The sequence below is a fragment of the Monodon monoceros genome, unplaced genomic scaffold (genome assembly GCF_005190385.1).
Source record: "Monodon monoceros isolate NGI ecotype Baffin Bay Population unplaced genomic scaffold, NGI_Narwhal_1 Super_Scaffold_8, whole genome shotgun sequence".
NCBI classification, from domain to species: domain Eukaryota; kingdom Metazoa; phylum Chordata; class Mammalia; order Artiodactyla; family Monodontidae; genus Monodon; species Monodon monoceros.
Genome location: NW_021703785.1, coordinates 55,250,991 through 55,323,079, shown reverse-complemented (window position 1 = coordinate 55,323,079; position 72,089 = coordinate 55,250,991). Strand labels below are relative to the sequence as shown.

Genomic DNA, 72,089 nt, shown 5'->3' with positions numbered 1-72,089 from the left:
AAATTAGCAAAGTATAAATAATGTGCTTGTCTAATATTTATAAAGTATTGTTAGGTTATACAAAAAAGTACATACTGTATAATTCTACTAACAAAATTTAATAAATGATAAAACTCATTTTTGCTGTTAGAAGCCAGGATACGGTTACACTTGGAGTGGATAGAGAGTGAATGAAAGGGAAAGTAAAGTGGATTTCTTATATGCTGGAATTTTCTCTTGCTCAACCTAAGTTCTGGCCGCATGGGTATGTTCATTTTAGGAAAAATTAATGAAGCTGCACACTTACAATATGTGAACTTTGCTGTGTAATCTATTATATAGCAATATAATGAGGGTAAAATAAAATTAAAGTGTCCATAGCAAAATTAATAGCAGTTATTGCACAGTTTAAAATTTAAAAGCCAAGACATAATAAAATTTAAAATATATAGTCAAAGAAAATATGATGTAATAAAGAAAGAAAGAAAAATGGAGACATGGGTTAAGATTCCAACTCCAGCAGTGGCCTGTGAGATTAAACCTGGGCACATCTCTTGACTTCTGAGGGGCATCTGTGTCACAGACTCTTAACTTCACCTCTCTCGCAGTTGTTGCATCATATAACAGGTATGTAAAGCATAATACTTGGCACATGGTTCCATAAGCATTCATTTCTCTTCCTTGGTTTTAGAACAAGATATGACTGTAAGTTTCATACAAAAATATTCTTAAATGTAGCAAGAGTTCATAACCAGTAGTATAACTCAACACCAACGTGGACAAGCATATTACAAAGCAATGTTCATGCCAGCTTAGAATGAGACAATTCCAGAGGATTTTTAAATATTTCCAATTTTACATGCTTTTCTGGGGTGGGAAAGCAAATGGTAGGTGGTGACTAACCTACCAGGCAGACAGATATGGGTGTATAACGTGCTGTCTGAAAGAATACCGGCTGTGACACACTGTTTTTAACATCCAGGAGCTGGGACCCTGACTCAGTGGGGTGTCACTAAAATAAGTGTCATTGAAGGAAGAAGTGATGATGAAACTCCAGGACCCAAATTCAAATGCAGCAGGAAAAAAAAAAAAAAAGACCTGAGTATTGAAAGATTTTGCAATGCATGGCAATCAGTGCTAGCATGTTTCCATTTAAAAGGCAGATCACCATTAGATCCGGTGGCAGCTGGCATATCGTTTGGCATGGTGCACTGACTGAACAGCTACTGTGTATGGAGCCTCTGGCCTCACCAGCCAGTTCTCCTCTGGGCTCCAGAATGGGTGGAATTTGGAGAAGATTGAGAGGAGCAAAGGTTGAAAACAGAGACAAATGAGCAAAACTTAAAATCACCCAGCATCATTCATGCAAAGAAGAGAAAAGTAGTGGACAATTCAACAACCATCTTTGTCTTTGAGTTAAAAAAATCAAGGATTTAGGGGGAAAATAACAAGTACATTGTCAACAAAATCAAACATGCTGTATGTTTTTAGTGCCCTGCCTCTTGGTTCCATTACAGTTCTCCCAGGCAAAAATGATGCCTCCCCTACTGGCTTTATTTTGTTTTCAGAAAAGCACGTACAGTGTATAATCACTGTAACTTCTGATTACAAAAATGAAAAATGTGCCTGGAAATGGAAGCCAAAACGTAGAATGGAAAAGAAAGGGATGGTTGGGTGAATAAATTTGTTTTATGTTCTCCAATCTTCCATTACATTCCTTGGCCAATAGAGTCAATTGTAAATGGCTCTAAAAGTCATGGATCATGACCAGCCCCCGCAAACAGATACTAACAAAATTTGGGGGCAGTTATACAGTCATGAAAGATTGATATATTACATGACAGTCTTCTGAATATCAAAAAGGATGACCAATAGTAAAACATTCTAACTTTGCTCTTTACCTTTAAACCTTTAAAAGTTTAAAGTCTCCCGAAAAGTGAATTGATGGCTTACAAAAGTGTGGTCAAGTCCATGGCTAAGAAATAACATGAAACGTCTGTTTACATGCCAAATTTGCACATGCTCTCTACTGTGGTGACAGAGGTGAGAAATGGAAGTTTCTGGCTTATTCTTAGAGTCGCTACCACAGAAAAATTAAATGAGACAATTGTGAGGTGATAAAGAATTAGTTCTTCTGCAGTAGGAATCAGCAGACTTTTTTTTTCTTCTGTGAAGGGCCAGATAAATGTTAGAATATGCAGGCCAAATGATTTTTTTCACAACTACTCAATTCTGCCATGTAGCATAAAAGAAGCCATGGACAATATACAAGTTAATGAGCATCGCTGTCTTCTAATAAAACTTTGAGAAAATGGGCAGGCAGCAAGTAGTATTTAGCCTGAGGGCCACAGTTTGATGACCCCTGCTCCAGACAGCATCACTAAGACTACCTTCCTATTGAGTGGAATACATCAAACAACCTTTTAACTGAATCTGGCCAAGAGACAGAGAGCCAGACACAAGCACAGACACACAGAGATGGAGAGAAACAGAGACAGAGACAGAGAGAGAGAGAGAGAGAGAGAGACAGGGATTCAAGAAGAATTTAATCCACACATTAAAAGAGCACACTATGTTTCAAGAAAAACTGACACGGAACAAGCAAGAATAATACATTTCCTGATAAACTAGACACCAAAAGCTTAAAAGAAATGAAAAAAGTCCTTTGAGCATCAAGACAGAAAGGGGAAACACTCTCACTAAACTCATACTTCTACACAGCCATATTCAACCCCAGAGGACGGTAGGACAGTATGCACAATGCCCTCTTACAGTAGCCAAAACACGGAAGCAATGTAAGTAAATGCCCATTGATGGGTGAATAAAGAAAACGTGATATACACATGCAATGGAATATTATTCAACCTTTAAAAGGAAGGAAATCCTGCCATTTGTGCCGTGAATTAAACTGGAGGACATTATGTTAAATGAAAGAAGCCAGATACAGAAGGACAAATACTAGCTCATACCACTTACACGAGGAATCTAAAATAGTCAAACACAGAAAAAGAATGGTCTTTGCCAGGAGTTGGGGAGGAGGGCAAAACGGGGAGGTATTAGTCAAAGGGTACAAAGTTTCAGTTAGGCAACATGAGGAAGTCCTAGAGATCTGTTATATTGCACAGTACCTACAGTTAACAATTCTGTGTTGCATAGTTAAAAATTTGCTAAGAGGGTAGACCTTAAGTGTCCTTATCACCAAAAAAATGATAAGAAGGCAGGGGGAATCTTTTGAAGGTGATAAGATATGTTTATGACATAGATTATGGTGATGGCTTCACAAATGTGTACTTATCTCCAAACTCATCAAGTTGTATACATTAAATATGTACAGTTCTTTTATATGTCAATCATACATGAAAATGGTTATATATATACACACATAGATACACATATATACATATATATATATATGCACACAGTGTTCAAGGAAAGAAAATGTGACAAGAATTTTAGACTAAAGTGTAAAGATAGAGAAATGGTTTTGAACTATTAAGCACTCAGGGAATACAGTTCCATGACTCATTTTTAAGAACCCGCTAAAGAACAATCAATCAACCAAGAGATAACTAGACAGCAATGGCAAAACAGATGTTGGTAAACATTCATGCCAGCAAACTGTAGGACTAAGCCTAGAGCAGTTGTGAAGATTATGATCACAAAATGGATTTAACATTATAAGCCCCAGAATTGTTTAGAAATGATATAATTAACAAAACCGGAAGGAAATATCAGAAAGAAAGCAAGAAGTAATGTGAGCATGATGATTTTCTCTTCCTTTATAGATCTTATGTAATGCTGATAAGTAAAGGTACGCATACACTTAAGTCAGAAACGCTGTAAAGACCGTGATCACAGACACAGCTCCGCACAAGTCCTAAGTGTTAAAATTTCACAGTGCATTACAGCCTTTGACTTTTTTAATGGCAAACCATCCAGAGAAAAGCACTTGATCTTTGTAGAGAAATTACCTGGAACCAAGTTACTAAAATGCAGTTAAAATGAACATTGATGGAAATGATAAAAACAGAGAATCTCCAAATGAGGGATGAAGATACTCCAAGTGAAAGTCAAGGTTTTTAAGTGGCTCCTAAGACAGTGGCTTCCAAAAATTGCTACATTTTTTAGGCCTTGAAAGTTTATACATAAGTGAAAAGAAATTTTTCCTCAGTAACAATACTTCATAAACATTTATATTCATAGATATCTTCATTAGAATAATTTTGTTTTCTAGTGAGTCAGATTTTATTAGAGTAACCAAATGGTGGTTCGTAAGATGTGAAAATGTTAGAGCTGCCAATTTAAAGAACCCTGTGTTAGATGTGGGGAAAATATTATTAAATTGTTGCTGGAAATATAAATTAACATTATTTTGAATAGATATTTGGTGGTATCTTTGAAATTTAGTATTTTCAATCCTAATACATTATTTACCTGTTTATCAAGAAGAGACTGGTCAAATGAATCATGGCGTGTCCTTCAGAAGAATTCTATTGCCTATATTTTTTAAATTTATATATTTAATTAAAAATTTAATATATATTATATATACCTATATCACATGTATGCGTATATATTATATATATGTCTATATATCGCATGTATGCACACACTCATGCAAACACACTTGCATATGCAAAGAAAGTATCTGAGAGGATCTAAAATATGGGCAGTATGATTGGAAGGGAGATCCTTTTCTACATGTTTTTTTAATAATATGCATGTATTTTATTAGTTAAAATAAAAACCAATTTTAAGACATAGTAATACCTAAGTATGACTCGGGCACCAGAGCCTATATGACTGAATAAAAACACATGGCAAAAAAAATAGATAAGCCAAGTATGACTTTCCACTAACAGAGTGGATAGTCATCGTTTTACTAATCTGGGCAGAAATCCTTATTTGGGAAAGGGGTCCATTCCATACAGTCCCAAGGAAGCAGTCAATCACTTTGCCTTGACATCTCCCCCCAGGAATGAGCAGGTGGCAGGTCCCAGACTGGCCAATTCGAGGGCTCCATTCCTCCCAGCCACCATGATTAGTTCAGAAACGGGCAAGTGACCCATGCAGGTCCAGTCAGGGTCTTCCCTGCATGGTGCTAAAGGAATGTCACAAAGTTAAATCCTCTTTCACAAGCTTCAATTATGTAAAATCAGAACTGCCAACAACCATCTTTCCCAGTCCCATGAAGGAAACCATGTGTAGTAGAAGAGAATCAGGTCAACTGAGAGGAAAACAGATTTCAGAGATAGAAATAGAGTCTGCACCTTTTCAACCATTAAATCCAGCCACGCCTGAAGTACCAGTTCCATTCCCGGACTTGTCAATTACCTAAGAATCTCCTTTGACACTTCTTCGTCTTGGATTTCTGCCATTTGCCAATAATTATCCTGAATAATACAACTGCTATGCCTAAAGAGAACAAGCTGTTGGTTTTCTTTTTAACATCTCACCTTGAACCCAGTGTATCCCAGTCATGGTTAGAACAGAAGATTATCCCTGGCTCTCTTCCTATGACCTTTAATTAGTTTAAATATTTTAAAATTATTTTATGTTTATAACCATAACACATACATGCTTCAGAAATTTTATAAAATCCAAAATAAACATAAATAAGAAAAGAAATCACCATAACTCCTTGGCCCAGGTGATTACTGTGAATACTTTCATGCATTTCCTTTCAGTTTAGGACCATGCACATGTGTTTTTTGAAGTTGAGGTCATACCCTTTGGAGTTTTTATCCTGCTTTTATTTAATGTTTGAGGAACTTCCCACATAACGAAATGCTCCTCAACTATATGAATCTTAAAGCTTCACGGTGTTTCACTTGCCTTCTCTCCTCCTTGAAATATTTTCTTCTAAGACCAAGGGAAGAAAATATTTCTCTGTGTTTCTCCCTTCCTCACCACACCTACACACCAGTCTCCTCTGCTGGTTCTTCCTCACTTCTAAATGTTGAGGTATCATTGGATTCAGCTCTCCAACTGCTTCTTTCTCTTCTCAGATGTTGGGAAATCTCATCCTATCTCATGGCTTTCAATACCCCCTATACACTGACAATTTCCTAATTTACATCGGCAGCCTGGACTCTCCACTCTACCCTGGATTCAGCATAGTCATTTGTTTGTCATAGACATCTCAAGTTTGACATGCCCGAAACTGATCTGATATTCACCCTTGCTCCCCAAACTTGCTCCCCACTGAAGCACTTCAGTGAAGGGCAATTCCATCCTTCCAGTTACTCAGATCTAAAGCCTCAGTCGTCCTGTCACCGCTCTCTTTCTCACATGCCACATGCTGTCTATCCATCAGCAAGTCCTGTTGGCTCTATTTTCAAAATATACACAGAATCTGATCACTTCTCACAAACCCATTAGCACTACCTCAGTCCAAGCCACCATTCTCTCACCTTGAAACCAACATTCTGTTTCCATCCTACCCGCTACTCACCCCTCATTTCATTCTGTTCTCAAAGCAGCCAGAGTGATCAGTTTAAATGTATGTCAGACACAGATGTAGAGAACAAATTTATGGATACCAAGGGGGAAAGGTGGGGTGACAAATTGGGAGATTGGGATTGACATATATACATTACTATGTATAAAATAGATAACTAATAAGAACCTACTGTAGAGCACAGGGAATGCTGCTCAATGCTCTGTGGTGACCTCAATGGGAAGGAAATCTAAAACATGGGATATATGTATACATATAACTGATTCACTTTGCTGTACAGCAGAAACTAACACAGTATTGTAAAGCAACTATACCCCAATAAAGATTATTTTTAAAAAATTGTATGTCAGAGCATGGCACACTTCTGCCCAAATCAAATGGCTTCCCACGTCACTATGACCAAATGCCAAATCCTTTGCCCATAGTGACCCGTGGAAGGTTATCCACAGGACTCCCAGCCCACTCATGTGGCTCCAGCCACAGTGACCTCATTGCTCTTTCTTACCCACCCCAGTCATGCCCCTCAAGCCCTTTGCTCAGAGAGAAATTTGCCAAACAATCTTCACCCCACTCCCCCTTTATCTGCCTGGATCATTCCCTCTCCTATTTCAAGTCACTGATCAAATACAGTCTTCCCTGACCACCTACTATTACAACCCCTGCTCCAGTGCCTATCCCCTTCCCATGCTTTAGTTTTCTCCACAACACCTATCACTTGGAGACACTATATAATTTGTATCCTTCCACCTCACACTCTCAGAACTCACCCTGCTCACCACCACCACGTTGCTCTTGTACATTTTAACATTTTCGATGAAACTGGTTTTTATCAAGGTCACCAACCAACCCATGTTGCCAAATCCAATGGACTCTTCAATGCCTTCATCTAAATAGGCATCACATTTTATAACTTAAATTACGGTATTTCACTGCCTGAAACCCTAGGTGACTTCCCACTGTACTTGGAATATAATCCAGATTATTCATCCTGGCCCAGAAAGTCTTAATGATGCCTGACCACCTCTCAGGGTTCAGCCCGCACCAATCCCCCCCAATCCCAACCAGTCCTTAGAACCTCGCCTCGCCCCGCCGCACCAAGCCTGGTTCAGCCTCAGGGTCTCCCCACGAGACCCTGCCCCACGAGACTCCTGCCGAGTCTTCCCCCATCTTCTCATCCTCCTGATCTCAACTCTGATCAGAAGACCACAGGAGACCCTCTCCCTGATCCCCTTATAAAAAATGTCCCTCATCCTTTTCTATCACAACACCACTTCCTCACAGAACTTAAATGACACATAAATATATTTACCTTCTTCCCTAACTAAAATACAAACTTCATAAAGGACTCTGATCGTCATCTGACATCAACACATCTACCAGCTGCCTGTACCTGAGCCCACATATTCTGTCTTCTCTCTTGTTATGGTGGAGGAACCCCCCCTTCCACTTGTGTCCTTGACCCATCCCTTTTCATCAAATCAAGGACATCATTCCAGCAATTATCTCCTGCCTCTACTGCACTGTCAATTTCCCCTTTTCTACTGGACCATTCCCATCAGCACAAAAACATGTCATAATTTATCCTATCTTGAAAAAAAAGTCTTTGCCTCTTATCACCCTTCAATTACTACTGCATTATTCTGCTGTGTGTGTGTGTTTTTTTTTAATCCTCAAAGTAGTTTTTACATTCATTGTAACTTCTCTCATTTTTTCTTAAACCCACTTAGTTGGACTTTTACTGTAACCACTCCATTGGAACAGTTCCAGTTAGGGCCACCAAAGGCTTCCATTTTGACAAATTTGATGGTCATCTCTTGGTTCTCATGATACTCAGGCTATCACGAGCATTTGACCCAGTTGAGCACTCTATATTCTTGAGTCTTCACCTGACTTCCAGGATATCACTCTCTTTTTGCACCCCTCCTTACTCACTGGTTGCTTCTTCTCCATCTACTTGACTGGTCCCTCTACAACTCCCTGACTAGAGTAATCCAAGGCTCAGTCCTCAGGCCTTTCTTTTCATATTCCCATTCACTTTCTGGATGATCTCGCCCAGTTTCAGACTTTAAATACCATCAACAGGCCATTGACAGCCCAGTTTATACCTCAACCCTATACTCACACTTGCTACTGACAACAATTCCTTAAGTGAATGAATTAAGGCAGAAACACTGTCCATCTTCACGGTATTACTTAGCTCCTAAAACAGTGTCTGACACAGCACTTGGTAATTATCCATTAAATTTATGAATATTGTTAAAACTAGACACCACTGTGGGAAAACTGAAAAGACAGATGACAATCATTAGCTAATTTCAAGTAGTTGTTTCTTTTCACACATGCCAATGACATTAACAGAAGGCAATGCAAGACACTGCTTTCCAAGCATGCAGTGGTCAAGTGGTCAGGCTTGTTCCAAACCTCAGAACTGGAACACCCAGAAGAAATGATGGATTACATATCATTCAGGAAATCTGGGAAATTCTTTTTCTCATTCTTAGACCATTAGTAAGATTTGATTAATAGAAATCTCAGGGACATATTGTGAAGAATGAACATGAAATAAACAAATTCTATGAGGCCAATTTAGAAGAAAATCAGGTACAATTGAGTGGAGGTTAAGGTGGCCACTGTCTTTAAAAACAAAGCCTAAAAAGGACAGAAGAAGGATCTAGTCTATGCTTATTTGAATAAAAATAAGTGACTGACACCCCAAATGTCCAGGCCATTTAAGTTTCCCAGACTGCAATCCATTAAAAAAAAAAAATTTACTCACAGCAACATGAATGAATCTTACATACATACAGTTAAGCAAAATAAGCCAGACACAAAATGAGCATGTACTACATGTTTCCACTTAAGTGAAGGTCCAAAGAGGGCATAAGGGAACTTTCAGAAATTATGGAAGTGGTAGATGTCTTGATTGGGTAGTAGTTATATGGGTGTATAATATATTTATCAAAATGCATTGAACCGTTTAAGATATTAATATTTTAATGAATGTAAAATATAACTCAATTTTAACAAATAAATTTTCCTGCAATGAGTGCTCTGGGGGCACTGGGGACTGGAGGGGGAGTGGGAAAAATAAAAAACAAATGCCTTCACTGCAGGATCTTTCAGAGCCTTGAACATGCTTCTGTGCACTGTAAATCTCTAAGAGAGGCTACAGGATGCTGTATGTTCCAGGTTCAATTGCTCAAGGAACTTTATGTTTTTCTTACATATATTAACATCTCTAAGGCACTAATGTTTCAGAACCCAGTAACTTTAGTCTGGAAAAATTCAAACAGAGGCCATAAATACCACTGCAGTCTCTGAAAAAATAAAATCAACATTTTTTAGTGAATCCCCCAGAATAAACTAGTTGCAAAACGTACCCTTAAAGAAAGCCCAATTAAGTACTGGAGTAATTCTGTCCAAAATAATAAATTTCATTTTGGAGTTGTTGACCTCAAATTCCTTCTCGCAATTATTAGACAGTAAAGCCAGTCGTCTATCAAACAATTCCAAGTTTGTGTCAAGAAAGCATGCAACGATATAGACAATACTTATCTCTCTGTTCTCTGTAGGACATGCAACTCATCCAGAGGTGGCATCAAGTCATTGAAACACAAATTTAAAAATAGAAGTCTTAGGTTGGGTTCCCTGGGAACCCTCGTGTACCCGTTTACTGTGGAAAGCTCCAGACCAACACCTATCGGGAAACACGACTAGGCAGGGGGAGGACTGTAACTGTGATACAACCACAACAAAGATGGGGAGCTCTGGAACCAGGGCAGCCCTTAAGTGTTGTCCAGCCTTGAGGCAAGGGGGCCAAACTTTTATATCTTCACAACAGACCAATCACTGTATCCTGGCTGCCCTAGGAAAGGGGCACAACTATGGGCACGGTGGCCTCTTTGAGGGTAATTTCCACAGGGAGGATCAGCTGAGAGCCATCAGCTACCAACACTTCCAGCAGCAGAGAGAGTGAGTGCCTCCGCCTTGAAGGGAGAGAGGCGCTACACACCAGTGTCCACTACAGCAGCCAATACACACCCCTTTCACCAGGCTCAAAGGGGTGTCTGATCTGCAAGAAACCCTCCGGACCAAATCTAATTCTCAGGCTATTAATAGACAAGCTCTGTTTGAGTACCAGGAGTCAAGGACTGAGATTTTGCCCATATTGCTTTGTCCTTGACAAGCATTCACAAAACCGCAATAGAAAGTGCAAATAATCTTAGATGGTTACTAAAAAAATTCTCTCGCAATATAAACTATACACCAAGAAACTCATATGACTAGCTTTGCCATGACTGGAAACCTAGCTGTTCTTCAGGAAGAATAATGGTCTGAGAACATCAGATATCTTTAAGAACTAAAACACAACAATCAGTAAAACAAGATTTAGCATCAAAAAGCTTTAGAATCACCTTCCAACACTGAAGTGTTCTTTTTTCATCATATTTTCCTTTCCTTTTCTTTTTTTTCACTTTTTTAAATTGAAGTATGGTTGATTTACAATGTTGTGTTGGTTTCTGGTGTACAGCAAAGTGATTCAGTTATATATACATACATTCTTTTTCATATTCTTTTCCATGATGGTTTATTACAGGATATTGAATATAGTTCCTTATGCTATACAGTAGGAACCTGTTGTTTCCTTTGCCTTTTAAAAAATAAAATTTAGTATCCCATTGGACAAAATAATTAAAAAGCATCTAGAGGAGTCTCCCTGAGTCTGCTTTTCAGTATATGCTAACAAATCAGTTCATATATTCCTTCAAAATGCATCTACCAAGGACATCCCATTAAAGGACATCGTGTTTGGTGTTGAGGGTATAGAGATGAATAAGAAGTTCACCATCTAATAAAGATGACAGACATGTAAACAGGTAATTCTAAATCATTCATTCATTCAAATATACCTAGGCACCATACCTTGAACAACAAAAACATAGCCTTTGCCCTCATGGGGCTTACATACAGTGTGAGAAGTGTTCACACAGAAGACTGTAGAAGGTGCTACAGCCTCTGCCTACACAGGGAAGGAGTGCCACAGAAAACTTTCTAACAGTAAGCTCAACAACAATAACAATTAACCTTTCCTGAGGGTGTAAAAGGTGCCAAGCACACACGTAAGTTTATTTAACCCTCACATCAATCCTCTGAGGTAGGTATTATTATTATTCCCTATTTACAGGTGAGGAAATCACAGCACAGAGAGGTTAAGCAGCTTAATCAAGGTCACACAGGTGGTAAGTGGCGGCCTGGGATTCTCAGAGGACGTAACACTGGAACCGAGCCTTGAAAGCTGAGTAGGAATTTGCCAAATGGACACAAAAAGGGGGGTGGTGAGAGGATTCCAGACACAGGAAACTGCAAGTACCAATGCTTAAAACTCATCAGAAACCACCAAGTTCATCCGCATGTAGGCTGCTGGTGGGAGAGTTACAGGAGTCCAGGCCTGAAAAGGGGGAGCGGTGGGCTTGGGCAAAGACAGAATCCATGTGCCCTACAGAGACTGAAGGAATGCAAGCACAAACTGCAGGGGTTTTTAGTAATATCAATAAGAATATTCATAAGAATTAAAATGGCTAACATTCTTCAAGAGCAGCCAGACATGGGCTACATATTTCTACACGTTATCGCATTTCAACTTCATTACAATCAAAGGGAGCAACTAGATTGTCCAGGGTTCTGCTGCTTATGAGTTACAGAGCTGTGGTTCAAAACTAGGGAACTCTAACCCCAAAGCCTGTGCTCTCTCAGCTACTGGGTCTACAATACGTGGCAATCACTCCTTACCCTCACCCACCCAACCCCTACTCGGGAAGCAGAGGGGCAGTGAGGAGGGAACTCATGCTCCAGCCCAGGAGACAACGATGCAGCCGCCTTTAACCAAAGAAGTGAGAGCTGGGGGCTGGAGAAGAGATTTGAGAAATAAGTACACAGAGGTGGCACTGGAGACTTCTTAAGATTGGGCCGTGAGAAGGAGGGAATAGATGTGGAAAGAGATGGTGAATCCTTTACCAAGTGAACAGGTGGAAATAAGCACTGAGAGGTGGGCAGCGGGATGGGAAAAAAAAAAAAAAGATGCTAAGGTCAAGGTCTACCTAGGCTAGAGATAGAAGGGCCTGCTGGGCAGCTAGATATTTAGGCTGGGAGCTGAGGAAAATAACCCACCGTGAAGGTACAGATTTGGCCAAAAACATGTTGAAGGCATGGGAGGAGGTTAATTTGTCTAGGGAAAATGGAAAGAAGAAGAAGATGGACAGAAACCCAGGAAACAACTATTCAGGAAAGAATCCATTTTCCCACCTGTAAAAAATAAGGATACACACACACACACACACAGCCCCTGACATATCTACCTTCTTTAAAAATCTGAGGAGCTTTCTTAGAAGTAAAGCTGGTTGTCCTTTAGTGTTACCTCTGGAGAAACCAACTTATTCTCTTCCACATGTGAGGTATTGAATTACTTCTAGGGGGTATATTTCTGCCGGAGAAAATAAGCTAGTTGAATGACGTATGTATTTAATAATAAACAGTACTGATAGTTTATCAGCGTTATCACCAAAAATCTGCTCGGCCACTCTGAGCCCAAGTCACCGATGTCAGTAATTCCACTTCAGGCACAAGCTCGGTGGGCTCTGCGTGGAGGCACCGATGCTCGTAGGATATACCGACCGTTCTCTGGCTTTATTTACGTTCTCTCTTCACCCTTCACCCTAAAAAACGTCACACTGGGGCTTACCTGCCTTAGGAATCTGTACAAAGGGCGATTTCTCCCGTTTCTCTCTTTTTAAAAAACAATGGAAAACTTCCCACTGTTAATATGCAGCAAAAAGAAGGAAGAAAACTAAATAAATAAAGCCCGTCTGGTCCGCCCTCCCTGGCTGTTGCTACCTTGCAGTTTATGACACACAGATAGAGGGAGGGCTGCCGGAGTGAACGAGGCGGCCCGGCAGCAAGTCCATTCCCAGGGAAACCACGAGTGCCCGTGTGCAGGCGCCTCTGCCTACTTTGTGCCCTGCGATGTCTTCTGTGCGACTTTGAGAGGGGCTGGGGACGATGTCTCACCGCGCGCCCGGCCCAGGCGAGCCCCGCGGGACGGAGGGAGGGAGGGACCCAGCCAGGCGGGGGCAGAGGGAGCCGCCGCGGACCTTGCTGCGCTGGAACTGGCTCGACTCTCCCAGGCAGTTTTTGAAGTCAGCAAAACAGAAATCGAATTACTATGACGCTGGTGGACGACGCTCAGGGAAAAAGGGGCTTTCTGCCGGCTTAATCGCCATGAGGGTTGCAGCGAGTCACGGAACAGCCAAGTGTGTCTACCGTGTGGACCCTGAAGACCGACCTATGTAAGTCAGGCTGCTGTATTTTATTGCTGTATAATTTTCTTTCTGGCTTGAAAGGCTGCTTGGCCGAAATGTAATCGTTTCAGTGAGAATCTCTAGAGTGGAAAGTTGTCTGCTGATCTTTGCTGAAGACTTTTTCTTTCTTTGATTAACTAAGCCACATGATACAAGCTGACATTCCTGCCGGCAGCCGCGGCGATTCAGCCTAAGACTGACGGAGACCTATAACCCAAAGTACATCCAATTACTATGGAATTAACCCTGTCTGTATTTTTAATCGACTGTCAGTGTAGAGTGCCTCCAGCCCCACTGTTTTGGATTGCTTGCTGTTTTAATGCTGCTGTGGTTCAACTAGTATTACCAGCATAACCAACCGAATGAGACAGAGCTAAGAGAGAGTCCCGGTAGTTACAAAACTTTTCTTTTTTGGCCAGGATCACATTTCTCTCCCTGACTGCTAAAAACTCAGCAACCTCTATGTTAAAAGTTCATTCTGCTTTTTTGCCCTTGCCTGGGAGAAAAAAATCAAATCAGACAAAGGATTCTACTGAAATTGTGAAGGAAGGAAATATAAGGAAGCCACCGCAGTTCTTTAGCTACTATTGTAATAATGGGAGAAAAAAAGCCGACCAAAGAAGCCCAGCACGTACGCCAGCCTGTGACAGAGCATGGGGACGTAAAGCTGAATGGTGAGCAGAGCCTGTAACTCGGTTTTTCGGCACTTGATCTGCTACAAGTTCCAGCTTAGACATGGATATTCTCTGTGAAGAAAACACTTCTCTGAGCTCAACTACAAACTCCTTAATGCAATTAAATGATGACACAAGGCTCTACAACAACGACTTTAACTCCGGAGAAGCTAACACTTCAGATGCGTTTAACTGGACAGTGGACTCAGAAAATCGAACCAACCTTTCCTGTGAGGGCTGCCTGTCACCACCCTGCTTCTCCTTACTTCATCTCCAGGAAAAGAACTGGTCTGCTTTGTTGACAACTGTAGTGATTATTCTAACCATTGCTGGAAACATACTCGTCATCATGGCAGTGTCCCTAGAGAAAAAGCTGCAGAATGCCACCAACTATTTCCTGATGTCACTTGCCATAGCTGATATGCTGCTGGGTTTCCTTGTCATGCCCGTGTCCACATTAACCATCCTTTATGGTGAGTGGCGTTGGTTTCCCAGCTGTATCCACACTGGTAACAAAGCATGTGCATGTTATTAGCAGATGAGTCAGGGCTCACGGGACAAACTAAGAGCAGGGCTTTGTTTATACAGGAGGGTCTACCATGTTATACTGCTTAACTTTTACTTTTAAAATGAGACCTCACATTTTAAGAAATCAGACAACCTGTTATGTGTGATCACTGGAGAGTTTTGTGCTTTGAAACATGTATATTTTATGCAGGGAGATAAGGTGTTGTGCTGAAACACATGTACATTTTATGTAGAATTATAAAGGTCCCAATACAGTCATGAAGCAATAACATCTGTCGTTCTGAATCCACTTGGTTTTCGCTCCTTTATATTCTCAACCAAATATTCCGCCCCTCAAGACAGGACAGTTTTATCTTTGTCACACTGTTTTCAGCACTTCTAATGAAGGGGTAAAACTTTCCCAATTACCTTGGAACATTTGCAGAGAGAATATTAGTGGTGCAGTGGGTTTACTGTTAAAATATGGAGTCTCCATTAGAATAAATGAATTATACCAGGTTTTAAATTGTTCCCTGCCCAGAGAAGCTAATTTGGAAGTGTGCCTTTGAATTAGAACCTCAACTCTTTAAAAATGCATAGGCATAAACTCCTCCCGTCTGGTTTGGAGGAGGGTGGGAAACACATGGGAAGAGATTAATCTTGCTTTCTTCTCAATAGAGTTTGAAAGAGTCAGACCTCTCAGCAAGTAGGCAGACACTGGGATGGCTTCAGCGGGAAGCAGAACGTGATATTCTTTACAAATTATGAGTAATACAGCTAGATTTCTCTCTTTAAAAGGGGGCAGAGAATCTTCAGACTGCTGATACAGGCACACCAGCAGTCACCCAGGGCTAGAAACAAGTTATGAGCGCTGTCTTTTAGAAGCGATATTCTGGCCAAGTCTTAAGTGTTAAGAAAAAAAAAAAAAAATCAACCCAGCCCCAAGGAATATGGAGGAGGAAGGAGGTGAGCAATGGAGCGCAGGGGCGCCGGTTTACACAAGGTCGATAGTGCTCTTTGCAAGGCCAGCCTCCCGCTTGACCACTCACAATGTCACACCAGGATGATTTGATTAAATTCGCCTGTCATTTCCCAGACGTCCTGGAGAGGTTCCCGCTTCCTAAAACCCCGCTGCGTTGAAGGCAAACTCCATGAGTGGGAGATGACTCTCAGAGGGCCTGTCCGGGAACCAAAAGCCCGGGGGGGGGGGGGGCGGGGGCACCTCTGAGCGGCAGGTGGACCCCTGAGCTGCCCGTGGGGACGAGCAACGGCCAGCCGGGTTAGAAAGCCGACATCTGCCCGTAGCCTCCGGCTCGGGGTGCAACGGCGCCCCCTGGCGGCCATCACTGAGCACAGCTGGTTCCTGCCCACAGATGCCTGGACAGGCATCTGAACTGTTCCTGAACTGGTCCTCCGGACACCGCTGGGTGGGTGAGGAAATGCCCCCTCCTTATCCCCACCACGGAAACCCAAACTACGGCCCGCGGCTGCCTCCTTGCAGAGAAAACTCCTCCCAGGGTCAACATCAGTTCCGACCAGGCAAAGCATGGCTTCCCCCCAGCCACTGCTAAGGAAAGTTCTCTCCTTTTAGCTCAAGCTCTCTGCAAATGGCATGAAAGGCACCAAGCCCGACATGTATCCTGCACCCTTTACTTTTCTAAACATCGGTGGTGGCATTTTGGTAGGGAGTATGTTTGTGACTAGAGAGTTCGTTCAGCTCTGTGGATCTAGAATGCCGTGAAAGAAAGGTGGTCTTCATAATTTTCCTTCTCACATGTGCACAGATTTAACACCATTGCTTATATTGTCATCAAAACTAATTAAGGTTTATATAACCATTTGATCTCCCTCTAAAACAGAAACAGGAGACTGTGTGTCCATAAGGCATACCCTGCCTTCCTAATGCAGCAGGTGACTTCCTGCAGTGCGTCTCACAGGGGAATCCTCTGGGTAGCTTTAAATCACTTTAATGTTGGAGGGCGCCCTCCACCCACCCTGCTGGGCATCAGGACCTACAGAAAAGCTGTCCAGCTGATTCTAATGTGCAACCCTGGGTGAGAACCACTGCCCTAGGCAGAAGTTACCCAAGTGTGGTCCCTGGACCGGCAGCGTCAGTACCAGATGGGAAATTGTTAGAAATGCAAATCCCCCTGCGTCACTGCACACTTTCAGAATCAGAACCCCTGGAGATGGGGTCCAGCAGTTCCATTGTAAGAAACCACCTCAGAGATTCGGAGGCTTGTTAAAGTTTGAGCACCACTGCCCTGAAACAGTTCTCAGGACAAGAATACCATGCTTTTCTTTACCACTGTCTTCATTTTCACCCCACACCCCCCAAGTTTGAGTTTAACCCCCAAAGTATTATTAGGTAATAATTTTTCATTTTCACAAAGAAATTCCCAATCTGGCTTTTTAATCATTTCTTCATTCACACCAGTAGCACTTCTGAGAGACCACTAGATGCCATCACTGTGCCAGACTGAGCAGTTGTAATAATGGCTGAGAGATGGCCTAACCTCAGGGAACCTACAATCTGTGAAAGATATGTGAATAAATAATGACAGTACACTGCAAGAGGTGCTTCAGTAGAGGAACCCATAGTACCTCATATCTCCTGACCTAAGTCATCAAAAACAAAAAGGAGGGACTTCCCTGGTGGCGCAGTGGTTAGGAATCCGCCTGCCAATGCAGGGGACACGGGATCGAGCCCTGGTCCGGGAAAATCCCACATGCCATGGAGCAACTAAGCCCATGCGCCACAAAAAAAAAAAAAAAAAAAAAAAAAGGAGGTAGATTTTGTTAGGCAGAGGAGACAGAACGAGAGAAACCCCAGGGAGACACACCCTGAGTTTACAACACACCAGCATGATTCCAGCCACAAGAAGTTTTCAAACCTTGTATTCAGCCAGTGCAATCTTATTGTAGTTAAGTACAGTTGCCATCAGGCTCTTTTGAAATATTGAAAATGTTAATATCTTGTGTTGCCCTTTGCTGTTACCTGTGCCTTTTCCCAGGATGGAAACTGTTCAAGCAGGGTAAATTCCACACACCAGAGAAGGTCAAGGTCGCTAACTGATGCTAACCTTCTGCATCTTAGGGTACCGGTGGCCTCTGCCTAGCAAGCTCTGTGCTGTCTGGATTTACCTGGATGTGCTCTTCTCCACGGCCTCCATCATGCACCTCTGTGCCATCTCCCTGGATCGCTATGTTGCCATCCAGAACCCCATCCATCACAGCCGATTCAACTCCAGAACTAAGGCATTTCTGAAAATAATTGCTGTTTGGACTATATCAGTAGGTAAGTAGGAATGGTATTTTGGAATCTCATTTGCAATGACAGTTCATGCCTTCTAAGTAGACCTGTCCTGTTTTGTTGCACTGAACCCTGACATCCTGAATGTACTGTTTTGCTTGTTGCAAGACATGTTATAGTAATTATTAGATTTGCTTTAGGAAAGAAAAATCTGTTACTGTCACTGGCTGACAACATAAATTTGTATTTTTTTGCACAGGTAAAAACATATACACCAGTAAAGCCAAACGTGAGAATAACTGTGCCATGGCCACCTCCAAACACTTTCCCCATCTCACACTTTCAAATTCACTCAATTCAAGTTTCTAAATTCCTAGATCTTGAGTTTCCCAGAGACCTCAATGTTTATAATCACTGGACTTGTGGTCAGTATAAGAATACAGAGCCCCATACTGGAGAATACAGTTTCTGGGGGATAGAGAAGGTACCAGGTGCCATAACTCAGAGGGAGAAAGAAAGTGAGGACAGGGGATGGTGGCAGAAGTACCCAGCACTTCTGTAACCTTCCCCCTCCTCTTATGATAAAACATGCCAGAGGATTTCAACCCACTTCACTCAGGTTGATTACACACCTTCACCTGTTGCCAGTATTGATCTCCTCTCACACACCTAACAGGAAAGCCCAGGTAGGGGAAGCTAAAGGAACAGCTCCCAGGCAGCTAAGTCAATTGCACCTGTCCCCTAAGCAGGCTTGGTTCATAACCAAAAATTCCCTGGGATTTGTTTGAAAGTTGCCAAGTGGGAATGATGTGCCTGCTTACGGCCACATGGGTGCCAGTATCTACTAACATGAGAAACGGATTTGGTGGCAGGCTTGACATCAAGGACTCCAAACCCTGCTTGCACTGCTGAACTTAATAAGTTCCTTCCTGGGAAACAGATGTCGCTCCCAAAATACGCTTGGAGTTTCTGGGCCTGTGCAATCTTGGACTCATCCTACTAGGATCAAGAGAATGAAGGACTAGTTGTTCTCAATCCCAGCTGCACATAAAAGCCCTGGGGAGAGTTCTGATTTCATTGGTCCATGGCAGGGCCTGGTGACTGAGGTGCAGCCAGGGTTGAGGAATGAGACAGACAGTTGCTGAGGGAAATGCAATTAGAGGGGCAAGAATAACGTGAATGAAGCGAGCCAGGCTATTGTCAAATTTACGTAGCTTTACCCCTGGACACTGTCCCATTGGTGAGACAGACGCTGGGAGAGTCACCCAATCTTTCACCCTCAGCCGCATGCCACCCCTCTCCCTGCCTTAGTCAAGCTTAATAAGAGCGGTAGTAGTAAGGGCTGTTTCTGAGCAACGACCAGAGACACAGTCACGTTCAAAGCACCTTATGGAAAATAAGCTGCAGAGAAATAAGTTGCACAGGATGACACAGCTCATAACCAGGAATCACCCCGGGTCAATCCTATTTGAAAGCCTTACACCCTTACTACTGCCCAGTAAAGATAGTCTGCTTCGTCTCCTTCCAGCCATCACCCCAGGAGGCAGGCAGGCTGGAATGAATAGTTGTGGGGTGATGGTCAGGGGTCATGATCCATTTGGCCAAACTTTTACTGCAAAACTACTACGTGCTTGGCACTGAATATACTAAGGTACGCATTCAGAGATCTCTGACCATGTGGTCGGGGAAGGCAAATAAGAAAACATAAGAAACGCTGAAGTTACGTAGGCTCTATACCACAAGTCCGTGAGATGTGTGTCTGAGGAGTTGGTAAAGGTAAGATAATAATGTCTGTTCCAGTGAAGGGGCTTAGCATAGATAGCCTCCCGAATCGTTTTTCTAGTGTTTCTATTTCCATTGTTGTCTTTACGTTGTTGTACATTTAAATCCTTAGGCTAGCATTTTTGTATATGGTCTAACATGTTTTCTTCTACCAATTATTAGAGCCTTTTCAGTATCTACTGATATCAGTTTTTCCCCTTCAATTTCCTGATGTATCTCATTTTCTTTGTAGATTTTAATATTAAACTGCCCTTTCATGCCTGGAATGTATTCATGAATGAAATTGGATTTCTATGACTTTGTTAGTTGGTTTATTATTCTTATAAGGTTTCTTTCTGTAGCCTTATTAAATTTGGGAGGGTTCTGATTTCCCCCTAAGGTCTTGAAATATTTAGTAGGAATGTACTTTAAAGGTTATATAGAATTTAGTTCAAATCTTTCTCGTCCTGGTGCCTTTTCAAATGGTGTATTTAATTATATCACAAACCTCTTCAAAATTTTTCATTTACATTTTCTACATTGTATGCAGCTAATGACCCAAAACAAAGTTTAAGTTATCTTTTGTGTTGATTCGTTTATCATTATTAAGTGTAATGCTATTTGTTTTAAACTGCTTCATCTGATATTAGTATAGCTATGCCAGGATTTTTACGTTGTCATTTTCTGGATATATCCTATTCCATCCTATATACTGTCAAACTCCTTTCTGACTTAATATTAAGTACATTGTAAGAAGCATATAAAGTTGTTTTGTTTTTATCTAGTCAATCTGTCTTTTTTTGTTTAAACTTCTTTTTTTGAAGATTGCCATTTTTTTAAATAAATTTATTTCTGGCTCTGTTGGGTCTTCGTTGCTGCGCGCGGGCTTTTTCCAGTTGTGGCGAGCAGGAGCTGCTCTTCATCGTGGTGCGCGGGCTTCTCATTACAGTGGCTTCTCTTGTGCAGAACATGGACTCTAGGCGTGAGAGCTTCAGTAGTTGTGGCTCACAGGCTCTAGAGCCCAGGCTCAGCAGTTGTGGCGCATGGGCTTAGTTGCTCCATGGCATGTGGCATCTTCCCGGACCAGGGCTCAAACCCGTGTCCCCTGCATTGGCAGGCAGATTCTTAACCACTGCACCACCAGGGAAGTCCCCAATCTGTCTTTTAATTGGAATATTTAGTTCATTTACATTTAATGTAACCCAGATATATTGGGCTTAAATTTACCCTCTTACAATTTTCTTTTTATTTCCCATTTATTCTATATTCCAGATTCTCTCCATTCTTGCCTTCTTTTAGACTAATCATGTGTTAATTCATTATTCCCCTTTATAAGCTTAAGTTATCCCATTCTTTTAAATCCTTTTAGTGATTACAGCATTCATTTTTGACCTAAAGGAGGCTAATACAAATTACTTGTATCACGTTTGTTTGTTTGTTTATGGCTGTGTTGGGTCCTCATTGCTACACTCAGTCTTTCCTTAGTTGCAGTGAGGGGGGGGTTACTCTTCACTGAGGTGTGCAGGCTTCTCACTGCAGTGGCTTCTCTTGTTGCGGACCATGGGCTCTAGGTGTACGGGCTTCAGTGGTTGTGGCACGCGGGCTCTAGAGCACAGGCTCAGTAGTTGTGGCACATGGGCTTGTCCCCTGAATTTGCAGGGGGATTCTTAACCACTGTGCCACCAGGGAAGCCCCTTATCTCTTCTTAAATGATGCAAAAACCTTAGAATATTTAACTCAATTTTGTTATTTTTATAACAAAAAACTTTTATAACATTTTTATTTTGCCTTCATTTTAAGCATATTTTTGTTCAGTATAGAATTCAAATTTGGCAGTTATCTTTTTTCAGCAATTTATGGGTAACATTCTAAAGTTCTAGTTTATATTGCTTCTTTGCGAGAACTCTGCTGTCAGACTTACTGTTGTTCCTTAGAACAGGGGGGGTCCCCAACACCCGGGCCATAAACCAGTACCAGTCTGCAGCCTGTGAGGAACCGAGCCACACAGCAGGAGGTGAGCAGCGGGCGGCGAGAGAGTGAAGCTTCAACTGCCTCTCCCTATCGCTCTCATTACTGCCTGAACCATCCCCCCGCCCCTTCCCCCTGTCCGTGGAAAAATTGTCTTCCACGAAACTGGTCCCTGGTGCCAAAAAGTTTGGGGACCGCTGCCTGAGAAACTTTCATCTCTTACCACCCTCTGCTGCTTTGGGATTTTTTCTTTGTATTTTAGTAATTTTACTATGATGTTGCCTAGATGTGGGTTAGTTCTGGTCTTAACCTACATGGTGTTTGTACTGATTCTTAAGTTTGTAGCTCAATGCCTTTTGTCAGTTGGGGAGAACTCTTGACCGTTATCTTTTCAAATACTGCTTCTGCCCCATTCTCCCTTCCCCCACCCACTTCTTAGACTCCAATTTCTTGTATGGTAGAACTTTTACCCATGTTTATGACTCTTAAATGCTTTTCTACATTTTTCACCTTTTTTCAGTTCTTGAGTCTGGATAATTTTACTGATTTTTCTTCTCCTGGGTTATTAATCCTCTCACCAGCTATTTCTAATTTGCTATTTAAACCTATATACTTTATTTTTAATTCGGTACTGCATGTTTAGTTTCAGAATTGCCACTTGATTCTTTTTATAGATTCTGGTTCTCTGGAATAACTCTCCATGTTTTCATCTATTTTCTTAAATACTCATCACAGGTATCTCGGTATCTGAGTAACCTGGGAATTTCTATTTTCTGGGGTCTTCTTCTGCTTGGTTCTGTCAGCTGGTAAGCCTGGTAATTTTATTAAACACTGACAATGGGGGAGAAAAATGTGGATACTCCACTGATGTTCTCATTCTTCAGACAGGGGTCCTTTAACTTTAGCAGGCAGTTAGAATAGATCCCCTAAATCCAATCAGGGATTAAGCTAGGTTTAGGCTGAGTTTTTGTAACCACTGGTCTGTTTTCAGTTTGCCCTTACACCTGGGATATATTCCTCCATGAGCTCAGATGGAGGACCAAGGTGTTCTCCATTTTGAAGAGCCCTCAACTCCAGTTTCTGTCTCCTCAGCCCTATAAGGCTGCTGCTAACTCTTTTTGAAAATTTTTTAATTGGGAGTACAGTTGATTTACAATGTCATGTTAGTTTCTGCTATACAGCTAAGTGAATCAGGGGCTTCCCTGGTGGCACAGTGGTTAAGAATCCGCCTGCCAATGCAGGGGACACCGGTTCGAGCCCTGGTCCGGGAAGATCCCACATGCCGCGGAGCAAATAAGCCCGTGCACCACACCTACTGAGCCTGCGCTCTAGAGCCCGCAAGCCACAACTACTGAGCCCGTGTGCCACAATTACTGAAGCCCACACACCTAGAGCCCGTGCTCCACAACAAGAGAAGCCACCACAATGAGAAGCCCGCGCACCGTAACGAAGAGTAGCCCCCGCTCGCCACAACTAGAGAAAGCCCACACACAGCAAAGACACAACACAGGCAAAGATAAATTAATTAAAAAGTCAATCAGTTATCCATATCCACTCTTTTTTAGATTCTTTACCCATATAGGTCATTACAGAGAATTGAGTAGACTTTCCTTCTCTAGAGTAGTGTGTATATGTCTCTACTCAACCTCTCCATCTGTTCTTCTAACAAGTTGGTAAGCGCCTTAAAGGGAAAGGAGGCTCATACTATTACCTTACTTTTTTCCTCTTCCTTTCACTCCAGAATCCTAACCCCTGAAATCCTGACTGCTTAGACAGCCCTAACACCAGTTTTTGATCTCCCAATCCCCGCTGAGACACAGTTTGGGGCCTTGAATTTTGCTTTATTTGACACTAATATTCCATATCCTCCTCCTCGTTGGAATCTTTCCAGGCTATCTTTTCTCACCTCTTCATTTTTAATATCTTTGTTCTTTTGTTTAATAAACATATTTTCACAAGTAACTTACAGATGGATTTTTTTAAATAAAATCTGACAGTCTCTGCCTTTTGATATTGAAAGTCAGCCTGTCTCCATTTACTGTGACCATTGACATAATTGGTTTTATTCCTCCCGTTTTACATTCATCATGTATCTTTCTTTGTAAGAGTTCATTTTCTTCCCCATTTCATGTTTGCTGACTTACACAATGTTTTCTTCATTTCCCTCGCCCCATCCCATTAGTTTGAATTTCTACTTGGCTTTTCCACTCCTTCGTGATTATAGTCCCATCCCAAATAATCATTACACTGATATTTCTATTATTATATACAAAATAAATAACCCCACTAAATCGTTTTATTTCCTCATTCACCCCGAGTCCCAATTCATAGGTTTTTCTATTATTTTAAAGTAACCTAGTGGTACAATAGATCTTTTTTAAGTCAAAAAATGCAGAAACCATAAAGATCGATATAGACATGGCTGACTACACTAGAAATAGTACATTTTATGTGGCTAAAATCAATATAAACAAAGTCGAAAGAAAAATTTCAATGTCTGTGAATAACAGACCAAGGGTTGCTACCCTTAACATACAAAGAGCACCCACATTTTGATAAAAAATGAAAAGACAAGCAACCCAACAGGGAAATAAGCAAACTATATGAACAGGCAATTCACAGAAAGTTAAAATGGACAAAGTTCATGAGAAACGCTCAGCCTTTTTACAGTCATGGAAATGTAATTTAAGACAACAATGCAGTACTATCACCCATCTGATTGGCAACATTAAAATGAGTGAAAACACCCACTGCAGTTTTGGATATGATGCCCTATGTACTCAGATTCTGTTTGTGTGAATTTGAATTGTTTGTTCTTGGACAATCTAGCAAGAGTTATTCACTATTAAAATTTGACCTACCAACCCCACTTGAGAGAATCTGTTCTACAGAAACACAAAAGTACACTTAAGAATCTATGGGAATTTGGGGAAATAGCAGAAAAATGGAAAGGCTAGGTCATGGTTGAATGTATTATTTTTGCCTAAATTATGGAATATTTTGCAGCTCTTAAAAATATCGAGTTGGGGTTATTTGATATTCCACCGGAGGAATGTTAAGTGCAAAAAAATAAAATAAGTTTCAGTGTGGTATGCACGGTCTGGGCCCATTCGGGTAAGATAATAGTAATGATATATGGATACATTTACATATTAGCACTGAGAAACTACTGAAAGATTTCACACTTGTCAAGAAGGTAAAATTAGCCATAAGAACGAAATAATGCCATTTACAGCAACATGGATGGACCTAGAGATTGTCATACTGAGTGAAGTAAGTCAGACAGAGAAAGACAAATACCATATGATATCGCTTACATGTGGAATCTAAAAAAGGGTACCAGTGAACTTATCTACAAAACAGAAACAGTGTTACAAATGTAGAAAATAAACTTATGGTTACAGGGGGTAAGGGATGGGGAGGGATAAATTGGGATTGGCATATACACACTACTACATATAAAATAGATAACTAATAAGGACCTACCATACACCTGAAACTAACACAACATTGTAAATCAACTAGACTCCAATAAAAATTTTAAAAGAAATGTATACAACATAAAAAAGGTAAAATTAAAATGATAGGATTGTTATATTTTCCCTTATATATTTCTGTATAGTTTTGCCACAAGTATGATGATGATAAAAGTGCTTTAGATGATCAAGAATGAAACAGTTACACCTGCATCATGGGAGGGAGGGCTCTATGGAGGAGGTGGCTGACCCCCAAAGTCTGCGAGGATCTAACAGACGGCAACCTTGGTGACCACATCATAGATTACTCAAGTTTTCTTGCACTGAGTATTTCTGAAATTAGCCTCTTCTTTCCCCTCCTTACTGCAACCGGCTTGGTCGTCTTATTTTCGCCAAGGCTTCTATCTAACTCTGAGGAAAATGAACATAATTACGAATCAATTGAGTTTTCTACTTGTGAGCTTCTCTGAGTAAAGAAGTGATAAGAGTAAAGATTGAAGCATTAGATTAAGAATGATCCTGAGGTTCTCTGGATTTCATTTTGCCTTCATAAACCCAGTTCCCTTGATCAGGGGAAACCATGACTTCAACTACAACATATAAAATGAGCAAACATTTTCCTCGTGATGATTGCCTTGCTAATGCCATGTGAGAAGAGAAAGTAGATGCTACTTATTCCTTGACCATCCTTAGCAGGTTAAAGTACATATTAGATAGAAAATGTGAAAATGACTATTTTCACATTGTCATATCCTGACAAGCAAGCAAAGACACCAATTTAATTTTTTTCTTGTGCTCATTTCATTGCAGAAATATATTTGCAGCTCATAGAGTAATTGTGAAGTATCGTGAGTGTAAATTAGATTTTTTTCCTCAACGCTAAGCATGACTTTCTATTTTATGCACTATTACTTTTACAATAGAAGAGACAAGCTGTGTCCATTTATTTTGTCCTTTGCCTTCACAAACTGGGACACCACACATAGAACCCTAAACTAAATGCTTAGAGCACTGGGTCCAACCTCATGCCTTCAGGCAGGTCAAAAAACCTACCTTCCTAGACAGTGCGGCTGAATAAGGCAGGTTTGAGGGAGAGTGAAAATGATATATGTCACTATAGTTTTAAATTGTATTTATCTGATCATATAGTATTCTGAGGATCTTTTCATGTTTGTGAGCAAATGTATATTATGTTTTCTATGGTTGGCTGCTTAGTTTTTGCTGTAGAATTTGGTGGTTATAAGCAAGAGCCTGGAGCCAAATATCTGGCTCTGTCCCCATAAGCTGTGTAACCTTGGGCAAGTTACTTAACCTCTCTGCACCTTCAGTTCCTGATGAATAAATGATAATAACAGTACATATATTGGTGAGGTTGCTTTAATGATTAAATAAATACAGCATTTGTCTCATAAATGTTAAGAGCTGACAACATCATTTGAACTCCTTTCTGTCAGGTTCTTGGACTTTTCCTAACATAAAATAGAAGAATTAACTTTTTGTCTGTATTTTCACGATTTGTGTATTCCCAGTGTGTTGTCACTTGCCATTGTTTATAGTGGTTTTCTTTTCCCCCACATGGACTTTTATGTAATTTTATCTATAAATGTTCTTTTCTCCTTTACAGCTTCTGAGTTTTGAATCATGACTAAAATTGCCTTTCCCACTGCAAAGTTATAAGAGGAATTCTTCCATATTTTCTTCCATTATTTTTATGGTTTTGTTTTATACATTTAAGTCTTTGACCCATTCAGGATTTAACCTGTGGTTCAATCTTATTATTTCTACACAGCTACTCATTACATCACTTATTTCCCCCACTGATTTGATATGTCACCTTTAGTACACTCAGTTCTCATGTATGGATTTGGGTTTATTTCTAGACTTTATATTCTATTGATCAGTCTGCTAATTTACTTGCAGTATATTTTTAATTGAGGATATGTAATATGGCTTTTATTATCTCTTAAATCTAGTATTCCTTCATTGCTTTCTTTCAGACTTTTCCTGACCATTTTCATTTGCTTCTTTGAGTCTTTTAGGAATGAGCTTCTATCTAGTCCAAGGAAAGAAAATTTTATTAGAGCTGTGTGTAACTTTTTAAGTCAACTTTCTAGACCTTTTTCCTGGCATACCTGTGTACTATTTTTGGACTTATTTTTTGTGGTTTGTAAGCAGCCTCAAATTCTATATGGAATAAAGTAAAAGTATATAAACAAATAAAACCTAAAATTTTAGCACTTAGGTTTAAAAATTTTTGAATGCATGTTTAGGTCCAAAAGGAATAATAGTGAAATATGTATGTTGAGTATTCCTATCATACCATATCTTCTGGGGGAAAAATGGCTTGGAAAAACACAAAACAAATTAGCTGAATAAAATGGGCTCAAAACCAGATGGTGTTCTGTTGCCTTTTAGAGTGGGGGACATCCCTAACTCCACTGTCAGAAATAAATATATCTGAGGAGCCCACTTTGGAGTCTCTCCTCTAGGACATTACAGGTTTAGGCCCGGGTCCCTTACTGCCAGGAGTCAGCCTAGGAACTGGGTTTCAGATACTCATCATGCAACCAAGACAGGAAAGGACTTGGGTTACCTGTTCTCTCTCCCCCTGCTTAGAGATCACATTGTAGGTGAGCATCTACCGAGATACAAAAGGAAACTTGTGAAGAATTAGTCTAAGTCGCCTTTCCCTCAGTTTCTCTATCTTCTAATTTCTCTCCTGGGTGACGTAAAATCGCCTCCCCGTTTTCCCCATCTTTTTTGTCCCTGCCACGATGCATTAGCGCATCAGAGGTCCGGGAAGGAGCTCTGGGCACTGCCGCAGCCTGCAGGTGAGCAGGTTGGTGTCCAGGAGCAGGGATGCTCACAGCCGTGGCGAGAGGGGGCTGCTGGCCTTCCCTAGGGTGCTTCAGCACCAGAGAGCTGCCAAGGAGCCAGCTGTCACTGTCACTGCGCTGAAACAAAGCCTCTGCAGGGCCGCCACTCAGCCCATCTCCTTCTCTTGACCCCTGAGTGCAGCGGTCCTGTCCCTTTCTGTACACGGGTGCAGGGAATTTAGGGACATCTCCCCCACCAGACCACCTCTTCTCATACTTCAGCACATAACATCACGAAAAAGACTGTGCTCTTGGAGGATGTGTCCTTGGGTGTCCTTCAGGACACCGTCCCATGGGTAAGAGGAGACTTACTGGCCTGGGCAGCTCAGAGCCTTCCAGAGTGACAGCTGGCTTCTCTCTGCATGGCAGACTCTAGCCATAGCCACGGGACTATGTGCTGAATTAAACAGCAGTTAGTAGCATACACTCTCCACGGCCACGGGAAACTGGTGGGCAAAATTAAGAAATGACCCAATGAAAAAGAATCGCTTTATCCTTTGTTAATTTGACCTTCGTCATTGACTGAGTTTCTTGGCTTTTGGCTCATCATTCTTCCAAGGAGAAGAAGTTAGAGGAGGAAGCAAAGGACTGGGACTCCTGTTGCTTCTGGCCACTTAAAGCGGAGGACTACCATCCACATATCGCCCCCTCCTGCCCTTGGACTGTGTCAGAAACTCACAGGCTATGGAGGCATATACTTGCTCCAAATCTATCCATCCCTTTTGGGCCCGCAGGTAGGAATCTTCACTAAGTCAGGAGCGATAGCAGATCATCTGATCCATTTGTTATCACCCGCACTCTTTGTGCCCTGGTACCTGTTCTTTCAGTGGCCTAACAAAACGCCAGCCCTGCACAACCAGACTTTACTGTTGCTGTGTTCTGTAACCAAGCGCTCCTGGAGAAAAAGTCACATGCTGTGAATAGGACACCACCTATCTGTGGTTTCCAACCTTGCCTCGACTCTCATTGCTATCAATCCTTTTGCTTTATCCTTAGTGGATTTTTTTCAAGTCTTTTTCCTATTCAAGTCTTCTTAGCAACCAGAGGTGCCATTCTCTAAGCAGACAATCTTACTCCCTTTTGTCCTAAGGGGCCGTCAGGCACAATTCGTTTTCTGTTTCTACTCCCACGTGCCAACTCCACTTTTCAGTTCTCAATTTCCAAATGGGTATCCCAAGAAGACGCAGGTTCTTCCGTACTTTGTCTCTACCTCCTATCCCTCCCAGAAGAATCTTTCCTGACTTCTCTCCATCTCCCTCCCCGATTTATTTTAATTCCCTCTGAAGATTCTACTCATTTGCTCCATTTTGTCACCTCTCGTTTGTACCTCTCCAAGCACCATCCAGCTTTGACCTCCCTCCTTTTTACTGTTCTTCAAGGTCACCAAAACCTTCCTGATTCCCAATTAAATCCAAAAGGTTGTTTCTATTTTAATAATGTACTCAGGTAATACATGAATACATCCTCAAAGGGAGAAAGTCAAATGGCTCCCACTACAGGGAATAGAAGTGAACTTGCCCTTCATCGCTCCCTGTGTCTCCAGACCAGCACCCACAGGTACTGTGCAGACCTTGAACTTCTCTGGGACCGTTCAATGTGGAGCATAGCAGGAGAGGAGGGAGTGTTGCCAAGCAAAGCCCCCTCAGTCCCCTTCTACTGGTATATCCTTCGACTCCGGGCTTGCATATCAAGCTATGCCCTCCAGACCCTGCTGAGCTCTGCTGCAGTTTTTTCTTTCGTTTTGGCCCTTTCTTCAACTTCTACTTCTCTCTAAACCAGGTCCCACTGCTGTCTTCCAGAGATTCCTCCATCATTTGTGAAATACTAACGAGATGACTTTTTCATGGGTTATAACTTATTCTGATCAATGTGCTTTATCTTTTCTAATCATTAAATGGAATTTTAGGAGGGAGTAGAGACACATGGACACTGCTTGGATACTATCTTGATCCAAATTTTATTTATACATATCATACCTTATCTACTATTCTTTTATGCATTTATTTGTGTGTATTGACGTCTCCTCTTCGAAACTGTCTCCTTCCTCATCACCTTTCTCCTCCCTCTCTGATCAGTTGCTTTGGTAAGCTCCTTTTTGTCTTATTCCTTATATGGTAGTTCCCTAGAGATCCATTCTCTACCTTCTCATTTTTTCTCCTCCTTGCTTTTGCTGGGTCCTTTCCATTTCCATGGATTCAGCTATTAGCAGAACACTGACGAACTAACAAATCTGTATTCCAGCCCTCAGTGCTCCCCAGGGCTTCCAACTCCTGCATCCAACTATGTGCTTCTAGCCAGAAGGCCCACGGGAACCCCAGTCTTACCAGATCAAAAGCTGTGCTCATCGTCTGCCATTCCTCCTCCTGAAATCCCCATCTTAGAACACGGCATTAATATCTGCTCAGTCACTCGATGCCCAAAATTCCTCCCCTTGCTTACCTCCACATCTAAGCAATTGACTAGTCCTTTGGCTTTTTGGGTGTCACTTGCTAGTTGTTGCATACATCAGCCTTCTCTCCTTTCATTCAGCCCCATCTGTCCTGTGACACTGCACACATTTCCCTGTCCACAGGGTTTGGGGTTTTCCCGTTTTTTGTTTTGTTTTTGCCATCAGCCTCCACCTTGTCACCAAAGTCACCATATGAAATAAAGGTTTAACTAAATCACTCTCTTGTTGGAAACCCTTGAATGCCTTTGCTGCCAACGGATTATAGATTCTTCAGTGAGAGACACAAGGCCCTGTAAGTATGTTCCCTGTCCACTCTTCCATTTCATCTCCCACCATACTTTGCCTCACATTTTCTTCTCCAGTTACAATACACTGCCCCTAATTCCCACGTCATTTCACCTTAATTTTTGCATCTTCTGCTTCAAATGCCTTCTCATCTCCTTGCTTGGCTAATTTCTACTATTCTTTCGGCACCACCTCCTCCAGGAAGCCTTCTTGGTTTTTTTTTTTTTAATTTGGAAACAACCAACATTTTATTATCTTTCCAGCTCTGTGGGTTGACTTGGCCTCCACTGGGTGCTTTTCTGCTCCATGTGCTGTTGGCTGGGCCTCTAGTGGACAATCTGAACTGGACATCTGCCATGGAGAACTCACATGGCTGGTGGTTGACGCCAGCTGTCGGCTGGGAGCTGAGCTGGGGCCAGACACTGAGTGTCTCAGTTCTCCTTCTCCTCCAAGGAGCCTTGGGCCCCTCACAGCATGGTGACTGTGTTCCAAGGAGTGGAAGCTGCCAGGCTCAGGAAGCCTTCTTGATTTCTCCCGTTTCTCCAAGGATTAGGTACTTGCCCTGCTTGGAGTCTTCCACAACCTCTACATGCATTATCTTTTCACATGTTATAACCATCTGTTTGTTCCCTCACCAGATGAGTTCCCAGAGAAAAAAAAATACATACTTCCTCTTAAGCCCAAGTTATATAATAGATAATGCCTATCCAAAAATTAATTTCTAGAGTCAGAGGCTGAAAGCATCTTTAAGAAACTTATTTCCTTGTGCGCTTGGTTTCAAAAACCTATTTTTAGATTGCTTTCCCCATAATCTAACTACTTTTATTTTTCTACTTAATACCAATCATGTTGTGGTTATTCTAAATGCCTAATTAGTAGGGTCTGTAAGAAAGATGTGGAATTTTTTCCCCACCAGATGGTGAGTTTGAGTTTGAGATTTTAAGACCTATTTGTAAAGTGTAGGACAATCGTCCCACTCCTAAGCCCAGTTCTCTCAAGTCAGAATCTACATAGCATCTCAGGGTAGTTTTCCATTGGCTGTTTTTTTTTTTAAACTCATTATGAGAAGGCAGGTAATGTGTCTCTTAGAGGCCTCATGGGTCTCCCAGGCAGAATCTCACTGTTGCAGCTGGACATCAGTGGGGTGTCCACATTCTACAGTCCAGACATCAACTTTGCAAGTTCAGATTTTTCCCCTGCTTTGCCCAGGAATAATCACACTCTGGGAAGTTGACTTACAAGAGTCAAATTCCAATAAGCTGACTTATTTAATACATAGGTAATATATACCCATTTTCCTGGACCCATTCACCGGCCTGGGAGTCTCCTTCCTGGCAGGGCAATCCTTTCAGAGAGCCGTACAAAATAGCAATGTGAAGTAAGGGAGGATCCGTAATGGGCCAGAGGCAGTACAAGCACGTGAGGGACACAGTGAGAACTGAATATACAAGCATGTAGCAAAGGGTTTGACGCATACATTTAAGCTTTTTTAAAATGTGAATCAAAATATAAGTACACAGCAAAGGGCTTTACAGTCTAATGGAGGAAGATCTGTAACAGAAACCAGAATTTGCCATTATAATAAAAATGAAAAGAACTCAGCAGAATTGGGGATGAGAAAAGGTTGTATGAAAACAGACATTTGAGTTGAGCTTTGAAAAAGGGGAAAAAGTTGGGAAAATGGAGAATGAGACAGAACTCTCCAGAAAGAGAATAATGCAGGCAAAAGACATGATATAGCTTGATAAACAAAGGATTGAGATATCAAAATATCCTTTAAAGGATGTCTAAATTCATCTAACTCTAATGAGTTGGATGCCCTTTTCCATTCTAGGGATATTTGTCTTTAAATAAGCAAGACCGGTCATCAAGTATCAGAACATCTTTCCCCTGGACAGCACTGAAAGAATGCTGAAGATTTCTTAGCTCTCGGACTCTTTCAATATTTCATCTCAGTCATCAAAATAGTCCATTATATATAAACGTTATGGCTCTAAGACTGCTTGCATTAGTCATGTTACAGGTGCTGGCTAAGAGAGGCACCTTGGAGTCTCAGATAAACAGGAAGTTATGTTTTTATCAGAAACATTTTCAAAACTTTCTTCTACAGAGTTGCTTCTGGGAAGAATTCTACAGATGAAGAGTTTCATCCATTTTATTGTGATCCTTCTTGATTTTAATTCTAGAAGGTGGCACCTTCTGGTCTTGCCCTGTATTCTGCTCTCTTGCTTAGTGGGGGGTAACAGCTTTTAGTTTTGGCCACAGAGTCCGGAAGTATGAAGTATGCTGGTACTTTAAAATGTCTTCCTAAATTTAGTTTCTAATCTAGCCTCATATTTCTTATTTTTTAAGTTAAAGCTTGATTTCAGGAGTTAGGACTGTTGGCTATGGTGGGGTGTAGAGGTGGATAGAAACTTTTGCTTAATTCCTATTAGAATATGCCCATGGGAACCTTTATGATAAGTTATCAATTCTTGCCATTATCTTAGATTTTTAAAACATTTCCAAAATTACTTACATTTCTCTATATTCTATAGGATGGATTCTTTTTCATATTCCTATTCCTTTTTAACTCCCAGATGAACCATTGTAATGGTTTATATGGGTGACCTTGTTTACAAGCTGTACTCCGATGGTTAAAACATGACCAAGCTAATGCCCACTGTGTGTTTTATTCAAAGAAACCACCCAGTTTTTCCATTTGATATAGGAACTTTGGAAACCACCCAGTTGATATAGAAACCAAAAGTCTGTCTACTCAGGGGCTCTCTTTTTTCCTCTAATACAGCAATTAACCCACCTATTGGGTAAGGGCTGTTGCTTATTCAACTTTTTGTTTCATCCCATGAAAGATATTCAAGCCTGTCTGGAAGAAAGCTGATCTCCATTTATTGTTTGTCTTCGGCACACTGGTTATTGTGTCTATTTCTGCTTTAGGCCCTGGCTTCTGAACCCCTGGTAGATGTCCGTGATGTACCACAAACCATGTACCTGTGGTTTCTCTACTTAAAGGGAAAGGAGAGATGCCTTTTATGTTTCTCAGCTACCCCAACTCGCCAACGTCTTCCCATACAAGAGTGTGTCAGCGTTCTGTTGTGGCTCCAACCATTCTATTCAGGCATCATCATTCTTGGATGTGCACTGAGCCATCATGCTTTGGACGGTTGGGATGCAGAGACAACAACCCTGCCCTTCTATCAGTGTGTTTAACTGACATGTTCCCCAGATATACTTGAAGACAGCATCCCGGTTGGTTTTGTCTCCTAAAGACATCTATCTGACCCATATAAGATGGAAAAAATGTCTAGATTTAACCACATATAGGCGCTCAATTATGCTTGTTGATTGAATAAATAAAAGGAATGAATGAACAAAGAAAGGAGAGAAAAAAGAAGACGAGGATAGGAAAATAAAGGGAGAAGAGAAACAGGGTTTCCTAGAAGCCCTTGTAATTTTTCCCTGATAGCAAGTCATCTTTAGAATGTCCACCTGTGCCCATTTTGCATCTGGGGGCGTCACCTGGCAAAGGACAGCAAATGAAAATTTACAAGAACATCTCGATTGTAGCTTCTCTAGTATTTTCACAGATTTAGTGTCTGTTTCCATAGAAACAGGTTTGGCAAGACTTGTCATAGACGCTAAGAATGCGAGACACATACCATGAAAATTTCACATTCTAACTTCAAGCAAAGCTAACTCATGGTTTTATCTTTTCAGTAACTTAGTGCTTTAAACTCAGCATCAGAGAGCCTTATTAAGAAGTAGTTTCATTACATTAACGAGGGTTTCACTTTTAACTGTTTATGTATATCATAAAAGTGAAAGCCATTACAGGAGCAGTGTTACGAGGGAATGTCCTCGGGGGAGTGGAGAACTTTGGGATACCGGGTATGGCTTTCAGAACGAAGTCTCCACCAGCCACCCTTTCCTCAGTGAATGGTCTTAGCCAGCACTTGCTCACCTGCCTGTGTTGTTTTCTTCACGTTTGGCTAAACCGTTTATAAGTGTTAGAAAAAACTGAGTTTCAGAAAACTGAAAGACTCAAAGATAAACAGTGAACTAGTTCTCTAAGCATCCCTCATAACCACTCTCAGACCAGTTTCTGAAACAATGGGAAAGACACAAAAACAATGACCCATCACTGAAGACCCTTTCACCCTTGGACGAGAAAATATTGCTGTGAAGGATGACTTTTCTCTAAGGAAACAATGGAAGTGTGTTAGAATCACAGGAAAGTGCATATTCTTAGGGCCCACTCCCAGATAATCTGATTCAGGAGAAACCAAAGGGAAGCCCAAGAATTGGTGTGCACCAAGAAGCACTGTCTGAGCTATCAGTTTAGAATTGGGATGGACCTTTTAATGTCTATTCTCAGGGATCGCCTCACATATGCACTTTCTAAAATTTCAGATAAGTACATTGCACGTACCCTTGTTTGCAACGAACCAATGATAGTGTTGCACAGAGCTGTCAACCCATGCAGTAGAGCATACTGGGTTTTTAACCTCTCAGATGCCGGGAGGGGTCATGTCTTATTGTCTCTGATTCACTCATCACTAGCACAGTAGGCACTTGATAAATGCTGGCAAAACTGACCATACATGAGCCAATCCTGATTTCCTCAACCAAGTGCATTGGCCTTGATTCTTTATAATCTTTTATCTTTGATTTAAAATCTAAATTTAAGAACGGTTTTCATTCCAAACTGGTCAAGGTAACAAGATACCTTCTCACATTTCAAAGAGCACCATAATATTTTAAAGCTATCATTGCACATCATAAACATTACCAGAATTGAAGAGGAAGAAATAAAAGATACGACTGAAGTGATTTCCCTGGAGGTCTTTTGAAATCATAAGACTTATGTGGGATTTGTCTAGAATTAAATCACATTTTGATAATCCTTTCCGGCTCTATAATATTTTCTACTGTCAGGTGTCAATACCTAAGATTGTCAGCAAGCCGTTGAACAGGCTTTTGTTCTGGTACAGAGGGACTCTATTCGATCTTCAGAACTACGCTTAGAGCAAGTTGGGTGCCAAGATACAGAGAAAGGCACTGAAACCTCTCAGTGGCCTGACCAAGACAGGTGGTGTTATCTCCAACTCCCATCCATTTGCCTACCTGGAGAGTCTGCTAACACTTTGTAATTATTGATATTTTGAAATAGAGTTGGTTTGGGTCAATAAATCACAGACCCTATCGAGAGAATAATGCTAAAAAGTCTATTTTCAGAATGATTTGCTTGTTTTTCTTTTTCCATAATGGTTGAATGCAGAGCAGACAATTGATTATTTAGCAACCCAGTCAGTGGCTCAGCAGCCTGAATTAGGCCAGGAGGGGACTGATGGACCAGAAGGGGTTCTCTTTTAATCCAGCTTCAAGTGATAAAAGACAGGGTTTTGCGGTTGATTTCCTTTTTTGTTTTTCAGGTCAAAAATGGACCTGTTTAGTTTATGGGCTTTTAACAGATTTTTCACAAGATATGAAATATGAATCAGGTTGCATTTATATTTCTTGAGAAAGCTTTTTCTGCGTTAAGCTTCTAGCATGCAGAAAAGTCTAATTACTGATAAGCTGAAATAATTCTCACAGTGTAAAATACCCTAAAAGTTGAAGGAGGAGAGAAGGGATGACGGGTTTGGTTAATTTAGTATTAACAGCAATACGCTGACAACATTTTGAAGATGAATCTTCCAGCACCAAGCTCCTCTGGCTATAACACATTGTCATGCACGTACAGCACTGGATATGAGCAAAGTATTAAGACCCAGGCAACCTGGGCTACTATCCGGCTTTCTTCAGAATACAGGCTGTGTATATGTTTCCTCACTTGTAAAATGAGTTTGGACTACCTATTTCCTAACTCTATAGTCCTATAGTTATATAAAAGGAACCCTCAAGTCTCGGCATTAAATGAGAATATTTCATGAGATCCCAAGCAACACTTAATTGGAGTTTAACTTATAACACCTTTAAACCACTGATTTAACTCTGCTGTCGTTAATTGTAGCCCAATTTAGACATGTCTTCAGACTAAAATTGAATATAATTGATACACCTCCAGGATAAAGGGAATCTAGTTCAAAACACCAGCATTACTTTGCACAATAGGTAATTACTAGAGAGAAAGTACTGAGCCCACCAATATGTTTCACTTTTCCTTTTTCGAAAAAATTAAAGCAACAGCATTAGAAATATATTATTCCTAGAACTGTTTTTGTTTTGACTCCCACATAAAATGTATTTTAGCAAAGATATTATATATGCTATTCTATATTCTGATACATCATATAATGTTGTATTAATGTGTTTTTATTTTTCCATATGGGCTTCATAATTATGATTTTAATGGCTACAAGTTATTCCCTCATGTTGATATAGTCTATTAGCCATTTTCCCAATTCCCAACTAATTTTCCAACTAGTTTTGACTAATAAAGTAGTGTATTCAAAACAGTAGTTTGGCATATAATTTGATCTTATTCTATCCCCACAGTAGTCTATTTGTCCTTTTAGTTTCACTTGCCTATAATTACCTCAGATATATGTACTTTGGTCCCAATGATTTTACTATTTTAGTTTTAAAACTCCCTTGACCAATTTAGAAGCAAAATTATTTAAAAGTCACAAACGAAAGATATGTACATTTAAACAAATTATGGTTAAATAACAAATTTGCCATTTTCAGTATACAATTTAGGAGTATTATATTCATAGTCTTATGCAACCATTACCATTATGTACTTCTAGACTTATCACCCCGAACAGAAACCCTGAACCATTAAGCAATTATTCCCCATTCCTTCCTTCCCCAGCCCCTGGTAACCTCCGATCTACTTTGGATATGAATTTATCCATTCTAGGTATTTCATGTAAGTGAAACTTTGTCCTTTTTTGTCTGGTTTATTTCACTTGTCATGTCTTCAAGGTTCATCTATGTTATAGCACGTTATCAGAACTTTATTCCTTTTTATAGCTGAATAGCCCATTGCATGTACATTTTCTGTTGGACAGTTGGGTTGTTCCCATCCTTCAGCTATTGTGAATGATGCTGTAATGAACATTGGCATACAAGGACCTGTGAGTCCCATTTTCAATTTTGGGAATCTACTGAGGAATGTAGCTGCTGGGTCATATGGCAATTTTATGTTTAGTTTTTGAGGAACTGCCGAACTATTTTCCACAGTAACTGTGCATTTTTCCATTCCCACCAGTAATGTACAAGGATTCTAATTTCTCTGCATCATCGCCAAAGCTTGTTATTGTTTGTTATAGGCATCCTAGTAGGTGTAAAGTGTTATCTCACTGTGGCTTTGATTTGCATTTCCCTAATCATTAGTGTTATTTCGTATGCTTATTGACCTCTGCATATCTTCTTTGAAGAAATATCTATTCAAGTCCTTTGTTTTAATTAGAATGTTTGAGTTTTAGGAATTCTTTATATATCCTGGATATTCAACCTTTGTCAGATACAATTTGCAAATATTTTCTCCCATTCTATGGATTGTCATTTTACTTTCTTTGATGCACAAAAGTTTAATTTTGATGAAGTCCAATTTTTTCTTCTGTTGCTTGTGCTTTTGGTGTCAATCGCTGTTCTTTCAATCTAGTTTCCCATTTTACTCCCTTCCAATTCCTTTAAGTGACTTTATCACCTCAAGTATTACTGTTAAATAGTAATCCAACAGTAGTTATCTGAGAATAAAAAAGTAGACTTGCAAAAAGTGTTTTTCCTATAATTATTTTAAAGTATTGAAATTTCTATGTGACAATGTTAAAAACTGAGAATAATTTTTCCATCTTTAGAAATGGCAATCTTCCAGTTGTTAGGGAATGTAGATTACTTTATAAGCCCTTTTGGATATTTCAAGGATGAATAGCCACCCTAGACTTCCTTGGGGAAGTGCCTGAAGATAAATGATGTAAATTCTGTATAAAGGATAAAATAGAAACTCGGTCAAATATAGGGAATTTAAGGTATAACTCCTGTGAGTAGTCTCTCTCAAAGAACTAGGTATAATAGTTATTCATCTTTAAAGGTGCAGTTCCCTAATTTAAGGGGAAAAAAATCCAATGATGATATTTTAGGGAACTGTTAGTTTGTAATTCCTTGAGTAGAAGTTTGCTTTTGGTCATATGGTCAATTCCTCCAAATACATCATCTTCTGAATAGTTTTGTTCTTAGCCATGCCTTCACCCTCAAAGACCTTGTACAAACGTTAAATCTCAATACCAAGCTGTCAGAGTTTTGCCTTCCATTTCATCTTCAAGCTGCATTTCCAGCCACACACACATTCAGTAACTCCATTCAGCTCGACTCTCTGCCCTGGTTCTGGTAGCATCGCACATCCAAGAATGCTAAGCATTCAGATTACTCAAATGTTATGTGCTCCCTGAAGTCTGACCTCTTTAGGGAAAACACATCCCCATACCTTTAGAGAGATGGGGGAAAAAATTTGCTTGAATATGGAAACAGAATTTCCACTGATAACATAAACTTGTGAACTTAACTGACTAGGTTCCCAGTTGCCTAAGGAAACCAGCTACTTAGGAACTGACCCCCTCTTTGCAGCAGTGCTGAGACAGTTGATGAACTATTTCCTACGTTATCTGGGTATTTTGTACTCAATCAGGACAAAGTTCACATTTAGACTTCAGGAAAATCTTCAATAATCTGTTTATAAGGTATATCATCATTTCTTACATTCCTTTAACTATTCCCTTGGTCTAACAAAATTGCCAGTTCATTCCAAAAGTGCACATGAAGATTGAAGGGTGCATCTTAGATTTTACTTTACTTGCAAGCTAACAGGTTAGCCTGCCACAGTTTCATGGATGCTGGCAGATGACATGAGACTCTTGGACCAGAGATTCCCGGCAGTAACAGCCAGTGTATCATCCTTTTCTTGTGCTGGTTGCCTGAGCCCCGTTTCACACAGGGCAATGCCAAGGGAGCCGCAGTAGATTGCACAGAGCAGAGGAATCTGAGTGTCACGAACCCAAATCCTTTATGATAAGCAGTAAGCAACCTCCCCCTTTGCTTCAGATGGATACACTGTATCATCCAAGGTTGTTCACTATTCAGACATCTTTGAAAAGATGCTCTGGAGAAATAGCAACTCAAAGTTCCAGGAAGAATTGTCTCCACAATTTTATAATACACTGTATTCACATTAGTACCAGGCTCTGTCATAATGTTGATATAAATTCATAAATGGTAGACTGTAGAATAACACATTCAAATTGAAAATGGCCCCTTCCCCGAGACTGGGAATTTGTTAAGATTTGGGGGTTAGCCTTCACTTTCCGGGATGAAGGTCAGCTGTAACCAGCTTGTAGAATAGATATATTTTAGATATAAGATATATGCCAGATAACTCATGTCTACTACATGATCAGCATACAGTAAGCATTTTAAGAATATGCTGTTGTCATTGTTATTAGTTCCAGGCAAGGGTCAACAACTAGGTTTTAGTTTCCTATTTTCCTGTTTCTGGACTCAATTTGGAAAGCTGTTCCCAAGACAGGTACATGTTCTATTGCCTCATTTGCTTTAAGCCTTTGCTCAAATGCTTATTTCTTGTGAGGCCTACCCTGATCTCCCCAGAGAAGTTATCACATTCTCTCCCATCTATTCCTCATCCATTGTCCCCCTCTACCTTATTTTATTAGCTTCTATTATATATTATGTTTTATCTTCAGCTGAAATGAAAGTTCCATGAGGGTAGGGGTTTGTAGTCTACTTCTCTGATGAATCTCCAGCCCCACGTACTATACCAAGCCCAATAGTTGGTGCTCCATAAATTTGTTAAATGAGAACTAGCTCAAGGAGACTAAGTAGCTAGTCACGATTTCATAATTAAGAAGGCAGAATTGGTCCAACGCACGTCTTCTGACTTGAAGTCCATGACTATTTCCACTGTGCACCACTATCTTTCCTCAGCCTCTCTCTACCCTAAGGCCTTTAGGCAGGTCTAGGGTGGCTCTGCCTAAGAGCTGAGAGACCCCAGGAAAAAGAAGGAAGCAGAGAAGCGAGAACTGTGAGGCCAGGCTAAGGCTGAAGGACGGGTCAGCTTCACGGATAAGCACATCAGGAAGCGGATCACCTGATCCAACTGTGTCTGTGTGAGCCAGCCTCCTGGGTTAATAACACAGATGCATTTCTCTGGAAATGTGAACTGTCAGAAGTCTAATCTCTCCAAGTCAGGACTGCTCAGAGTAATAAACACTTTATAGAGAATTCTAATCTACAAAGAAATTTATAAAACTCTTACAAATGAATCCTCTTAGGATTCCCAGGATGTAGGCGAGATAAAGACAGCAGAACGTGAAAATAATGAAGACAGCAAAAAGGTCTCATGAGATGGCTGGAGGGAGCCCAGAAAAGCTTACCTTGTTCTGAGCATCCACACGTTCCCATTGCTGCTAACAACTTTTAGGAGTGCTTCACCTTCAGTCTGTGTATCCTCCAGTCAGTGATAAATGTTGCTGAGCATTCCATACTTCAGATTTATCCTCCCCCTGCCCCCAATAGCACAGGTGTGTATATACATACACATACCCATATATACATATACTCTAAGTAAATGACCCAAAAATGTTTTTGCCTTGAATCCAATAGTTCTGAACTGTAAGATAGCCACTAGACAGGTCTATTGCTATTTAAAAGTCCTATCTCCCTTGATGATGGCTTTTCAAAGAGTTAGCTCCCTGGTCCTTGGGAAACACATTCCTAGTTGTAAGACTTGAAAGAGGCTTTTTAAAAGATTTAAAGCCCAAAGCCAGAGAAAGAATTTACAACTTTACAAAAGAAAATGCTCTAATAGAAGGGAAGGGATAAGAAGAAATAAGGCCTCTTCCCTTATTTGTAATAAGGAGTATTTATCCTCTTGTTTTTAATTTGTATTTGCCCTTAAAGTCTATACAAGTAATATGCTAACTCAAAGTTGTATAACCATTTATAATGTGACTTTATTTGACTAATTGCTGGGAAAATAAGTCTGAGTTAAAGAACCTAAGTTACAGATTTTAAAAGAAACTTTTACTCTCAAACGTACATGGTAAAACAGGGTTATACCAAAGAGACTGTCAGTATAGAGGTCCTTGATATTTTCTTTGAGGATTAAATTGAAAACTTGTATAATTAGTGATTTAAGTCATTTACACGGAAATGACCAACAAGTGCTTAAAAGCATTCTACTCTTTTAAGTTAATATTTCCACCAATAACTTGTTTTATTTGTAGAACAAATGTCATTTTATAAGTAGTACCAGTATTTTTCTACATAGTCCAAAATAGGGATATTCAAATAAAGTGTTGTAGTGAACCAAGCAAAGAACTTAATATTGCTTGGGTGTATTGCCTTACTATAGTTCTTTGCCTCCTGTGAGGTGTTATTGAAAATGTTGCATATAACAATCACATGCTCTCACCAACTTCCATTATAACTTAGGAAAACTAACCCCCTATACTACATTATTAAAAGCTGGATTTCAGTACTTGATAAGATTCACAATCAAGAAAGTCATACCATTATTTACGTCAAGGAAAAGTCAGCTGTGGTCCCTGTATTCTGTATATTTCATTCTCATAAAAGCCTTCATAGTAATCAACTGGTCACAAAGGTGCCAAAATTGTTTATATACTCATTAATACATACACCTATTAACCCATGTTTATATACTAATACATACACACCTATTAACCCAGTTAATTTGTAGATGAACACTTGAGTGTTTAAACTACCACAGGTTTGATTCATTATTCAACAGAATTCAGAGGTATGAGCTATGTAAGTAAAGGCCTTTTAATAACTTTTCAATGGCTTCCCATCTCCCTTAGGATGACTGTGAAATGCTTTTGTTAGGCTTAAATGCTAAATAAGTCCTTCTGCCCTAAAGCACCTGCCTATTTCTCCACCCTCACTTCACCTCACTTGCACCTTATCTCCCTTAGGACCTGCCTACTCTTCCCCCAGTTACTAGATTCTTTGGCTTCAGGGTTGAAATATCATTTCCGATCCCACCCACCCTTCACTTCACTTCTTACTCTTCCTGTAGGTCTTGCCTCCAAGTTCTGTAAAGTGGAGTATTTTACCAGCAAAGTTCTTACCAATTAGAGGACACCCTTAGAGTTAACTGCCCCAACAGATGTTGTAAGTTGTCTTAAAAGACTTCATTTAATAGGAGTCACTAACAGCTGCATCTCCCAATCAAGGGTCAGCCAGTTTTTATTTCCCCATTCCTCTTTCCTATTACAGTGGTTTCTCTTTGGGGGCCTCTATGTCCCTCAGAGCCACCCTGGATCTATCCCAAAGTTCTACAGTACTTTTTTCCCTGCTAATTTTCCTTGTCCTGCTTATATTTTATTAAACTTGATAGTATAGTTTGCCTTCCCTAATACATTAATTTGCATAGGACATATCTTATACAGTGCTTACCTCTATTCTTAGATTGTGGTACCTGCAGAATAGGCCCTTAATGACTGAACACACAGGGGAAAAAAAAAGTTTTTTCAAGGAGCTACTTGTTGTGAGTCACCTCCTCTCAAGTGTGAAATGCTTAAATTGATTGGTTCAAAACCGTATGCATTGCCTATATACTGTGCACCAACTGCTGGGTTGAAGTACACTTACAGAAGGTACAATAATTTGATTCATTGTAATAGTCAAATCTGACAAGGAACTTCTTCACTGTCGTCTGGTTCTCTATCTGGCATGCTCGCACAGAGGTCATTTTGAAGTCCGCAGCTAATTTCTTATGTCAGAAATTAGTAGGATCCTGCCCCACCTCCCAGGAACTAAAGGGCAGGCAACAGCAAGACAGTCTCTTTTTGTCTTCTAAAGGGGCGTTGTCCCCACATGGATCCAGTATTCCTCATTACCTTGGGCTCTTTGGCAATAGCTAAAAGCATAAAACAAACTGACTTCAGTTTGGTAATTAGTGATCCAGGACGTCTGGGCAATAGAGATTAAGCCAGAGAAGGAACCTCCCATTCAGAGTTGTAAGAGAGGCGCAAATGGGCTTTTCCACCTCTGCAAAGCAGCACTTGGAGGAGGGGAAATTTCTCCAAAATAATTCATTCCATCTGCTTCAGCCCCTACAGGGCTTCTATTTGGGATAAGGTTTTAGTTGATAAGAGCTAATGGGTTCCAAGTTATCATGCCTTCTAGAAATGGGTGCATTTTAAGTACAGAGTGCCAGAAAGATCAAGACGTGCGATATAAAGAAATGAACCTGTGATGGGAAAATTTGGGGAAGGTGGGAGAGACAATTTGAAAACAGACCTATGTCTCCCAAACTATATCACAAGGCCAAGTTTACTCCTTGGCCCACAGCTGATTGGGGATGGGGGAGGGGTGGTGGAAGGAGCTGTGTTGGTATTTGTTGCTGGGTCATGTGTCTAGAGGCACTGAAAATTTAATAATGGTTTTGGGGATAAGGGGAGGACATTTTTCACAATCTAAAAGTATGTCAGTGAGAAGGAAGCTGCTTAGGAGAAAAAATAAAATAAAATCATAGCCTTTGGAATCCCAAACTCCAAGTTTCAGAAATACTAACACTCAATAGGATTTCATCTTATTCTCCTTTTCTTGCTGCTAAGCTTTTCTCCTCCATTTAGCTCTGAACCTGGTTGCTTTCTTCATTTTATCATTTTGGTTCAGTTTCCTACCAGCTATTATGAAATGACTAGGACATTTTAAAGGGATAAATTCCTATTTTCCCATTTCTGCCTACAACAAAAACATCTGGTGATTCTAATATTAAGTAATCAACCTTTCAACATGGTGATTAAAAGATATATATCTGAATTTGCATTCATTTGTAGAAATTCTTCCTGGGAGCCATTCATTTTTCATCAAGCTCCCTGTGCTTTTCATTACTTCCTTCCATCTCCCTGTGGTCAACCTGCCTGAGTAAGGAGCTCTATTTCACTCCAATCTCTTGCTTGGCAGATGTAAAACCATTAGCAAATGTTAATAATAGTAACCCATCAGACTTCATTATTTCAGTAATGGAATCTGTCAAGGTCAGCCACTGATAGCTGTTAATGACCACTTTGTTAATAAATAGGGGGTAACTGCAACAATATTCATTTTAAGCAAATAAAATATGTTCTGATTGAGAATTCATTCCGCCTGGTTGGAATCCAATTAAGCCAGCTTCTGGAGAAAGGCTCACTCAGGATCTCTCTGCTTAAGAATATAGCCATAGAGACAACATAGTATTAGCTGGACTTCTTTCGATAAAGCTCTTCCTCTCTGGGTTTTTTTTTGTTTTTTTCTTCGGTACGCGGGCCTCTCACTGTTGTGGCCTCTCCTGTTGCGGAGCACAGGCTCCGGACGCGCAGGCTCAGCGGCCACGGCTCCCTGGCCCAGCCACTCCGCAGCATGTGGGATCTTCCCGGACCAGGGCACGAACCCGTGTCCCCTGCATCGGCAGGCGGACTCTCAACCACTGTGCCGCCAGGGAAGCCCTAAAACTTGTTTTCTATTTCAGGCTCCACTCTACAAAGCTAAAAACCTTCAGTCTTCATTTTTCTTCCTGTACCCACACCTAATCACTAAGTTCTACCACTTCTCTTAATGTCTTATGAATCCTCCACTTTTCTCTGTCCCCACTGCTGTCTGTCACTTTCTCACCTTGTGTACTGCGTCAGCCTCTTTACTGGTCTAGTTCCCTTCTAATCCATTTTCCACACTGCCAGACCTTTCATCCGATCATTTCCATTCTCTGCCTTAAATCATTTAATGGCTGCCCATGGCCCCCAGGATAAAGTTAAAACTGCTCCAAATGGCTCACAAGGCCCTCCAAGACATAGCTCTTGCATACCTCTTCAGGCTCATCTCTCTCTGGAGGATCCTTACGTCATATTGAATTACTTTCAGGTCTTATTATGTGCTGTGCTTTCTTGTCTCTAGGGAATGTATCCAATTTGTCTGGATAAAGCCTTATTTTTGAGGTCTCAGTTTTTGATCCCTTTCTACAGAAAGTTTTCTTGATCTGTCCCCAAATCCAAGTGCCTTTCTGTGCCCCTCATTGTAGCCTGAAACTGCTGCTACCCTAGGATGTATTACCCTGTAATGCCTTCTACTGAACTGTAAACTCTGCTGTCAGGGGCTGTTTCGGCCAAGGTTGTATCCTTGGTGCTCAGCACCATGCCTGACACTTAGGAGACATTCAAAAATTATTTTCCCCATGAATGATAAGTAGTTAATGACATCCCTTTAACCTAAGTTATAAGCCTTTTCGTAAGAAACCCTGATCCCAGGATGAAAGTACTGTGAGAGAGCATATATAAGAACCACCATACTAGATATACCAGTAGTCCCGTTCGCCCTAGTATTTTGTACTAAGAGTTGAACAGGCTCCACTAGAGAAACGCAAGCTGAAGTTACCTTTCACGAACTTTAAGGTATATATAAGACTCGTACTGACTTAACAGATCGATATTCCATAAGGTAGAGGGCTAGCCAAGCCCCATATCCATTTAAAAGACTCATTTCTATGCAAAACCCTGCTGCAATTTTTATCTCTTGAGTTTCATAAGCTCATAGTGAGTGAAGTAACATTCCTACGTCTTTACTTCCTGTCTTTGTTGGGGAAAAAAAGAGAGGTTAAGTAATTAGGTTTATTGAGAATTCACTGGAAAGATAAAGCTGTACCTAGTATTTGCATTTATTTCAAGTCTTTTCTAAATTGCCTATTAGGTTGATTAGAAAGCCATGAGGGATTACTGTTTTGCTTTATTTTAATGAGGGATTTTTACAGAGAAAAACCATTCAAATTGGGTACTCTTATAAGGAGAATGAGAATCATATTAGCAGGACACAAATGCCTGAATCTTGTTCTTAACCCCCTGTTTAGAACACTGTCAGTTTTCCAAGAGAAACGTATAACCAGAGGATGAAGCAGGACAAAGGACTGCTTTGTTCTACCCCTTTTGTCCTAAATCCAGTCTCTTATCTTGAATGTCAAGGATGTACCAGCAAGGAAGAGTTGTAAGTATCAGATGGTGGTAGCCGGAGGAAAGACCATTTGCCCCAGTACCCAGGGTTGTTTAAGACCTTTGGTAACTCTTATTTCTAGAGGCTCCACCCACATCATCTTATGTATGTTCAATGTGGCATATTAATGTAGCCAGGTCTGCCCTGTTAGATGTTACATTGTATTGACACTTAAATGTTTATTTTGAAAAGTTTACACACACGTGTTTCGGATTTTTTCCAGATCTTAACATTTTCATAGGCCCTTCAGAACACCAAAAGGTCCCCACCTGCCACCCCACCTCAGACCTTTTTAGGGAAAGCAAGCTTTGGAGTTCTGTCTCTGTTACAGTTTGGCTACATGTAATAAAGAGCATCCACAGAAGCATAAGCGAAAGCCAGAGAAAATGGCGGCCAGGATATCTCCCAGCTGGGAGCCCCTTCACACTCCAGACGAGGGAAGAAGTGGAAATGAGAGACAGGCCCCCCATCCCACCCTAATGAGATTTATTTAGGGTCTCACACAAGAAAAATGTTAGGTTGGATCACGTGAAACTGTACCTTCTGAAGGTCAAAGGTGACTATCAACCTTTTCATGTTTCAACCTAATAATTCAATGAGTGTCCTTGAATCTGACCGATCCACAGCATCACTTCTCCGAGGCGGCAGAGTGAAGGAAAGAGGGTGTACTAGTTTCCTAGGGTGACTCAAACAGAAATGTATTGTTTCACAGTTCTGGAAGCTAGAAGGCCAAAATAAAAGCATAGGCAGGGTCGGTTCCCTCTGAAGGCTGTGAGGGAGAGTCTGCTCCATGCCTGTCTCCCAACTTCTGGTGTTTTGCTGACAATCCTTTGCATTCCTCGTCTTGATAGATGCACCACCCAATTTCTACCTTAATCTTCATGTAATGTGATCCCTGTGTGTTTCTCTCTGCACCCTAATTTCCCCTTTTTATAAGGTCACCAGTCATACTGGATTAGGGCTCATTATCATGACCTTATTTTAACTCGATCATCAACAAAAACTAATTTCAAATAAGGTCACATTCACAGATACTGGGAATTAGGACTTCAACATCTTTTCCAGGAATACTCTTCAACTAAAGCCGGGGGTTGCGGATGGGTGGCGGGGAGAGTGGGATGTAATCTGTGATCTTAACCAAACGCTGTGCTGTTTCTCCCTTAATCAAATGTTAATTATATGATCACATCCCTGAACCTAGGGAGTCTCTGCTGACTTCTTTTATTAGTGACGTACACCATAAAATCCCTGGGAAAATTTCAGCCTAGAAAGAGTTGAAGTCAGGTAGGGCCAGACCTGGAATAGTGATATTTTATTCTAATAGAGGCTAAAAAAAAGAAAAAGAAAAACAGACCACCATTGGAATTCCTGACAATAAAAGTCAATTCTAGCAGCTTCTACCTCAAGCCAGTACAAGCCTGAAATGAGCTAAATTGTATGAGCTCATTATGTGTCCCTCTTATAGGCTAACAGAGGAGTCTAATTAACTGTTAACAGAGTCTAAAAGCAATCGTAACAAGAGTACTAAAGGTATGGCTCACAGCCACAGAGAAATACCTAAGCCTTTGATATTTGTAACACCACCTGCTAGATGATTCTCTTACTCTCAGAGCATTGATCCTCCCGTCACACATCAGTTAATGAATGTTTCTGTCTTATTCACACCACAAGAGTTCAAGTTCGGCTAACATCTGTGAGAATCTCCTAAAAGATGCCACTGGGGGCCTTGCCACTTTCTCTCATTTAATCCTCACAACTCTGAGGGATAAACTTTCTTTGTTAGGAAAGAATCAAATCCCAGACTTGACACTGTGTCCAGAGTCCTCCCCCTACAATTTGATAATGTTCTGGAGGAAAATACACGTGCTGCTGATGACCAGGCCCTTCTGGCTTAGTTCCTCAGGCTGGTTTCCCTTTAGTCTTCCAGGTTTAAAAGAAGGGCCTCCAGGTGCTATTACAAAGGCAGATTCACTGGGACTGCAGACTACTTCTTCTAAACCTAACAGAAGAGGGGAATTGGGGAATCGTAGAACTAGCATAAAAGCTATGAAAAAGCTCTAGGAAAACAAAAGGTGAGCAGGTCTACACGTGGGACACACATAACCCAGAGGGGAAAAGCGACGAGAGCCACAGACAGTGGAGTAGGCTCCCCTTTAGAGCCACTGCCCTTGGCAGGGACTGCTTGCCTGGTGACCAAACAGAGAAACGGCGACCTTGGCTGGTACCTCCTCCAGCCAGTGGGCTAAGTTCAGGCCAGGGCGGCGGCTCTTGGCCTTCACAGCACATAAGAATCACCTGTGGAGTTTTAAAAACCTTGTGTCCTAGGCCTCCCCTGGGGCTCAAAATCAGACTATAGGTTCAGTCCAGGTGTCAGTATTTTAAAGCTCCGAGGTGGTTTCAATGTGCTCCAAGGTCGAGAACTGCCGAATCAGAGCCCAGGGAAAGGGGAGCAGCAACCAGCTGGCCCCCGAGCTTTCTTACCTCCTGCCCCTCCCAGCCCAAGGGATAGGGGACTGGGGGCTGGAGCAGCAGCCCACGCAGGTGCCGTGGAGGCATTCAGGCAGGATGTGGGCAAGTGGGGGATCTTCGAGCCCACATTTTAATGCTAGAGGTCCTCTGCCCTAAGGTCCATCCTCCCCCCCACCCCACCCCCGCACACCGAATAGAATCACCAGGAGGCACACAGGCTAGAGCGTGAGCTGTAAAACACCTTCTCCTGCTGTACACAATCAGCTGTGGCAGCTTAAATCCTCAGAACTCAAGAAAAAATACTTAGGCCTATGAGAAGCAAATCTATAAAGGAAATACTAGTAGCCCAACCTTTACCTGACAATTCAGAAGTAACACACCATACAAGGGAACAATAACAACCACACAGACTGACACAGGCAGCAATACTGGATGCAAAACAGATGACATAAGAATTCCCAAGACCTTTATGACAAAAAAGCCTTAAACCATTATAGACAAAATAAGACTTAGCCAGTTAAAAAGATATAACATGTTCATATTGGGATCATTTGACATTGTAAATTGCAGAACTAAGATGTTAGTTTCCCCCCAAATTAAACACACAGTTTCAATTCAAATATCAAAAGGATTTGAGGAACTTGACAAAGTTATTGTAAATGTTTATGGGAGAACAAGTCCGTCACATCCGTAGCTTGTATGAAGAAAAGGAAGGACCAAAGACAAAAGGCAGGGCTTCTGTCCCCCAGTCTCATGCTCATTTCACCCCAGGTGGCTACAGCCGTGAATTGCACTTTAATAACAATAAATAAAGGTGAAAAGCAAGGCTGCTTTTCATATTGTGGAACAGTTTTCTTCCGCACAGGAAGGTTTAAAAGTTCATACATGAGCTTAGATAGCATCAAAACTCATCAAGTTTTGACGAGTTTGCCGGGTGAATCTCACTCCAAATGAACAAAGGCAGTGCCATCAAAAGAGTGGGAGCAGAGGGCGCTGTGTACAAGCAAAGGCTGGAAAGGCCTCACTCTCTGGCTGACCCCCTGAATGTGCCTACTTACAGCAACACCCAAGTATCAGAGAAGGAACCGGTCCAGGCAATGTGTGTTCCCTTCCTGTTGCTGCAGTAACAATTATCACAAACTCACGCAACACTTCTGCCAACTTAAAAAAAAAAAAAAAATGTGTTACCTTCAAGTCTAGTTAGAAGTCCAAAATAGGTCTTACCGGGCCAAGTCAAGACGTCAGCAGGGCTGCGCTCCTTCCAGGGGCTGCGGGAAAGCATCACCTTGCCCGCTCCAGCTTCCGCAGTCCACCGGTCGCCATCTTCAAGACTGAATCACTCTGACCTGGCTCTCCCGCCTCCCTCTTCCTCCTTAAGGATGCTTGGGCTTACAGTGAACTCACCTGGATGATCCAGGATCCCCGCCCTGTTTGAAGGTCAACTGATTGGCATCCTTAATCCTCATCTGCAACCTTAAGTACCCTTTGCTGTGAAATACAACGTATTCAGGTTCCCGGAGTTAGATGTGAGCATTTCAGGGGATCATTATTCTGTCCCCCACAAAATGTATCAGTTTAAGAATTTAGTGGGCTGGAGCTGATTAAACAGTACCTTTGCTACTGTCACGAAGTTTAGAAAGCAGTGAGCGTATCATCAAGAAGTTCACAGTTTACTTAACCGGATCCACCACTACCCCGCATGCCCAAAATGTTGTTAAAAGGAGGGTCTCTCTCTCTCCCACTTGCTCTAAAACCATCCTACCCTTGTAAACTGGACAACTGAGCAATTTTTCAGAAGTTCCTGTTTCCTTTGTATGAAAGTTGTCTTTTGTCTATGTGAAAGTATTCTTTTGGTCTGACTTATTCTAAGAATTGCTTCAATTTTAACACGTATGTAACTAGCAAATTACCTTCTCCCCAGAATACTAATGTGTTTTGTGGTGTGTGTGTGCACGTGCGTGTGTGTGCATGTGTTTTAACCTGAATACACAATTCATCAAAAAGGTCATCATTTTCCTGCCTTTCCTTAAAATTAACTGGCTCATTAAATTTTTGACTGTGACTTGTGTCTCTTGATGTGTTTTTAAAGTATAAATTGCTTCCATGTTCTAAGAAACGCTCTCTCCAGGAGATATGGAACTATGAAGCTGTGAAGCTGTGATTTTATCAGGAGGCACATACACACACTCTCTCTCTCTCTCTCACACACACACACACACACACACACACACAAATGTAGCCTTTGTATATCCAGGTTCAATGGTCCAGAATCATTTTTGTGTTACAGAGTTTTGCGGGATTACCTTTCCCCTGAAAATTTTGCATAGTCAGAAGAACATAAACTTTTGCATTCATTTTCAGAGGGTTTCTGCCCCACCCCCATCCATGAAATCATCTAAAGTTTAACTTGGAAGGAAAACATTCAACCTCAGCGCAGGTGCAGGATATCAATCAGCTGAGAACCAGGGAAAGAGAATGAGTGTAAAAAAATAGTGGAGGAAATTGTAATTTTAAAAATGTTAAAATTGTTCATGTTAATGTAAAAATGTCAACTTAAAAAAACTGGGAGATGTGCATTAAAGACTTATAGTAGATAATTCCTCCTTAACTTTAAGCTCCTGAACGACCGGTTCCATATCGTATCTCTTCATTTTTGTTTCTCTCTTATGGAAAGCCATGACTGGCCTTCCCGTGAATAGCATCTAAATGGCTCTCAATGTGAAACTGATATACAAAGAAAGAAGGAGGCTTGCACTCACCAGCATGTTCCATAGCTAGGGCCCAGCATGAATTTCAGGATCCAGACCTGAGGATGCAGAATCCAGGAGTGATGTGATTTGTTAAGTAGCAGATTTGCTGAAACGAGGTAGTTTGACCCCTCGAGCCTGCATGCCTGACGGCTGAACTGTGCTGAGACCACAGAGCAAAGAAACATACACACTCTGGAGCCAGACTGGCTGCATCTCAAAATCCAAGTTCCGCCACTTACTGTGTGACCTTAGGCAAGTTACTTAACCTCTCAGTGCCTCAAGTTTTTCATCAGCAAATGGAGATAATAATAGTACGTATCTCACAGGGTTGCTGTGAAAATTAAGTGAGCTAATTTGTGTAAAGCACTTAGGACAGTGCTTAGAACATAGAAAATATCATACAACTATTTGCTACTACTATTACATTATTATTATTATTACCATCCCTACCACCACTACATAGTGTCCCTAAAGAAGCGTTAGGCTGTAAAGATGACGGATCTTATTAACTGCAGGGTATTAGAGAAAGGGTACTATCTCTTGGAAGCCTTCATATTTAATAGCTTTACCTTTATCACCTACAAAGACCTAATTTGACTAGAATTTCTAGTGCCCCAAATGACCTATATTTGGGCAACCTCTTGCCCTTATCCCTATAACCAAGGTAATGAGAAAGTCTATTATCTAATCATAATTGCTTTCTGCTCTTCTTTTTATGTCCCAAAGGCCTCTGAATTTGCTTGTTCATTTATTCCACGAATCTTTCTTTATTTTTTAATGCTTAGATACTGTGTGGCAGGCGCTATCTTGGGAAAAGTCCCTGATTTTTATGGAGTTTTTTACATTCATGGAAAAAGGCAAACAATAAACAAGCAAATAAATGACCAATAAAAAAATTCATACAATGACAAGTGCTATAAAGAAAACAAATCAGGGAAATGTGCTCTAGAGTGACTCAGGCAGGGTGAGCAAGGGCTCATTGAGGTTAAGGTGTCAGGAAAGGGCTCCCTAAGGAGAGGGAATTAAAACTGATGCTGAATGATAAAGAAGGAGCCAGCCATGGGAACATGGAGAACACGTTCCTGGCAGTGGGAACGGCAAGTCCTAAGCCCTATGTGGAAACCAGCTGATGGGGTTGAAGGATCAGAAAGAAGCCAGTGCAGCTCAAGCAATTCATCAAGAAGCGATGAGATGAGTGTTAGGAGACAAGGAAAGAGAGGGAGGCCGGGCTGATAAGAGAAGGCCTTGCAGCCAAGGTAAGGAGGTAGACGTCATTCTAAGTGCAATGGGTGATCTCTGAAGGGTTCAAGCAAAGGGTTACATGGGTAAGGGTGGACGCAGTGAGAGCAGTGGGGAAGCTCTTGCAGTAATCCAGGTGTGAATCTTAATGGCTTGGAGTATAGAGATGGATGGTAGTGCCATTAACTAGGACGGGGAAAGTGGAGAAAGTTGGAGGAGCGGTGAGGGATGCAATCCAGAGCTCTATTGTGGCCGTGTAAAGTTAGGATGCCTATTAGAGACATCCACGTTGCAAGGCCAAGTAGGCAACTACATATTTGTTTATTGCTTATTAAAGAATTATTTGTGACCTTGAATAGGATACTTGTATTGAAGAGCCCTGAGAGTGAAGTCTCGTTATATCAATGGCAATGCACAACCCTTTTGTTTGTTTTCCACTTCTATCTCCTGTTTCTATTCCTACCTCCAGTGTATAAGATCCCACATAATATTCATTTGCGTCTCAAGGCTCTTGACCCATGAACATTCTTAATCCCTAACACTGAAAAAAGTATTAGTTATAAAGTGAAAGCAGTGAAGGAGCTAACCAAACATTCTGATGTAGTCAAAGGACTACTAGCCTAGGGACCATGAGGCCAAGGTCATGACAGAAAGTGAGGTAGAGGGGGTGCCAGGTGGTGGTGGGATGAATTGGGAGATTGGGATTGACATATATACACTAATATGTATAAAATATGTAACTAATAAGAACCTGCTCTATAAAAAAAAAATTAATTAAAAAAAAAACCCATATAACCCCAGACTAACCATGAGAAGGACATCAGACAAATACCAATTGAGACTCACTCTACAAAATATTTGACCAGTACTCCGCAAACTGTCAAGGTCATCAAATGTAAGGAACGTCTGACAAACTGCCACAGCCGTGAGAAGCCAAAGAGATATGACCCCAAAATGTAGTGTGGGGTGCGGGATGGGATCCTGGAACAGGAAGAGGACAGTGGGTAAAAACTGAGAAGATGGGAATCAGGCATGAACTTACAATAATGTATCCATATTGATTCCCTAACTGTAATAAACATACCACAGTAATGTAGTGTCTGTAACAGGGGAAACTGGGTGTGGGTATATGAGAGCTCTCCGTACTATCAGCACATTTTTTCTGTAAATCTAAAGTTCTTCAAACGTAAAGCTTAAAAAAAAAAAAAGGTACAGAAGAAACCAAATGATTCCTAGGCTTGACTCCTGGCTCATTCCTTTACTAACTGAAAAACCTAGAGCAAATTATAGAATCTTTTGGAACCTCAGTTTTCTTCCCCTGTAAAATGGGGATAATAATTCCTGGCTCATTTGTGCCTTGTGAGGATGAAATTTGCTAACATCTGTGAACACCTACACAGTGCCTATACTATCTATGGTGGACATCTGTAAATATAGGGTTTTTTTCTCACTCTTTTTACTTACTATCTCTCTGCCTTGGTTCATCAAATGTAAAAAGAAGATGCTTCGCTAGATGATCATTAAGCTCTATTTCAGCTCTTTGAAAACCAGTAAACCATCCTCTTGATAACAACTGGATAAACTTCTTGGTTAAAGCTACTTTTTAACCCAATATTAGTACATCTTTCTGCAAGCTTTGGTCACATTTAGATTAGGGAAGATGCAGCGTTCAGAAGCAGGCATTAGACCAGAGAAATGTCTCTCCAAATGTTGCAAAAAAAATTTTTTTAACACCTTTATTGGAGTATAATTGCTTTACAATGCTGTGTTAGTTTCTGCTGTATAACAAAGTGAATCAGCTATACGTATAGCTATATCCCCATATCCCCTCCCTCTTGTGTCTCCCTCCCACCCTCCCTGTCCCACCCCTCTAGGTGGTCACAAAGCACCGAGCTGATGTCCGTGTGCTATGCAGCTGCTTCCCACTAGCTGTCTATTTTACATTTGGTAGTGTATACATGTAAATGCTACTTTCTCACTTCATCCCAGGTTACCCTTCCCCCTCCCCATGTCCTCAAGTCCATTCTCTATGTCTGTGTCTTTATTCCTATCCTGCCCCCAGGTTCATCAGAACCATTTTTTTTTTTTAGATTCCATATATATGTGTTAGCATACGGTATTTGTTTTTCTCTTTCTGACTTACTTCACTCTGTATGACAGACATTAGGTCCATCCACCTCACTACAAATAACTCAACTTCATTTCTTTTTATGGCTGAGTAATATTCCATTGTATATATGTGCCACATCTTCTTTATCCATTCATCTGTCGATGGACACTTAGGTTGCTTCCATGTCCTGGCTATGGTAAATAGTGCTGCAATGAACATTGTGGTAAATGACTCTTTTTGAATTATGGTTTTCTCAGGGTATATGCCCAGTAGTGGGATTGCTGGGTCGTATAGTAGCTCTATTTTTAGTTTTTTATGGAACCTCCATACTGTTCTCCATAGTGGCTGTATCAATTTACATTCCCACCAACAGTTGTTACAAAAATTTTATCTCCCCCAACATCAGTAAAATTTCAGGGTAGGCATAACCTTGTAGAAGTTAGAGTAAATGAAATCTCACAGAGTGGTACTTTTAGTAGCACTTGCTGAAAACACAGTCTAGGAGAATCAAAACCCAAAGCTCTTCATCTCAGACTCCCTTAAACTGGATGGGAAGTTTGGAGGTCTGAGCCAACCAGATGGATGGGGGATAAGAGTGGGAAGCTGTTAAGAAGCTTCTAGTATCCTACCAGCTCAAAGAGAGAGGGGCTAAGACAGGAGGGCCATACAGAAGACCAGCTCAGGTTAAAAACGGGAGTCACTAGTTAGGGACTTTCTGTGTCCCCCTCCTCCCCCTTGTTCCTGTCAGAACAAGAGCCTATCCACCTGTGTGGCAGCAGCACTGATCTGAGTCCAAGGGGAGTGCATCTGCAACCCACGCTGAGAAAGATGCTGCTTGATCAAAGGACTTAGGAACAAAAATTAAAATGTGTTTGAGCCTTATGGTAGAAACAGTGTCGGTTTATCAGGACAGGGACAGTGACCCCAAGAACGAGGCCAAGATGAGAAGCCTATAAGAGATGTGAATATGGAAGAATCCACCCCAAAACACTTTTTAAAGCTCCAAACCTATGCCAAGCTAATTGAAAAATGAAAAATCGGTCTGGCCCAGAGATCTGTTTGGTTTGACTTGCACAATGTGTTTTTTCGTAATTGAACCCAATTGTCCTGTTCAGCTTTCCAAGCACCACTCTCCTGTCATCTTATACCCCAACCCATAACCCGGCTATATGACTACATTAGTCCCGTATGCATTCAGGTTCACAGCTACTGGTATGTAATTTCCAGACTGACTTACTTTTAAGTATTAGATACTTGAACATATGCCGACTGCAGGGATGATGGAGAAAGAGAACAATCATAGGGAAAAGAGGAAAAGAGGAAAAGGCTAGAAATTCCAGCCTTGCCATCTTTGGACGAGGCATCTCCCCACACCCAGCCCAATTAAAACAGCTGCAAATCGGCCATACCTAGGTCCAGTGAAATGCGTACCAGCCATAGTCATAGCTGCCTGTCTCTTTCAACTAGCCTTTCTATCTTTGGAGAAATTCCCGAGAGGCAGAACTCAAATTCCCAGCCTTCCTGGTAGCTAGGACATTGGCTCATGGTCTAGGTTCCCCCAAAGACCATGGAAAAACTGTGGTTCCTGGCAAAACTGTGATGTGGAAAAGGGCAAAGTGAACAAATATGATGTCTTTGCCAGCATGGCGGTAGCTGGGCCATCAGGTTCCCAGTGGCTGCATAATTGATTCCCTAGTAAAGAAGTGACGTTGACGAGGCAGGAGGCTCTGATGCTCAGTGGACAAAGAAAACAGCAGAAGTTTCCTCATCAGACCAGGTCGGCAATGCAATTTTACTCCTGGAATTTTAGCCTGGAGCCAAGCCCTCTCAAGAATTCTTTGAACTACTCAGTATCATTTTATTAAACTCATTTTCTGCTAAATCAGCCCAATCAGCTTCTATTGCTTGAAACCAAAATCCATGACTGATAAAGCAAGCAGTGGTAGATCCATCTTTGAGCACCTTTCACTGGGGCTGCCTTGGGAGAAAGCCATTTGTGCTGATTTCCACGAATCCCAGCACCTGTGAAAGAAGCCCCAGATGTCATCAGGCCGCCCTTGTTCCCGCAGAGGAAGTGCACAGGAGAAAACTCTTTTATATCCTTGCTCTGTGAATCCTAACATGTACTTTCTGAAGTCATATCACATTGCACACCCATTACTCAGTACTCGTGGCAGTTGACTTAATTGTCACCATCTGCAGAAGAGGTCGTTAAATTTTCACCACTTGCTACTTAGTCAGTTGTGGAAAATGTCAGAGCCGAGGAGTCTGTTCTCAGCCAGTCTGGGAGATGGTCTTGCTCTACATGGCCCTGTAGTGACTAGTGAACTGGTTCCCTCTTCTCGGACCTCTGTGCAAAAGAGGCAAGCAAGACAGATTTTAAGCTAAGCTGCAAGGACGACAGCAAGCTGGTCTGCACACTAAGAAAGGCTGTCGAACATTCTTCTCTATTATTTCTGTCTGCTAGACAATTCTGTATTTACTATAAACAGTAGAGCAATTCTCATTTATAGTCCTCATGAGAATCCTTTAATGGGAATACTATTAAATCCTTCTTTTTTTTTTTTTTTTTTTTTTTTTGCGGTACGCGGGCCTCTCACTGTTGTGGCCTCTCCCGCTGCGGAGCACAGGCTCCGGACGCGCAGGCTCAGCGGCCATGGCTCACGGGCCCAGCCACTCCGCAGCATGTGGGATCTTCCGGGACCGGGGCACGAACCCGTGTCCCCTGCATCGGCAGGCAGACTCTCGACCACTGCGCCACCAGGGATAGCCCAAATCCCCCATTTTATGGGAGAAAAAGCTCAGACACATTAGGTGGCTTGCTTAAGGTCATAGGGGATCCAAACTTGAGTTTTCTGATTCGAAGCTGGTGGCTTTTTCTTCTATACGTCAGTGGCTTGCAATGTGGGTTCCAGGGATCTCTGGGATGTTTTCGGGAAGCCAAGGAGGTCAATACTATTTTAATAATAATAATAGTAATAATAATATCCAAAGTAAAGGAGATCACTATCTCAAAGAGCTATCTACACCCCCATGTTCTTCACAGCATTATTCACAATAGCCAAGATATGGAAACACCTGAGTGTCCACTGATGAATGGATAAAGAAAATATGGTGTATATATATTTGTGTCCTGCCTTTTGTGACAACATGGATGGACCTTGAAGGCACTATGCTAAGTGAATAAATCAGACAGAGAAGGACAAATACTGTATGATTTCACTTATATGTGGAATCTATACAAACAGAGTAAAATGATGGTTAGGAACCCCAGGGTTGGGGGAAATGAGGGTGCAAACTTTTGGTTCTAAGACGAATAAGTCCTGGACTCTAAGGTACAGCGTGGTGACTATAGTTAACAATACTTACTGTATACTTGAATGTTTCTATGAGCGTAGAGCTTTAATGTTCTTACTGTAACAAAAACAAAATGGTAATTATGTGAGGTAAAGGATGTGTTAACTAACCTTATTGTGGTAAACATTTCACAAAATATATGTGTATCAAATCGTCACATTGTACACCTTAAACATACACAGTGGTATATGTCAAATATATCTCAGTAAAGCTGGGAAAATATAAAGTGTCATTTGCCCTCTTCTGTTTCATCCTTTTATGAGGGTGCAGGGGAATTTTCCAGAGGATACCTGACATGCAATATAACAGACTGAGGCAGAAGCATATGTGAGAATCCAGCTGTCTTCTATTAAGCCAAACATTAAAGAGATTTTCAAAACTGCAAAACAGTGCCACTCTTCTCACTGTTTTGTTCTGGAAAACATAAGTATTTTTCATAAAAAATATTATTTATGTTAATATATGATGGGTTTATTCATTTTATTTTAAAATGGATTGATAACTTATCTTCAGTGTTCACAGCTTTCATTTCTAATACAACAAGTATTTATAGATGTAACCCACAGAAACAAAAACGCTTTGGAGTCCCCAATAATTTTTCAATGTGTAAAAGAGTCTTGAGACCAAAATGTTTGAGAACTGCTATCCTGCATTATAGCTGCCTTAAAAAAAAATATCCAGCGTAGATACAGATTTACCTTGATTGCATTTTAACAATTTGATGCCAGTGCTAAACCTAGATTTTCTGTTTACACCTCGTATGTTCTTCCTCCTAGTCTTGACTTGGATTGATGAGTTCGTGAATGACAGCCGAAAATCTTGAACTGTAGTGATTATAGACTCAAGCAGCTTCTTCCTCTCAATTCCTAAAGTACCTAGTTCACTGTATGTTCGATTAATATTTGATCACTGGATGAATGACTAAAACAGATTGCTGTCACAGACAGGGGACCTGCTTGATGCCTCCGATGAGCATGTGCGCTTACTCCTGAGTTCAGTTGCCTGCCAAACCCAGCTCAACTCAGCCCCGGCAAGGCCAAGTGCACTTCGGCCCCCGATGTACAGCGATCATATACCTGTCTCCCTGCCTTTGGACCTGACCCCTGTCCAGAGTCTATTCACCCACAAGACCCAGCTTAGCCATCCTGTCCCCTACACAACTCTTTCCTGGAGACACTAACCCACAATGATCACCACATTCTGACATCGTGTAGGAGTGTTTATCCCCGTCACCTGTTTTGCCTCTTGATCTCATTCTATCCTGCACTGCTGTCTTTCTAAATCACCTGTGTCTATTTCATTTTCCCTACAAGATCTTAGACTTCACGAAGGTTCTCAAAGGTCTTCTGTGGTACCCACAGAATCAAGCATAGTGCCAAGTTAATAATAATCACTTTGAACTTAAGAGTTTACAAAATAATTGACACATCACCTCACTGTTTTCTCACCAAAGCCCTGTAGGTAAATTAGGGAAGGCGTCTTTTTATTATCTCCACCTTCCAGAGGGAGGCTTTAAAATTCAGCAGCCTAAGGTCACTCAGCTAGTGATGGTGCAAACCTGTGTCTTGTGATGCCCTAGTCTGTGCTTTCCCCACTGTATCGTGCTCTAGTTTCCTAATACATACCTATTTAATTTACTTGAAAGAGAGCTTTGAGAAAAACAACAGCTCTAGATCTATGAGTTAGGACAGTCAGGAATAAACCCAGGTCTCCTGATTCTCTCTCAGGTGCTGCATTTCACAGCCATCTTTTCCCTTGTGATTTTAGCTGTTAAGGTAGTCAGCACATGTGCTGGTTAATCCTATACATAGTTCTCTCACAAGGTATACACGTTAAGTGTCACATAAATATCAGTTTTCCCTCTTTCTGCCCTATGTGGCTAATTGGTAACCTCATTTACTCATTTGGTTTTTGGGCAAAAATTAAGGAAAATATTCTGAGATAATCCAGAAATGCAAGTTGTGTCTATAAAATTGATTATACTTTACCTTTATAATACCTTATCTTTTCTCTTCTTCTCATTCATTTGCTCACTAATCCCACAAACATTTACTAAGCTCCAAGTATGAACAGAGCTGCATGATGCTGGAGGGACCTGCCATAAGTAAAAGAAATGATATCCCTGCCATTAATAAGATTATCATCACATGGTTGAAAAGACATTTCTAGAGAAAAATTCTAAGGCATTAGAAGTGTGAGTTAGCTCAGTGTAACTTATTTATGGAGGTGATGAAGGACTAGAGAGTAAGAAAAAAGGAGTTCTTATTACAGAGAGAAATAATTTGGGGAACGCTTCATACAAGGGATGTCTTGAAAGAAGGATGTCATGAGATATGTCTCAAAAGAAACGTAGAATATGGTCTGGGAACATGATCTCCATCTACAGCCTCCAGACCACCCCCAAATAATCAAACAGTCAAATTAAAAACAAATGTAGCCACAAGACAGGTTGCCTGGCTCCCCACACCCAGCCAGCTGCCACCCCTAGGTCCTTGCTACAGAGAAATTCTGGAGCCCCCCCATGGGCTGGTAGAGCATTTCAGGGGAATGGGTGGCATCAGAACTGGTCCAGGGCAAAATGAAAAAGTGAGTCCATACCTCCCAGATACTATGTACAGTGCATCTTCCCTCCCCCATGGTGCTCAAGTCTTTTAGGAACAACTCAACATGCCATGGACACCACATTCCTCTCTGACCTGCATCCCAAGCTATTCTCTGTGTCTCTCTCCTATGATGGGCTTCTTTCCGATGCCCATGCCCTCAGGAGTTTCCCCTGCTGTGCATCTCTGTGCCTCTACAACTCAAGTTTGGATTAATAGTTGACCCACCGAGGTACTATAGGTACACAAAATGGGACCCTTCACTCTAGCAGCAGGACACTGCAGTATACCAAGCACACCACTGGGGGAAGACACAGTGGGGGCAGAGGGATCTCGGGAGCTACCCAGACCACACTATGTGATTAGCTGGAAAGTCGAGCTACGTGTAATACCCTCCTGAATAGTTCAAGATATAACATAAAGAAGAGAGAGCACACCACATGGCTATGTCAAAATCGAGAAGGTTGAATAATGACATTAAGACCAGATCACAGAGACCTTGTAGGGTAGGGTGGGCTCCATCGTTGGTAATGGCTCGAGCATTAGGGACACTGTAGTTCTTCATAACGTAATGTGATAAATGTGGTGCTTTGTGAAGCCGTGGATGAGAGAGGATGGGGGAATAACGGACTCCCCATAGGTCTGGATTATGAGGGCACCTGCTACAAGCTCACTTTTCAGACGCTGTAACCATTTCTACACACACCTTCTAGATCAGAGTCTCTGAAATGAGGTGTCACATGTGAGTTTCATTCTCCAAGCTTTCAGAAGGAATCACTCCAAAATCTACCCCCTTTTAAACAAATGGAAGGATGTAGTTCTTTAAAGATGAGGTTCCATCATGTGGGTCAGAGATGAATTTTTTTGGCAAATAAACCTTTGCTCATGAGCACATTGCTAAATATGCAGTCTAGAAAAGAACACTTTTCTGTTGGTGGATAAGATGATATCCACTTATTACAGATGACAAGTTGAATGGAAGAATTTGTAAAGTAGCTTTATTGTGATTCCAACAACAAAATGAGGCTCTGATAATTTTTTCAAATTCCGTTGTATCATTCAGATTCTGTTTGGGTTTCATGACATATTGTCAGGGGAAGAAGGTGGTGGGTGGACGCCAATCTGCCTGGGATGAGAGATGTGGATGGACTTTCAGGTGTCCCAGTGACAGCTGACAATCCATGTTTGACAAGTCAGAATTCAATTTCTTTACCTTTCAGAGCAAGATCGTCGCATTAAAAGCCCAACTTCCGGGGGGGGACGGGGAAGAATAAATCAGGAGATTGGGATTAACATATACACACTACTATATATAACATAGGTAATCAACAAGGACCTGCTGTATAGCACAGTGACCTCTACTCAACATTCTGTAATGACCTACATGAGAAAAGCATCTGAAAGGAATGGATATATGTATATGTATAACTAAAGCACTTCAGCTATACACCTGAAACTAACACAACATTGTAAATCAACTATACTCCAATATGAAATAAAAATTAAATTTTAAAAAAGCACAATTTCTGGGCTATGAAACACAATGGGAAAGGAGCGAGGGTCAGAAGAGCAAGAAATCGCCTTTCTGGGAAGCAAGGACCGGGAACCAAGGCCACCAGCTCCTGGGCAGTGAGTGCATGACTGCTTGTACCGCAAGGAGACTTTGAGCATTTCTTCCAAGTATCATGTATGGACTAGGGCAGAACACAAACTTTAAAAGCTTTTTGGAGATTCAGTCATAACAGTCAAAGAATTGAAACAAGGACTTGGGGCTTAACATAACCTCACTCAACACCTTTTTTTTCCACCCCCCCGGACAACTCCTGCCCAGGAAGGGGGAGGGATAAAGGGCAGGTTTCTTTTCCTCTCCATCAATTCCCCATGTTCCTTTGCTGTTTGCTGCGGGAAGTTAGCCTGAGCCCCTTGGAAAATTCATAGATGTGTTTAATGAAGGCAAAGGGCAGAATTGTAAAACTTTACTTGATTTGGTTTTATTTTAAAATCAACACATTTTTACTACACTTTTAATCCTATACCTCTTAGGTTCTCGACACTTGTTGTAGATTAGGATCAGCTGGGTGTTCTTTTGTGTTGATAATAATGTCCCTGTGGGACCTGAACATTAGTATTGTTTAAGGTACTAATGTCAGAACTTCTGGGAATGGAGCCCAGGCAAAGTAATTTTCAAAAGCTCCCCAGGTAAATCTAATATGCAGGCATAGTTGACAACAACTGCTATATTGAAAAAAGAAAAAAAAACAGGTGTTGGTTATAAGGATTTCAGTTGTAAAATATCTGTCTGGCCTCAAAAATAATGTCTCACTGGAGGAAATTTCGCCTTTGAGATGAAAGAATGAAAAAGAAAGTATCAAGGTGTAGAGAATCGTGTGTGTGTGTGTGTGTGTGTGTGAGTGTGTGTATGTTCTATAGTTAGGGTGTTGATATAATTCAGTAGTTATTAGCAGCCTTGGGAGCAGAAGCTTTTCTGATAATCTGATGAAGGCTCTATCTTCTCCAAAACAGTGTACATAATGCAAATTTTGCAGATTTTAGGGCTATCACTCTCTTCCTAAAACCGATGTTAAGGACCTCTGATATAATCATAGACTTTTATAACTACCATTAAAGAAACAAATAAGCAGATAAAAATAACCAGCCATAAGAACTGAGAAACCTAAGACTGAGTCTTGATTTTCCCCCTAAGTTGCTGTGTGATTCTAAATAAATTACTTAAGCTTGCTAAACCTCAGTTTTTCTATATAATGAAATGTTTATCTGCCTATAGGGCAATGTGGTTAGCATTTTTACAATTTTGTAAAAAAAAAAAATCAATTCAGAGTAAATGAATACAAGTAAAAGTACTTTGAAAAGTTACGATTTATTGTCAAAGATATTCAGAATTAATCTAAGAAGAAATATACAATTTCTTGGGTAACTGAGATGTATGTCTCGCTTTCACTGCTATGTACACCTGCCCTGTCAGCAGACCATCAATTATAAGGAATTCAGCAACTCTTGAGCTAACTCAGAACTAACTCTGTATTAGATGGATGGTGAGTCCCAGCCCCAGTTGGCCTATATATTCAATCTCTCTCTCCCTGTGGTATGATGATGAGCCTTTAGTATTCACTTTCTGTCAAACTGCTAGTAAATCCATACTTATAAGTTGAAAAATTTCAGCATGTGTTAAAATGCAAAGGGAAAGTAGTAGTTTCAGGGGAAATTAAACCTATGAACCAAAATTTGGTCTTTTTCACGGGAGTCCTGAGGTATTTGTTTCTTTCCTCTCCACCTCCTACCTGACCTGAGGACCTGGGGATTCCCACTGTTTCCCTATCAGAGGATCTCTCCCTAGTAAATCAACCTTCTTATTTCCCAAGGAAACACTGTCTCAGAAATACCTTCAGTCCCAAAATATTAAAGTGTAAAAATCTAGGATTAAGAATAAAGCTTGCTTTTCACAGCCAGTGCTACAGGGTTAGAGCCATTTATCCTGACTGTGGTAACATGTTAACCAGAAGTGCAAACTTTATACACAAAGACTAGGCAGGGCTACCCTAAAAGAAAGACACCAGCCAGAGCCTTCATGTTCCTGGGTGTCAATGTTTCCTATTATTTCATTGTCTTAGTCTGAATAAAAAAAAATAAAAATGAGCAAGGAGTATCCAATACTCATACTGAATTTTGATTGCTATTTTCCACTCCTCAGAAATATATGTTGAACAAAATGCAGAGTCACGTAGCTCAAGCTACTGTCTGTTTGTTCATAAAGGAAAACGCTTTATACGCAGAAATTTCAAGTGAGAGGAGATCTCAGGTCTCCAAAAGCAGCTATTATCAAACAAAGCAATCAGAAAATTAATGCACTGGAGATGGCTGTGACCACAATCTTGGCTATCAGGGAGTGTCTTCGTCTCTCTTGGTAGGAGCTCATTTTTGAATTGTTTATTGTACCCACAAAGTCTATCTAGATGTTCTCTGCCATAAATTCCTCCCCCTCTTTTATAGAGTATTGCTTTAACTGTCTAGGTGTTCTTTCCCTAAACCCTTGCTTACCATCTACTATGAGTAAGACACTGAAAAGAATGGTATTTGAGAGCATTCAAGATATTTTTGTTACATATAAAGAGGAATGGGCCATTGAAAGACCTAATCAGTTTGATTCTGCCCCTCCAAACCAAGGTCTCCCTAGTAGATGACCTATCTGTGTCCTCTTGCCCCAGCTGCTTTAAAATGGCTCTTCATCCCAGGGAGCTAATGGAGGAATCTGTGCTTCAGTGAAATGGCTCCATCATCCCTTTCCCTCCCGGACCACAGAAGTTGGGCCATTCTGGAGGGAGGGGTGTGTGTGTGTGTGTGTGTGTGTGTGTGTGTGTGTGAAAGAGAGAGAGAGAGAAAGTGTGTCTTCTCTTCAAACAAGGGCACGGTACATATCTGAATTCCAAATGACTGAACTTTGGTGTTTTAGGTAATCCTATCTTCTGGTAATTGAGAATTGCCACTTATATAAATTACCAGGTCACAAACAAATAGGGCAAAAGGCTCTCAAGGTGGTGACTTCCTTTGTATTAATCAAGAAAATGCACACCCAAGAGTTGAATAACAAAATCATATACTTTTTTCTTGGACAGTTGATATTTTGTTTCTGTATATCATGACTAATCATAATGGCTATAATTCATCACTTCAGAAAAGCAATCTACAGTTCTAGCTGTACAAAACTAAAATGGATCGAGACCCTTTGCCACCCTGGCAGAAGATAATAATTACATCATTATTTATTAACTATAGAGACAATAGCCAAAAGTCTTTTTAACTTCGTTTGATTTAAGATCTATTATACGTTATAGTCCAGCATACACAAGCCAAGCAAAATAGAACAAAATTAGAGAAAAATCAAGTTAGTGTATTTAATCTGAATAATCCTGCAAAGAAAGCTACTCTCATGTTTACCTACCATTGGTAGAACATCTACTCTGCACTAAGCACTGTCCTAGGTGTTCTGCATATTTGATTCATTTTATCCTCGCCACATCCAGGGAGGCATGCTGGTTGCATCCGTTCTAATTAGTGAATAACTACACTAACAAAGATCCTGTAGATTAGTACAGGCAACACCTTTCACAGATAATATGTTCAAACATTAGAACAACAAAACACTCTTCTTGGAAACCGTGTCTTAACTTTTACAATCAAGAGTTTTTTGAAGGATAAGCAAAACTGACGTGTATCCAGAATCTCAGAGGATGTCCATCTTGGAGCCACATTTCTTCCATCTCTCCTTGGCCCACAGAATGTTCCCAGAAACAGGCCAGGGACAGAGAGGAATGAAGGAAATGAAGAGTCATCAACCACACTGAGTGCCCTTAAGAACGGCTCTGACGTCATTTGCCTCCACCTTCCACGAATCCTGGGATGGCCCTGCACAGACAAGTGACAGATATTGACAACTCAGTCTGTGAAGATAGTGGCGAATGTCACTGAGGGAGATTTGTGTTAAGCATTACATTAACTCAAGCTAATGTACCCTCCTTGCAAGGATGGCCAGTGTGAGGTGACGCGAGGTTAGGACAGTCCGATCCATAGTTGGATGGAGATGAGCTCTGTTCTGAGTATGCAGAAGTTAGATTATAGATCCTCAAAGGAAGTTTTTCCACGGATAGCAAGAGTCAAGCAAGCGGTAGCTCCCACCTCTGGAATGAACCTGTGTTCCTGGCTGGATTGTGACCACTTACTAGACTCTAAAGGGTGGTCAGAAGCAGGGACCAGGACACTCCCTATTATACAGTTCTGAAGAAGCTGAAAACATGGGCAAGAGTTAGGAAGACACTTTTTGCTGCCTATCCCAGGGTGCCCCTGTGGTATCTACCCTTCACAAAGGAAGCAACCTTAAACTAAGTCATAAAGAGTATTTGATTCATGTTTCCTCTCCTTTCTCCATCATCCTGATTTTTCCTTTATGACAAACACATGATTGCCTGGCCTGACCAGTCCCAGGCCAGTAGAGGAAGACATTCCCACTTGCCCCGAACTGTACAATGGTGGTTGTGGCCAGCTGGTTCTATCATCATGGGGGAGAAATTAGCATGATTAGAGGCCAACTGTTGCCTTCATTCTCTCTGCTCCCTCCTCTGCCTGAGCCTAAGACCTTTACAGGTTCCCCAAATGGGAGTGACAAAGCAACTGACCACGACTCACGTTCCCATATATTTGTCTCAATACGTACCCAAATTTGTATTTGTCAATAAGAAAAGTCTCTGGCTGCTTATTTGTTTGTAATCCACCCTTTGGAATGCGCTACTTATAAAAATATTATTAAAAATATATAATGACTTTTATGGGACATTGGAAATGTGAACACCAACTCTATATTTAATGATATTAAGGAACTATTAAATTTCTATTTAGGAGTAGGAATGGTATTGTGATAGTATTAGGATTTTTAAGAGTGAATAGCTTATATATATGTATATATATGTGTATATATATATATACTGTTTACAGATTGAATGATATGATGTCTGGGATTTGTTTCAAAATAACATGGGAGGGTTGCAGCAAGTAGGGATATGGGTGAAACAAGATTGGCCTTGAGTTGATCATTGTTGAAGCTGGGCAATAGGTTCATTGTGCTGGATTTTGTTTTGTTTTGTTTTGTGTTGTTTGTATATGCTACAATTTTTCCATAATAAAAATTTTTAAAAAAGAATCAAAATTGGTTAAAGTTAATTTAAATTCACTTTAGAAAACACGTTTTTCAAAAATACTTTAAGATATGTGCAATTTTATGATTTAATGTTAAATGGAATAAGAAGATATAAAACTGCACATAAAATATTGCAAGCACATATATATATATGCATGGAAATGGAAGAATAAAACTACACGAAAAGTAAATTATGGTTGCCCCTGACTGGCAAGAATACATGTTATTATTCTTTACTTGTTGTTACTTCTTTGCATTTTCCAAATTTTCTAGAAAGAAAATATATTTTGTTTTTGATTTTATGAAGTTATTTGTATAAGCCATGCTCATGATACATAAGGTGAAAAAAAGTGCTATAGAACTATATATGAAATAGAATCTGCATTTGTTTTTAAATGTGCGTGCATGGTGTGTGTGTATGTGTGTGTACCTAAAATAAACATCATCAAATTGTTAATGATGATTATCTCTGGGTGGTGGCATCATTTGGTAATTTTTATGTTTCTTCTTCAGTTAATAAGTATAATGTTATAATCAGAAAAATACAGCATGAAAAAAATTAAACTTAGATTTATTGTATTTCTTTATGAGTAAAGGATTGTCTATATAGGGCAATGTAAATATAAGGAACTATGTAATATATATTTATAAAACAGATAAGTAAGTCCAAGGGAATTTTAATTCTCTTTGAAAGCATATGTTAAGGGTTTTTTTTAGATTTTTTTTTTTTTTTTGATGTGGACCATTTTGAAAGTCTTCATTGAATTTGTTACAATACTGCTTCTGTTTTATGTTTTGGTTTTTTGGCCACGAGGCATGTGGGATGTGAGCTCCCCGACCAGGGATCAAACCTGCACCCCTTGCATTGGAAGGCAAAGTCTTAACCACTGGACTGCCAGGGAAGTCCCTGTGTTAAGTTTTGAACAATGCTAATATAAAATCCTGTGAACAACCATTATGTGGTGATGCTCCTGCCTTCATATACTCAATTCCTTAATAATCATGTTTCATTTTCTGTCCAACTCCAGGTATATCTATGCCAATACCAGTCTTTGGGCTCCAGGATGATTCGAAGGTCTTTAAGGAAGGGAGTTGCTTACTCGCCGATGATAACTTTGTCCTGATTGGCTCTTTCGTGTCCTTTTTCATTCCCTTAACCATCATGGTGATCACCTACTTTCTAACCATCAAGTCGCTCCAGAAAGAAGCTACTCTGTGTGTGAGTGATCTTGGAACACGGGCCAAATTAGCTTCTTTCAGCTTCCTGCCTCAGAGCTCCCTGTCTTCAGAAAAGCTCTTCCAGCGGTCCATCCACAGGGAGCCAGGCTCCTACGGTAGAAGGACTATGCAGTCCATCAGCAACGAACAGAAGGCTTGCAAGGTGCTGGGCATCGTCTTCTTTCTGTTTGTGGTGATGTGGTGCCCCTTCTTCATCACCAACATAATGGCCGTCATCTGCAAAGAGTCCTGCAACGAGGATGTCATCGGAGCCCTGCTCAATGTGTTCGTTTGGATCGGTTACCTCTCCTCAGCGGTCAACCCTCTAGTGTACACACTGTTCAATAAGACCTACAGGTCGGCCTTTTCCAGGTATATTCAGTGTCAGTACAAGGAAAATAAAAAACCATTGCAGTTAATTTTAGTGAACACTATCCCGGCCTTGGCCTACAAGTCTAGTCAACTCCAAATGGGACAAAGAAAGAATTCAAAGGAAGATGACAAGACAACAGATAACGACTGCACTATGGTTGCTCTAGGAAAACAACATTCAGAAGATGCTCCTACAGATAATATCAACACAGTGAATGAAAAGGTTAGCTGTGTGTGATGGACTGGTTGCCATGGCAACTGCGGAGGGCACACTGAGCAATTTTCCCCTTATCTGGGAGGAAAAGGGAAAAAGAAAAGAAAATAGGGAGACTGGAAAAGATTAGGCCAGTCTAATGGAACCAACAATAATATCTATATGCCTCATTTTATTATGTCAGTGAAAAGCAGGGTTCAATGCCACAAAACGTGCACTTTAAAAATATTCTGACAGCATTTCAGCTGTGAGCTTTATGATATTATTTTTAACATTGTAAATTATATGTCTTTAAAATAATTAGCTTTTATTGTATAATTACAATGAGGCCATAAATAAATCTAAATTTTCTTCTATTTGCAAGTGAAAAACTTGCTACTATGTTGTTAATTGATGGCATGAGTTGGTTACCTGTCGCTGTAAACAAAAAATAGCTCTAAATAGTGAAACATTGGATGAATATAATGGCCTCTTACATAAAGAAAAAATTCTCTTTAAAACTTACCATAATACACGTTTTGGATGACAATAACAAAAAGACACTAAAGACAGTGTTATGAAATCTGTATTGCTAAGATACTTAAAAGAAATACTTGACAACTTTTTCAATCCTGCTTTTTCATAGATGCCATTTTGCAATATTCACAAAGTTGCTGGTATTTGCTGCACTTCAAATTAATTCTTCTCAGAAGTGAACAAGATTTTAAGTGTTATTTAATAACTATTGCTGCTTTCTCTTCTACTACTTGTGCTTTATTCTGAATTTCCAGGGTGGTCTTGTTTAAGTGTTTGCTCTATTAGGTAAACTATCAAAAGGATAATCAAACATTACCAGATACATTTCTAGAAATTGCTTCTCCTAAGAGCACCACAGAAGCGTTTGGTAACTTGCTCTTTAATGACTGCATCATGCCTGCGCTCCTCTGAGCAGTAAGCGGTATTGATGTAACTGTGTCAGGATTGAGGAATAAAGTCAGGTTTTTGGCTGCTGACAGCAGTAGAGTCTTAGGACATCTCTGTAAAACGCAGGTGACCTACCTGTTGGCACCCAACAGATAAATCGATGCTTTCAGATCAATCTATATTATTTACTAAAACTGTTCAGCTTTGGATTCACAATCATTGATTGAGTGTACACCATCTGTGAAATTTCCTAGGTACTAAGGATATAAAAATAATTAAAACAAGATCTTTGCCTTTAAAGAAAAGGACCTAATTTGAATGGCACTTATCAAAACAGTAATTAACAGACATTTGGAGAATCAGTTCAATTTATTTCCTTCTCACCTGGCTCAGAAACAAGTTAATTTCAACTCCAAGGGTAGTTTTCTCAGTAAGTTTCCTGACTGGTTGCCAACGAATACCAACCAAACAAAGGAGGGGGAAAATACCACTTGAGGTCAAAATCTGCAATTAATTTAGGAATATGAGCTTCAACTTGGACCCCAACTATGACTACCATAGTTTTGAGCAAAATATTATTCCACTTTCCTGAAAACAAACTCATTTATCACTCACTGACACTGGACATCCTATCCCCCAAAAAGCAGTAATATAATGTTTCATAGAAAAGTTTGTTAAGGAGACAGAGATTAACAGCAGTTAATTCACCTTGATATTATTACTCTAGGTTAAATTGCATATTCTTATTGGAATGGATGTTAGATATGTGATGACAATACTGAAGCATTTCTATTGAATGAGAAATAGTTTTTGCTGTATGCCATTAGAAAAAACTATATATTTGGAAACTAAAAATGTGGGAGATTCTGTTGTGTAATTTGGAAATGCATTAGGTCTGTCCTAATTATGTCCTTTTAGGTACATTGAAAGGGGTTTTTTTCAAAGCTAGAATTTATAATAAGCTGCTAGTATCTAGGTTGCATTTGAACTAAACTATTTTCATGATTATACCATACTAACTGATACAAATGTTAAAAAGTCTCTACTCTAATGTATTTTGCCTTAGTTTATAACTCTGCCCATCTCATTATATATTAGAG

General features: G+C 40.7%; 1 protein-coding gene across 1 annotated transcript; it reads left to right on the top strand.

The window, feature by feature from the left end:
* The first annotated feature begins 14,214 nt into the window (after positions 1-14,214).
* Positions 14,215-71,296, top strand: HTR2A (5-hydroxytryptamine receptor 2A). The gene is made up of 3 exons (XM_029209774.1): positions 14,215-14,941; positions 18,073-18,273; positions 69,311-71,296. Exons 1-3 carry the CDS (start codon positions 14,530-14,532, stop codon positions 70,108-70,110), a joined length of 1,413 nt encoding a protein of 470 aa, XP_029065607.1. The 5' UTR covers positions 14,215-14,529; the 3' UTR covers positions 70,111-71,296.
* Positions 71,297-72,089: the final 793 nt, after the last annotated feature.

Coding starts and splice junctions, on each gene's coding strand:
- HTR2A (XM_029209774.1), top strand. CDS start 14,530: ATGGATATTCTCTGTGAAGAAAACACTTCTCTGAGCTCAACTACAAAC. Junction 14,942..18,072: donor CACATTAACCATCCTTTATG/GTGAGTGGCGTT, acceptor TCTGCATCTTAG/GGTACCGGTGGCCTCTGCCT. Junction 18,274..69,310: donor TGTTTGGACTATATCAGTAG/GTAAGTAGGAAT, acceptor GTCCAACTCCAG/GTATATCTATGCCAATACCA.